The sequence below is a fragment of the Medicago sativa genome, chromosome 4 (genome assembly GCF_051527215.1).
Source record: "Medicago sativa cultivar Bolivia chromosome 4, Bolivia_mono, whole genome shotgun sequence".
In the NCBI taxonomy this organism is placed as follows: domain Eukaryota; kingdom Viridiplantae; phylum Streptophyta; class Magnoliopsida; order Fabales; family Fabaceae; genus Medicago; species Medicago sativa.
In genome coordinates, this window is record NC_140752.1 from 39,936,994 (window position 1) to 39,992,958 (window position 55,965).

Here is a 55,965-nt window from a genome sequence, read left to right on the forward strand (position 1 = left end):
TCTTCGTTTTCTGAATTCGCCATTAGAACCATGTTGGCTTCAGTGTCTTCATCTTTTGGTTCTTCAAGATCATCCCATGTAAACATCGATTTTGAGTAGGGAGATTTCTTCTGAGTCTTCTTGTTTAATGGACATTCATTTTTGTAATGCCCTAGTTTGTTGCATCCGAAGCAGGTTACTTGACTTTTGTCAATTTCTCCTTTTGAGTTGTCTTTCTTGTTAGGAAAGTATTTCTTTATCTGATCTCTTCTTCTCATCATTCTTTGAATCTTCTTTGTGATGAGAGCTAGTTCGTCTTCTGCTTCTCCTTGGATGTTTTCTTCTTCATTGGATTCTTTGATTCCTTCGCTTTGTGTAATGGCATCTTCTTGTTCGCTTTGAGATGCTTTGAGAGCAACCATCTTTCCTTTCCTTGATGGTTTATCATCTTGAAGTAACGTCTCATGAGCCTTTAATGATCCAATGAGATCTTCAAGGGCTAAAGAGTTTAAGTCTTTAGCTTGTGTGATTGCAGTTACCATGGGTCTCCATGTGCTTGGAAGACATCTTAATATTTTTCTTATCCGATCATGAGTGGTATAAGTTTTTCCAAGTGATCTTAATTCATTCACAATGGATGTGAATCTGGAGTACATTTCATCAATGTTCTCATCTTCGTTCATTTCAAAGATTTCAAATTTTCTTACACCAATGTCTATTCTTGTTTCTTTTACGTGACTAGTTCCTTCATGATGGATTTTTAGAGTGTCCCAAACCTGTTTTGCAGTATCACATTCATCAACTCTTTCACTTTCTTCCATGCTTAGTGCGCATGATAGAAAGAGTCGAGCTTTAGAGTTTAGGAGTATTTTTTCTTTATCTTCTTTTGACCATGATGCTTCTGGTGTAATTGTTTCCACCTTTGTTGTTGCATCAGTTGTCACGGGTACATGATTCCCATTTGTGATTATTTTCCACATATCCACATCTTGGGATCTGAGGAATAGTTCCATTTTTCCTTTCCAGAAATAATAGTTCTTTCCATTGAAGAATGGTGGTCTTGTGCATGATAGACCTTCTGGTATATACTTTTCTTTTGACATTGCCTTCTTCCTGAATCTTTTCCTCCAACACTTGTTAGGTGTTTTTGTAGAGCCCGGGCTCTGATGCCAATTGAAGTAGCAATAAACGTCACAAGAAAGGGGGGGTTTGAATTGTGACCCTTTTAAAAATTATTCCTGAAAGTTAAGTTTGGATTTATATACTCAAGAATGTTCTTGGTGTACGTTAGTTCAACAAGTTTAGAGTATATAACAATTTAATCAAAACAGAATGTTCTAAAGAATGATTATAAGCAGAATGAGAAAAATGATGTTAAGTTAAAATATAAGTTTATTTTAACAAAGACTAGAATGTTCTGGAGAATGATGACAGAATGATAAAACAATATTATATGCTGATTTTAAACCTTAGTTAAATATTTAAGTAAATGTTTTATCTTGGACCAGAATGTTCTGGAGATTAATGTAAGTGTGATAAAGTGTGTGTGTTGTGTAACTTTAAATAAAGAGAGAGAGAAAGAAGAATAACACAGGAGAGTTATCCTGGTTCACCAAACCCGGCTACTTCCAGTCCCCACACCTCGTGTGAGATTATCCACTATAGTTTTCTTGCTAACAGAAACTTCTGACTAGCACTATAAGATCTTGATCACACCAGATCAGTCCGTTACACCTGTATTATCAACCTCAGCAGGCTTCTACAATTCTTTGCGCACTAGCAAAAGAAAGGTTGGAATTTTCTACCTCAAACTATTAAGCCCAATAGACTTGAGAAGAATACAACACACTTTGTATAATGAGATTTGTGTGGATCAAATAAAATACTCAACTCGTAGTTTGAGTTTTACAATAGCAAATTCGAAAGAGAAGATCCAAGAGATATAGTGAGAGAGCTTGGAATTTGCTTTGTTTGCGAAGAGCTTTGTTTGTAGTGATGATTTTCACTTAGAGAGATATTAGCTTGCAAAACTCTTGCTTATAACCTTCAAAGGCCCTTGTATTTATAGGTGAGGAGTGTCTTGGTGATCAAGGGAGAAAATAGAGCTGTTGGACACGTTTTTGATAGCTGTCCAAAGACTCAATTGATTTCTCTTTTCTTCTTTAAAATAGCCAGAACGTTCTCAGAATGTTCTGTATGAACAGCCTGGCTTTTACAGCACTGTTGCTTGCTTGCGCATGAGATAACCAGCTGTTATGAGCTGTATAACTTGTTGCCCAATGCAGATGATGTCATTGTCCTTTGTTTTAGTGATGTCATGCTTTAAGCCATGTGCATTTATTCTTTAATGGGCTTCTTGGATCCAAATGGGTCGAACCCTTTTCCTAAGGCCCAAGAGACATTTATTAAATGCTATTTTGCCATGCTTTCTTGCTGTGCAGACTTGTTCACTTTTGATGTACTGTTTCATTTTCATCGTATTTGCCAGAACGTTCTCAGATTGTTCTCATGAAACAAATTCTCACAAAATGAATTAGTAGATAACAAGATTAAATAAATATAATATGTTTGTAATCTTTAAAACATCAAATAAGGATTTTGTCTCAACAAGGTTGACACAACACTCTTCAGAAGGACCCTTGGGAAAGATATTTTTGTTGTGCAAATATATGTTGATGATATAATATTTGGTTCTACTAATGCATCTCTTTGCAAGGAATTTTCTAAGTTAATGCAGGATGAATTTGAAATGAGCATGATGGGAGAGCGAAAATTCTTCCTTGGCATTCAAATTAATCAATGCAAAGATGGAGTTTATGTTCATCAAACAAAGTATACAAAGGAGCTTCTGAAGAAGTTCAAGCTTGAAGATTGTAAAGTGATGAACACTCCAATGCATCCTACATGCACCTTAAGCAAAGAAGATGAAGGAGCAAAGGTAGATCAGAAGCTGTACAGAGGTATGATTGGTTCCCTGTTATACCTCACTGCATCTAGGCCAGATATTTTATTTAGTGTATGTTTGTGTGCAAGATTCCAATCAGATCCTAGAGAATCTCATTTAACAGCTATTAAGAGAATCTTCAGGTATCTGAAAGGAACAACTAATCTTGGACTCCTTTATATGAAATCCTTAGATTATAAGCTAATTAGATTCTGTGATGCTGACTATGCTGGTGATAGGATTGAAAGAAAGTCAACCAGTGGCAATTGTCAATTTCTAGGTGATAATCTTATATCCTGGGCTAGCAAAAGACAAACAACTATTGCTATGTCTACATCAGAAGCAGAATACATTTTAGCTGCAAGTTGTTGTACACAACTACTTTGGATGAAACATCAGTTGGAAGATTATCAGATTATTGCTAACAGTATTCTCATTTATTGTGATAATACTGCTGCTATTTGTTTGTCTAAAAATCCAATTTTGCATTCAAGAGCTAAGCATATTGAAATCAAACACCATTTTATCAGAGACTATGTTCAAAAAGGAATTTTAGATATACAATTCATTGATACTGAGAATCAATGGGCTGATATATTTACTAAGCCTTTAACTGTTGAAAGATTTGATTTTATAAAGAAAAATTTGAACATGCACTTTGTGTCTGATTAAAAGCTTGCTTGCTCCTGAATAGGATTTTAGGTTCTGAAGTCTGTTCAGAAGTTGTGGTTCATCAGAAGCTCTTTATTGAGGTTCTGAGGAAAATGTGCTTCTGATGATGACGTCAGCATCTGAAGTCCAGAAGCTGGATTTTGTGCTTCTGAATATTAGAGTTAGTGGAAACGTTGGAAGTTACTTTTTGGTAGCATCTGGCCCACTAACTTGGCAGTTACTCTGAGAACTTCTGACGTGGCTTATTTGTATTGGTGTATAACTTAAAAGGGCAATGATGATTTTAAGCTTTGAATGTACTTACACGCGCCCCCTTTGTCATTAATGCTGTGTTTGTTTGTCGCTTTCTGAATTGCAAACGTTTTTACTCAAAACACTTAGACAATTCACACACTACTCACTTCACAACAAACACTTTCTTCTTTCAACCATTCTTGCGAAGTAAGCACAATCTCTCTGCATCTTCAAACCTAGAACCCTAAAATCATCATCTTCTTCAATGACAACTTCAACAAGTGGTTCAAGCATGCAACTCAACACAGAATCTGGTTTTGTAATCAAACCAAAAACCATGTCCATTCCATTTGAATCCTTGGTCGTTCAAAAGGAATCACCAGTGGATTTCGCCTCTCTTAAGAAATACAAAGTGGACATGAAGGCATTGGTAAATGTTCAAAAGTTGTTTGGTTACTTTCGTATGTTAAATGGACCAACATATGAAAATCTGGTCAAGGATTTCTGGTTGAGGGCTGAAGTCTACGATCTGGAAGCTGCAAAGTTGGAAGAAAGACAAGCTGTGTCAAGAGATTCAAATTTGAAAGGGAAGATTAGAGAAGTAATGGGTCTTGAACCATCAAGGGTTTAGAAATCAGATCAGCAGTGATGGGTATTCCTATAACCATCACAGAAGAAGTAATTGCCAGAGCATGCAGAGTGGATCCTGAAGGCAGATTTCAGTGTAAAGTCAGCAAGATGGATGTCATGTTGGAAAGCTTCACAAATTTGCTGCTGAAGGGAAACCCAGATGCCAAGTTTGTGGACATGGAGGATAATCACAAGATGCTCCTGAAGTTTATCACTGACTACTTCTTTCAGAGAGGAGGAGGGTCTGACCAACCAAATTTGGACCACAAATTAGTACTGTATTTCTTGGCTGCTTTCCAGAAGATAAATCTTCCAAGATACCTCATGCATCATCTGTGCTGGGCTATTAAAGAAGGGATCAACAAGAAGAGAAAGCAAGTACCATGTGGGAGGCTGCTGTCTGAAATCTTCTATCAAGGCAAAGTGCTGGAGATTCTGAGGAGATTCAAGCCTGCTTCTGACAGTTGCTTCAAGATTACCACTTCTGAGAAGATTATCAATAGCAGGACTCTATTCTATATGAATATTATCAAGGAAGTTTCTCTCGACGAGAAGGGTCTGGAAAAATCCACAGCTGAATCAGAACAAATAATGGATTTTCCTTCCATCTTAAAGGAGAATAATCCTGAAGTCTTGGCTGGATATATAGCTGCACATGCCAGAGATTCAAATGCCAACATTCAGGATGAAAATTTTCCTGATGCTCCTGAAAGAACCAAGGGCAAAAGGACCAGGATCATTACTGAATCTGAAGCTGCTGGTGCTAAGGCCAAGAAACAGAAAGTTGCCAAGTCTGAAGCAACTAAGCACGTTAGTGTTTCTGTTTATACTCCTAAGAGAAGAAGAGGTAAAGGAGATACCTCAATCACCAAAGAGGAGGTGAAATTAGCTCTTGAAGAAATGGAGGTAGAAGAGCAGGAAGAGCAAAAGCCTAAAAAAAGGAAGCAAGCTCCTGAGCAAATTATCTCTCCAATGTTTGTAGTGACTCCTGCTATGGCAAGAATGGCCAAAGAGCATGCTGACAAGTTGTTAGCAAAAAAGAAGGACAAGGTTGCACAATACATACAGGAGAGGGATGAAAAGCTCAAGGCTATTGGGCAGGAAGATTGTGATGAATTCTTCGTGAAGAAGATTGCTGAAGTTAAGGCAATTGCTGATGAAGCTGGAGAAGATGTTGTGGAGGAAGCTCAGATGGGTCTGGAGGAGATTCAAGGAATATCAGAAGCTGGTGCTTCAGGATCTGTTCCAAAATTTGTTGCTCCAGAGTCTACCTCAGAAACTGATGCACAAGGTAAACCTGATCTCTCACACTCACATAATGTTATAAATGTAGGATCAAGTTCACTTTCATCCTCCCTATAATCTTCATCATCTCAACCACCCTCAACCAACCAAACAGAGTGTAACGCCCTCCTTTTTATTTAATTATTTTTATTAAGTTAGAGTCTATTTACGTGGTTTATTTTAAATATGCGATGTGTTGGTATTATATTAAGTGGCTTTATTCTATTATTTATTAGAATATGAGAATTATTAGAGTAAGTAGATTTGGAGGTTAGAATAGAAAGAAGAAAAAATTATTGGGCCTAAACAGATTTAGGAAGAGTGTTTAGTATTATAAATAGAGAAGTTAGGTTTTAGAAAGACATAGAACGTACGATCAGTTTTTGGAGAAAGAGGAGAAAGAGGAGAACTCAGAGAGAGAACCCTAGGAACGAAGAACGCTGCTTTTGATTTCAGAAAAACAATCTAAGGTAAGGGTGAGACTATGTTTCACTAATATTAAGTATGTGAATCATTGGATTACAATTAACATGATTTATGATGAGTTTGTAAGGGGGAGTCTCTATTCATATAAGGGTTGTGTGAACATATGGGTAGTGAAGGATTTTGTTTTCCATTATTTTTAATGATCTTTTAACGAATTCATGTCAAATCTGTGATCTATTTTGTTGTTGTGATTACATGATTAATTTCTTGTTTCTGGTTTACGATGTTTTCATATTAAATTCATACGGTTTTGTTGTGCCTTGACTCTTGATAAATATAAGAAACCTTGAGTAGAAATCATGAAATTAAATTAGAGGTATAGAATGATCTTTAAGGTAGCATCATCAGATTTCAGTTTCTATTTTCCTATTTAAGGTAGCGCCATTGATTTTCTTAATAGCTTGTCGTCACGGGTTTCTTAGCAAGTACATTTATGTTTTCCTTTTTGGCCATTATCGTAAAATATCATTATATTGTCTTTGGCTTATGATTTTTGTCAATAACTTGAATTCGGTTTGTGTGCTATCTTGCGGTTTAATCCTGCGATTAAATAAACAAATTCAACCATATATGTATATTTTCTTCAGGGTCTGCTTTGGTTAGGTGTTGTCAAACAGTATTACTATTATTATTATTATTTTGTTCAGCCTGATTCCTTTAAGTTTGTATCGAAACTAAGCCTGAAGTTTTGAATATATGATGCTTTCTTAATAAGACCAACCTTATGATAATTTGAATGTCCTTTGATGAAATGCAAACATACTAGTAATGTATAAGTCTATTTAATATCCTTATTCCTTTTTGTTATTTCTACGTGGATCTATGAGTTCGAAAACCCCAAACTAGAAGATTAATTTCTAGTTAATTAGTTAGAAAAAAAAAGTATATATTAAGGGAAAGATGGTATTGTAAAGCTCCTAATATGTTGAAGAAATATAGATATACCGTAAGTGATTAGGACACCAAAATAATATCCTAATGGCTGAAGCATATATTTTATCATGACTAAACAAATATATTTTGAATGATAAATTGAAATATTGAAATATTAATTGATGTGTTATTTGACGATGTGTAATTGATGTGTTATTTTTTTGATGTGTATATAAAGATGTGAATATTGATGATATGTATATGAAGATGTGGATATTTTATTGATGTGATAATTGAAGATGATTATATAGTGATGTTATTAAATGACGATGTGTTATATAAGAGTTGTTATATGATGCACTTGCTGCTGTTTGCTGTTGTTGACCATTAATGTCATAAAGTTGTAAATGTCGGTCTAAGTTGTAAAGTTATAAGATGTCCATGATGTTCAAGATGTTTAAGATGTAAGATGTTGAGTCCATGCATACTCATTCAAAGTTGAGGGCTTGATGCCCTGGAGCTTTTGCTCAAATACGTTGAGGGCTTGATGCCCTTGAGCTTTTGCTCAATTATGTTGGGGGCTTGATGCCCTGGAGCCTTTTTACGCTCAAATATGTTGGGGGCTTGATGCCCTGGAGCCTTTTTACACTCAATTATGTTGAGGGCTTGATGCCCTGGATTGGTACCACATGCATTTGCATATCAAGATGATTTACGATGAGTAAGAGTTGCATAGTCAAGTTGAGTTGCATTGTCTAGTCAAGTGGTAAGTCGATTTATCAAGTGATGTTGCTGAACGAATATGAAATTGATTATGAATTTGAATATGAAGTTGTTTATGAATTTGATTATGAAGTTGATTATGATAATGTTACGTTTATGATAATGCTATGTTTAGATAATCCTATGATGTTACATGATTATTGTTAAGATATGTGATGATATTTAAGTTGTTAAATGTAATTTATGATTTATAAGCTTAATATCATTGTTTGAGAAATCTCACCCCTTCTGCTTGAAAATGTTGCTCTTCGTATGGGTAACTTGCAGGTAATCAAGATTAGCTGCGGTCGTGGGTGACTATCTCTCACTATGTCCTTAGGTGCTCTGATACGTAACGGGATGGGGATTTTAATACTATTTTCTGTTCCTTTACGTATTGCTTTTGAAGTTTAAGAATTATTATTGAAATAAGATTTATGAGACTTTTATGATGAGGCCTTAGTGCCAAAGACTATTTTTAGAAGTTTGATAAATTCCACTGCGAAATATTAAGTAATTTGTTGATTGAATTTTGAAGGATAAATTATTATTTATTCATTTATGATTTTTAAGAAATGTGACATTCCGTTTAATGATGAAAAACTCTGATTTTATTTATGAAAATTTTACGTTGGGAAAACGGGGTGTTACAATTGGCATCAGAGCCAGGTCGGTCCGTCCGGCCAAGTAGATGAGTTGTGTGTCGTGTCGTCATGTTTTCTAGTTAGTAGTTATGTTTTATTATGTGATCATGTTTAACTGACTAACCTTGATGTGGTTTTTGTGTTTTGTTTGAAGAAGCAATAACTAAATTTATTTTCTCTTGTGCTTTGAATTTCGAGGACGAAATTCTTTTAAGTTGGGGAGAGTTGTAATGCCCTCCTTTTTATTTAATTATTTTTATTAAGTTAGAGTCTATTTATGTGGTTTATTTTAAATATGCGATGTGTTGGTATTATATTAAGTGGCTTTATTCTATTATTTATTAGAATATGAGAATTATTAGAGTAAGTAGATTTGGAGGTTAGAATAGAAAGAAGAAAAAATTATTGGGCCTAAACAGATTTAGGAAGAGTGTTTAGCATTATAAATAGAGAAGTTAGATTTTAGAAAGACATAGAACGTACGATCAGTTTTTGGAGAAAGAGGAGAACTCAGAGAGAGAACCCTAGGAACGAAGAACGGTGCTTTTGATTTCATAAATTAAAAATAGTCAAAGAAGGCGGCGGGGAAGGTGTTTGCATTGAATGCGGAAGAGGTGGAGCATCCGGATAATCTCATCCGAGGTATGTGTTTTATCAATAGTACTCCTTTGATTGCAATTATTGATACTGGTGCTACTCATTCTTTTTTCGCGGTTAGTTGTGTTTAGAGTTTGGGTTTGGTTGTGACTCTGTTGTCTCGAGGGATGGTTATCGACACCCCGGCTAGTGGTTCGGTGACTACTTCCTTAGTGTGTGCTAAGTGTCCTGTTAGTTTTGGTAATGTTGACTTTGAGTAGGATCTTGTGTGTCTTCCGTTGAAGCATATGGATGTGATTTTTGGTATGGATTGGATGTTGACTTTTGGTGTTAACATTAATTGTTTGACCAAGAGTGTAACGTTTTCTAAGCCGGTAGTTGAGGAAGGTGGGAAGTTCTTGACTGCGGAACAAGTGAAGAAGTCTTTGGACGGTGAATCTACTGTGTTCATGATGTTTGCTTCCTTGAAGGAAAGTAGTGAGAAAGGAGTTGGTGATTTGCCGGTAGTGCAAGAGTTTCCAGAAGTTTTTTCGGACGACATTACCGAGTTACCGCCAGAGAGAGAAGTGGAGTTTGCAATTGATTTGGTACCAGGAACGAGTCCTATTTCGATTGCGCCTTATCAGATGTCTGCATCAGAGTTGGGTGAATTGAAGAAGCAGTTGGAAGAGTTGCTCGAGAAGCAGTTTATCATGTCGAGTGTTTCTCCGTGGGGTGCTCCTATCTTGTTGGTTAAGAAGAAGGATGGAAGCACGAGGTTGTGTGTGGATTATCGGCAGTTGAACAAGGTGACAATCAAGAATCGGTATCCGCTTCCAAGGATTGATGATTTGATGGATCAGTTGGTTGGTGCAGAAGTGTTCAGCAAGATTGATTTGAGATCAGGATATCATCAGATTAAAGTGAAGGCGGAAGATATATCCAAAATTGTGTTCCGAACGAGGTATGGACACTATGAGTATTCTGTGATGCCATTTGGAGTGTCTAATGCGCCAGATGTCTTCATGGAATATATGAATAGAATATTTCATCCTTTTCTGGACCGTTTTGTGGTGGTGTTTATCGATGATATTTTAGTGTATTCGAAGTCGGAAGAAGAGCATGCCGATCATTTGAGGATTGTGTTGGGTGTCTTGAAGGAGAAGAAGTTGTTTGCTAAGTTGTCGAAGTGTGAGTTCTGGTTGCGGGAAGTGAGTTTCCTTGGTCATGTGATTTCTAAGGGTGGTATTGACGTGGATCCGTGAAAGGTAGATGCAGTGTTGCAGTGGGAATCACCTAAGTCTGTTTTTGAAGTTAGAAGCTTTCTTGGTTTGGCAGGTTATTATCGGAGGTTCATTGAGGGATTCTCTAAGTTGGCGTTGCCATTGACGCAGTTGACGCAGAAAGGGCAAGCTTATGTTTGGGATGCTAAGTGTGAGAAGAGTTTCCAAGAGTTGAAGAAAAGGTTGACTTCAGCTCCAGTGTTGATTTTGCCGAATCCGAAGGAATCGTTTGTTGTGTATTGTGACGCTTCTATAATGGGTCTTGGTGGTGTGCTTATGCAGAATCTTCAGGTTGTGGCTTATGCGTCGAGGCAGTTGAAAGTGCATGAGAAGAATTATCCGACTCACGACTTGGAATTAGCGGCTGTTTTGTATGTGTTGAAGATTTGGAGGCATTATCTGTATGGTTCTATGTTTGAAGTGTTCAGTGACCACAAGAGTTTGAAGTACCTGTTTGACCAGAAGGAGTTGAATATGAGGCAGAGGAGATGGTTGGAGTATCTTAAGGATTTCGATTTTTAGTTGAGTTATCATTCGGGGAAGGCGAATGTTGTTGCTGATGCTTTGAGTAGGAAGTCGTTGCATATGTCCTCTTTGATGGTTAAAGAGTTGGAGGTGATCGAGTAGTTTCGAGATTTGAGTTTGGTTAGTGAGTTGACGCCGGATGGTGTGAGGTTAGGAATGTTGAAGCTGACGAGTAATATTTTGGAAGAGATTAAGAATGGCCAGAAAGAAGATTTGGAACTTGTGGATCGAGTGGTGTTGGTTAATCAAGGTAAGGGTGGAGACTTCAGATTGGATGAGAACAGTGTTTTGATGTTTCGTGATCGTGTTTGTGTACCAGATGTTCTTGAGCTTAAGAGACGGATTTTGGAAGAAGGTTACAGAAGTAGTTTGAGTATTCATCCAGGAGCGACTAAGATGTATCAGGATTTAAAGAGGTTGTTTTGGTGGCCTGGAATGAAGAAGGAAATTGCAGAGTTTGTTTATGCTTTTTTGATTTGTCAGAAGTCTAAGATTGAACATCAAAGACCGTCAAGTTTGATGCAACCGTTGTTTGTGCCAGAGTGGAAGTGGGATAGTATCTCTATGGATTTTGTTGGAGCTTTGCCGAAGACTGTTAAGGGTTTTGATTCGATTTGGGTGATTGTTGATCGGTTGACGATGTCGGCACATTTTGTTCCTATCAAGACCGGTATGTCTGTGGCGAAGTTGGCTGAGATCTACATTGAGCAGATTGTTAGATTGCTTGGTATTCCTTCTAGTATTGTGTCGGATCGGGATCCAAGGTTTACTTCTAAGTTTTGGGGGAGTTTGCAAGTTGCTTTGGGAACTAAGTTGAGGTTGAGTTCTGCTTATCATCCTCGGATTGATGGTCAGACGGAAATGACTATTCAGAGTTTCGAAGATTTGTTGAGAGCTTGTGTGTTGGAGCAAGGTGTCAGTTGGGTCGAATGTCTACCGTGTATTGAGTTTACTTACAACAACATCTTTCATTCTAGTATTGGAATGGCACCGTTTGAGGCTTTGTATGATAGAAGGTGTAGAACTCCTTTGTGTTGGTATGAGTCAAGTGAAAGTGCTTTGTTAGGACCGGAAGTTGTGCAAGAGACTACGAAAAAGGTTAAGATGATTCAAGAGAAGATGGGAGCATCTCAGAGTAGGCAGAAGAGTTATCATGATAAGAGGAGAAAGGACATTGAATTTCAGGTTGGTGATCATGTGTTTTTGAGAGTGAATCCTGTAACCGGTGTTGGTCGTGCTTTGAAGTGTCGGAAGTTGACTCCTCGTTTTGTTGGACCATTTGAGATTATTGAGAAGGTTAGGGTTGTAGCGTATCAGATTGCGTTACCACCGTCTTTGTCGAATCTTCATGACGTGTTTCATGTGTCTCAGTTGCGGAAGTATTTGTATGATGTGTCTCATGTGATTCAAGTGGATGATTTGGAAGTAAGAGATAATTTGACCGTTGAGACTTGGCCAGTTAGGATTGAGGATCGAGAAGCGAAGCGTTTGCGTGGCAAGGAGATCGTTTTGGTTAAAGTGATTTGGGTTGGACCGACTGGTGAGAGTGCCATTTGGGAATCGAAGAGTAAGATGAAGGTTTCGTATCCGAAGTTGTTTCCTTCAGGTAATTTTCGAGGGCGAAAATTCTTTTTAGTGGGGGAGAGTTATAACAGCCCGATTTTTCGCTAGATTTATTTTATTAATTATTTATGTGTGTTATATGTGCTCTTATGTGATTATTTGCCTCTGTGTGTATTTTGGTCGGGAATTGTAGAATTCGGTGTTAGAAGGGTATTTTAGTCATTTTGGACTTAGGGGTATTTTGGTCATTTTGAGAGTAGGGGTAATTTTGTAATTTTGTTGAGGATTATTTTTAGTGCTTAGTGAGAGTTGTTATTTTACTAAGTGTTGGAGGGTGTAGTAATTGTTTTATTACCGGTAGGTGACCGTTAGTATTACATTTTACCGTTAAGTGAGTAGTAATATTTTGGGTTAGAATAGAAATGAGTTAGGCCCATTAAGGTGTTGTGAGTTAAGCCCTATTAGATAGAACCTATATAAGCTCTAGTTGGTAGAGAAAATAGGGTTTTTGCCAACATTTTCAATTGAGAAGAGATAGAGATAGAGATAGAGAGAAGACAAGGGTTTGAAGAGAAAAATCTAGAGAAGGCTAGAGGGAGGTCAAGCTTCAAGGATTGGAGCTAAAGTGAAGCCTTAGTGTTGATTTTGAAGAATTAAGGTAAGGGGGTTAGAATTCAAGCATAATCAATAGTTGTAGTTTATCCCCAATTCTTTGCTTAAGTTGTTAATTGGGATTTTGTTGTAGAAATTCGTGATTAATTATGATGATATGATTATATGCATGAATTGAATGTTAATTGTGTTGTTGTTGTTGTTGAACTTGTATGTTAAAATGGGTAGATATGAACATGATGAGTTTTTGTATGAAATTGATGATGAATAATGTTGTAGTTGTTAGATTGATGATGAATTCATGTTCAAACGTTGTTGTTGTTGTTTTAACATGTGTTGTTGATGAATTGATGCATTGGGTATCATGAATTGATGAAGTGGTGATGAAATTGTTGTTGTTGTTGAAAGTTGTAAAAGTTTGGTGAGTTGCTGAATTTTGATGATTTGATGTTGTAATCTCAAACCTTGTGTATGATTGAGTGTTCTATAGTGTATATGACCTGTAAACACGTTTTGGGTTGCGTTTTGAGGTTTGGGGAGGTCAAAATGGGGATTTTTGGGTGAAAATGGGTTGGAACCCGTAACTGTGTTTTGAACTTCTGGTGTAGGACGCTTAAGCGACCCACCAGCGTGCCAATAGCGAGCCATAAGCGTGCTAAGTCCAGAAGCTACTGGAAGTTGGATGCTTAAGCGTGCAGAGGACGCTTAAGCGTGCAGTTCTCAGTTCAGCCATTTTTATTTCTTCGCTTCGTGCACTTGGGGACCAATCCGGGCTTTCTAAAATGTTCTTTTGACTTGTTAAACCTCTGTTTATGCACTTAATCCTACTGGAACATGGTTTGAATCGAATTGGACTTGATTTTGTGAATTTTCACTTAACTTTGGAAAAACGGTCCAAACGTTGATTTTTCCGAAAACTTGTCTTCCTCCGAAAATTGAAGTGGGATTAAGGTTGTATAATGTTTATATGATTTTTAAAAATGGTTGTGATTGGTTTCATCAAGTTTTAACTTGTTTTGCTTTGAAAATTTCATACTTTTATAAAGGTGGCAAAGTGAGACGAACTTTGAGTTTTTCATGAATTTGTCGTGTTTGGCCGGTGAAACGCCAAGGTATCCTCTACTGCACCCACATGTGGCCTAGAGGTATACTTAGTTGAGGCATTGAGACTTGTTTACTTGGTTTTGGCTTAAATGCTCAATTATTTCTAATGTTGTGATTTTGAGAGTCGAACTTTGTTGAAATGTTTCTAAGAGCCGATTGCTTTATGAATCCCTTGTGGATGGTTGATATAATGTATGTGGAGATGTTTGATGGTGTATATATGTGACAACTATATGTTGATTGAATTATGGATGTTGTTGGTGATAGTATATATATGATGGTGAATTGTTGTCGATTGCATATATACTAAATGTTGGTGATGGTGAGGTGATTTGTTTGTGTGAACATATGCATTGTAGTCGAGTCATATGTTCATGCATTCATGACTGATGGTGGCGGATTTTATATCCAATTGAGGTGATTATGATGTTTTTGTTGCATCGAAGGTGACGACCTTGAGGTGATTTGGTACCACATGCATGTATGTGTCGAGTTTAGGCATATCACATTGCATGAGTCTTGATTGTTGTATTGAATGGTGAAAGTCGTTGATGAGTGTACTTATTGAATACATTCTTGCAAATGATTGAAGTTGTTATATGAATGTGGATGTGGAGGTTAGACGTTCATAATGATTAATTCAAAATTGAACTGTTTTATCTATATCAAGTTATTTATATTGATTATGATTGATGTAATACTAACCTCCAGTGGTTTTGACCGCCTACCTGTCTGTATGGATGGGTAGACGCTGTGCAGGAGTAGTCCGCTCGCGGTGAGTGCTTGGATAGCTGGAGTTAGCCTCCGCTATCAGCTTGGAGTAATAGTTTAGGGCTCTGATTAGGTCGAGTCAGTGTTTTTTAGTTGTGTTGGACTTATTTATTATTTAAGATGTACTATCTGTTGAGATATGGAGAATTTTATGTTGATGATGTATTTGACCATGGTATATGTATTGATTTGAGATGGAGATGTATGATTATATGTCCGCTACGACTGTTGAGATTTATATCTATGCATGCAAGTTGTTGTTTAGTTTGAGACGTAGCGTCTATTTCTTGAATATTTATTATATTCGCGTGTTTTATCGCTTTAATAGAAATAGGGTGTTACACGGTCCGTCCGACGAAGTAGTTAAGTCGCGCAGTGTCGTGTGACAGTTGAGATACTGCCATTGTGTTGTTCTGATTGTTGTTTGTTGTGTAGAGAACTAAGATGGCTGGAAGAAATGATGCTGATATTGCTGCTGCGTTGCAAGCTGTAGCTCAAGCTGTGGGGAAACATCATAATGCTGGTGCTGGCGCTAATGACGGAGTTAGGATGTTGGAAACTTTTCTGAGGAATCATCCACCTACTTCAAAGGAAGGTATGACCCTGATGAAACTCAGACGTGGCTCAAAGAAGTTGAAAGAATTTTCCGGGTCATGCAATGCAATGAGGTTCAGAAGGTGCGTTTTGGTACGCACATGTTAGCAGAGGAAGCTGATGATTGGTGGGTGAGTGATCAACCAATCCTAGAGAACGGAGGTGAAGTTGTTACATGGGTTGTGTTTAGGTGGGAATTCCTGAATAGGTATTTTCCGGAAGATGTTCTCGGGAAGAAAGAGATTGATTTCCTTGAGTTGAAGCAGGGTGACATGTCGGTGACTGAGTATGCTGCTAAGTTTGTGGAATTGGCTAAGTTTTATCCACACTACACTGCTGAAGGAAAATCGAATAGAAGAAAGGAGTAGAAGCAGCGGAATAATTTCGATTTTCTTTCCTTGGATCATTACGAAATTCAAACATGAATCAGTGATTCGATTGTTACCTCGAAGTTTGGAATCTGAACGTTGGAAACTGGAAACTGGAATCTCGATCACAGCCAAGCAAGCAACAAGCAGCAAAGCCTCTAGCAAGTCCACACGAACACTGCTCCTCCAAAACTCGGTGCTAGCCAATGAATCGGAAGTTCAGAGAAGAAGGGTTGCTCCAAAACTTGTAACCAAAAACTTCAACACTAGAGTTCTATTTATAGAACTTCTAGTGTGCTCTGCAAGTCAGAAGTCACTATTGGACTTCAGTAAGCCCAACAACGAGTTTAGTAATTTTGCTAACTAATTAGTGTTATTTACTAAACGCACCCCTTATATAAGTCATACTTATATATTTCTCTTTTGACTGTTCTTTGTGTGTGACCCTATAGGTTCTAGTCACGTTGGCAATGATATTAAATCTAATATTTAATATTATAAACAATGAGCGGTAGCAACACATCATTGCTACCCAAGTGACAATAATGTTAAGTGATCTGACGAAACCTTTCCATGATAATACTCATGTGTACAATTACTCCTTTGTCTCGATATCTTTATTGATCCCAAGGCATAGATATTGTCACCCTTGTATATATCAATATTTATATTTCTTGATTCCGAAATATACTGAATAACGAACAAGTCCAATATCTTATATTGACTTAGTTCGGCATGGCCATGCAGTTTTACAGTCATATTTCATCAAGAGGCCTAAAGATATATTTCCTGTTTATGACGAGGGACAAATCCCATCTAGGACACTCATGTCCCTCAGCATGCTTCATCAAGCACCCATCAACCAACGTTATGGTTATCCTTTTACAGACAACGTTAGAATGGCAACAAAGCACTTGAGTCCACGTCTAGGGATCATAGTGGTTTCAGTTCTAAGAGTGATATACATTATTATCAATGTGAGAATATCTTATGACAATTGCATAACTTACTATGTAGTATTCTCACGGTGGGTCAATCCAGTATAAATATTACTCCTAATATTTATACCTATGTATAGACTTAATATCTCATATCTATGACCCATGAGATGCAGTCATCAGTCTACGTACATAATAGTCTCGACGCTTTATTATTATCCTTTATTCATATTAAAGCTTTGACTACGTATACATTTAAGAATAGCGTTCTTTATTATAATGTAATCTCATGATTAAGTCACACTTAATATATTATTACACGAACTATCTATTCTAAGGACTTTATTATCATTACACAAATATAATAAAGAGTGCCATATATTATTCAATAATAAAAGTCATGATACATAAAATAATGTTTAACGTAAATTATTGGCCTCTAGGGCTTACACCAACAATCTCCCACTAGCACTAGAGCCAATCAGGCATAAACCTAATACCCATAGATCTAGTATGACCATCATGCTTCTGCTGGGCAAGAGCTTTAGTAAGTGGATCAGCAACATTCTCTAATGTTGGTACTTTGCATATTTTAACATCTCCTCTTACGATAATCTCTCGAATAAGATGATAGCGCCTTTGTATGTGTTTGGATTTTTGGTGAGATCTAGGTTCTTTGGCTTGTGCGATTGCTCCATTGTTATCACATAGTAATGCAATGGGATCCACAATACTTGGAACTATTCCAAGATCAGAAATGAATTTCTTAATCCAAACAGCTTCCTTTGCGGCATTAGATCCAGCAAACACAAACAACGAAGGGGTGAGTTCCGAGAACATGTAATAGTATAAAAAAAATGAGAAGAACACGTAAGCAATTAAGTCAAAGTCGTTTCACATCACAAACATAATATTCAGAACCTTGAAGAATATACTATATCATCTCAATCTATATTAGTAGGAAATATCATTACAACTTAAGAACCAAAAAAAAACTTCACAAACACAATGTCACAATTCAATTCCAACTAGTCACAACACATGTAGTCTCCAATAACCATCTTCATAAGAACATCAACAAATAATCACCTTCATCGTCTCACACAATTACATTAATAGACATCACATGGTAATTCGTTAAAACATCACAACTTAACAACTTGACTCGACAACACGACTCAACTTGACAATGCACTCTTCACAACTTAACAACTTAAATCATCGTGAAACTTATTGATATTCAAATGCATGTGATACCATTCAACAACATATATGAGCGTAATTAGGCTCTTCAAAAAGTGAGCATAAAGCTGCCGGGCTTAAAGCCCCCAACGTATTTGAGCATAAAGTTGCCGGGCCTAAAGCCCCCATCTTTAATGAGTATGCAATGGACTCAATCTTCCTACAACTTAGACAACAACGTGAACAACTTATACAATTCCATAATCATGGACAACTTCTTAATTCTTGCAACTTAGACCGACTCATGCAACTTCAAACTTTTAAATGATCAACATCATTAAACAGCACATATTAATTCATAGCATATCAACATCATAATATAACAGTATCAAATGATAATCAATCAACATTTAAGAATATCAAAAAGTCATTTAGCAAAATACATATCATTCACACATGACCATTTAGAAGCACATCATTGAATATCACATCTTTAAATCACACATAATCATATTCCAATAGTTATCATATACATGTGGTATACCGATAATTACATTCAAATACATAACATCACATCTATATCAATCATTAAATAAGTCATCAATCTAAATAGTTGCAGCAAATCAAGCATAAGCACCCACAAATTTATCCATGACTTCAAATACCACATATTCACATGATTTAAATCAAGCAACACCTTAATAATGTTTCTAATTCTTCTTTTAATCTCCCACATCTAAATTTGCACATTAATTAATTATTCTCTCAAAGGGCTACAACCGTCGCGGTGAGCCCTGAATGAACTTTGGGAAATACTGCTTTCCCGTTCATCCCAATTAATTTACACTCATGATCTTGAACTCTTCTCTCTCACCCCATACCTTGGTTGAAGATTCCCCAAATGAACTTAAGCAGCTTATTTCATGTGTCTCGCCTTCATCGATAGTAGTATTTAGTGATCCTTTTCTAAAGAAGTAGATGGCTTCTTCATGCTCTTATCGCACGATGGCTTTTCTATAGTGCAGTACAGCGGTGCTCTCTTTGTTCACCCTAGTTCGTATGTTTTCCTGCTACTAGGTCATGAGTAGGATGCATATATACATCTCCTGATGCCTATGCAATTGGGCTTTTGACCTAATGGGTTAGTGGTTTGAATATATCAATTATAATTACTAATTATCATGCTATTTTTATTATTTCAACTTCCGTGTCCAATATATATACATTAGGTGTGGATTTAATTTTTGACCTAACTATCTTAAACTATATAATATATGAATCACTAACTCACGTTAATTTTTATCACAACACAACTAAAAAGTATGAAGATCCACACACGAAACACAAAATTTCATAAGACACACATCCATAGAAAATAAAAGTTAGAATTTAATATTATTCTTAATTATCACCTCTTAAATTCAACCATATGATTATAAATACTTCTAAGGTACTTTTCTTACTCAATCTATCAACTCACATCTTCATGATTAAAGGGAGGACTTCAAAAAAATATCAATAGATTAGGTCTATAAAAAAAAATAAAAAAAATAAGATAAACAATTTCATCCTGATAGATAATGCACATAGGCTAAGCACAACCTTCACCAAGATACAAACAAACTCATAAGTATCCCCCACCTAAATTAGAGCTCCTACTCGAACATACAACACAAGTCAACAATAGAAAAGGAAACCACACCAATACAACTTAACACCAGCACAAAATCATGAACATAAAAACATCTATGAACCACTACACAAACGCAGCTCCAATCTAAACAATGCCAATCATGATAAAAATTACAACTATCTACCTACCCATTTTTGGTTGACTAATAAGCATCCTTTCTAAACCACAACATAACCATTCCTAAACCTATCTATCTTATTCGGATTGGTGACAAGTCTGAGGCTTTATATTGTTCTATTGTAGTTTTTTTTTCTTCCTTAAACTAACTAACAAACTAGTCATTCACAAAGTCTTCAAAGTTCTTAGAGTATTCCATTCAAATTCAACAGGTAGTTTATTCAAGTTAGGTAAGACAACACAAACCCAATCTAAGACTCTATCTTAAGCTAAAATATCATCACTGTACCTAAGATCACCATTCAAGACAATAAATAAATCAACTTGTAGTATCTCACATCATTTTCTTTTTAAATTCAACTCCCATATTTTCCTAGCAGTATTTTTTTTTAACCAATTGTCGACTTAATACACACACACACCGAAGGTAGACAGTATTACACCAACAAGTTCACAAATCCAAAAAAAATAAAAATAACAATTAAAATAGTACTAGGCACATGGAGAAACATATACTTGTATGGACTTTTTGGACACATACCCACCTCAACACCGTATTTGTATAAATCAAATTAAAAATTGGTTAATCAATGTTTAGGTAGAATCAAAACAAGGAGTAAAATGTAACCAAAAAAAAATAGGGAGTAAAAAGTAGCTCATACAAAACACTCAGTGGCACACATTGTTGCACAAGAATTTCACGACTTCTCTACATAATAAAAACAACGCACCTTGGTCATGTACCACAATTACAGTAAGAAAATAATGACACAATTAAAAAAAAACACATATAAACACGGTGAAGACATGACTGACACATAACCCACACGATCTGATTGGACAGACCTGCTCTGATACCACTAGGTGACACCCTAAATCCCAAGAATAATTATTGCTATTATTTAATTAAAAATAGAGTTTGATTCGCAGCGGAAAGTGTCAAATAAAAACTTCTCTAATGATATAGGAATTCTTCCACAAAATTTAGGATATCACATTGACTCATAACAAACATAATTCATATTTCACTTCATTAAAAATTATAGTAATAATAACATCAAATCTTTTTCTTTTGAAAATGTTTCATTTTACATCATAGACAATGGTTTTCTTGCACAAAATTAAATAAGTAAGCATATCCCTTTTCCCGTGTCACTATCAGAGCGGTGCTTTTCCCCAAAATAACCGACGACACAAGACAAGTCCTCACAAAAGGCATGAACTTGACTCCAAGACTCATAACCTATATAACTACGGTTTCGCAACCGCAGGGCCAAGCCAGCAAACACAAACAACGAAGGGGTGAGTTCCGAGAACATGTAATAGTATAAAAAAATGAGAAGAACACGCAAGCAATTAAGTCAAAGTCGTTTCACATCACAAACATAATATTCAGAACCTTGGAGAATATACTATATCATCTCAATCTATATTAGTAGAAATATCATTACAACTTAAGAACCAAAAAAAAACTTCACAAACACAATGTCACAATTCAATTCCAACTAGTCACAACACATGTAGTCTCCAATAACCATCTTCATAAGAACATCAACAAATAATCACCTTCATCGTCTCACACAATTACATTAATAGACATCACAAGGTAATTCGTTAAAACATCACAACTTGACTCGACAACACGACACAACTTGACAATGCACTCTTCACAACTTAACAACTTAAATCATCGTGAAACTTCTTGATATGCAAATGCATGTGGTACCATTCAACAACATATATGAGCGTAATTAGGCTCTTCAACAAGTGAGCATAAAGCTGCCGGGCTTAAAGCCCCCAACGTATTTGAGCATAAAGCTGTCGGGCCTAAAACTTAGACAACAACGTGAACATCTTATACAATTCCATAATCATGGACAACTTCTTAATTCTTGCAACTTAGACCGACTCATGCAACTTCAAACTTTTAAATGATCAACAACATTAAACAGCACATATTAATTCATAGCATATCAACATCATAATATAACAGTATCAAATGATAATCAATCAACATTTAAGAATATCAAAAAGTCATTTAGCAAAATACATATCATTCACACATGACCATTTAGAAGCACATCATTGAATATCACATCTTTAAATCACACATAATCATATTCCAATAGTTATCATATACATGTGGTATACCGATAATTACATTCAAATACATAACATCACATCTATATCAATCATTAAATAAGTCATCAATCTAAATAGTTGCAGCAAATCAAGCATAAGCACCCACAAATTTATCCATGACTTCAAATACCACATATTCACATGATTTAAATCAAGCAACACCTTAGTAATGTTTCTAATTCTTCTTTTAATCTCCCACATCAAAATTTGCACAATAATTAATTATTCTCTCAAAGGGCTACAACCGTCGCGGTGAGCCCCGAATGAACTTTGGGAAATACGGCTTTCCCGTTCATCCCAATTAATTTACACTCATGATCTCGAACTCTTCTCTCTCACCCCATACCTTGGTTGAAGATTCCCCAAATGAACTTAAGCAGCTTATTTCATGTGTCTCGCCTTCATCGATAGTAGTATTTAGTGATCCTTTTCTAAAGAAGTAGATGGCTTCTTCATGCTCTTATCGCACGATGGCTTTTCTATAGTGCAGTACAGCGGTGCTCTCTTTGTTCACCCTAGTTCGTATGTTTTCCTACTACTAGGTCATGAGTAGGATGCATATATACATCTCCTGATGCCTATGCAATTGGGCTTTTGACCTAATGGGTTAGTGGTTTGAATATATCAATTATAATTACTAATTATCATGCTATTTTTATTATTTCAACTTCCGTGTCCAATATATATACATTAGGTGTATTTCTTTTCTCTTGACATTATTATTATTTCTAATAAAATAAATATATCTAATATCAACAATCCAAAAAAATATCTATAATAGCCACTTTAGAAAACTATCAATCACCGTCAAATATAACTACTATAATATTCAATCTCTATTCTACTATTATATAATGTTACGAAATTTGGGGTGTTACAAGTGTAACCAATTACAGAGAACTCTTCTTGACCTCCATAGATCAAGAAAGTATCCTTAGTTATTATCAAGTACTTAAGGATATTCTTGACAGCAATCCAATGATCATTGCCATGATTAGACTGGTATCTGCTCGTAGCACTTAAAGCATACGAGACATCTGGTCGAGTACATAACATATCATACATGATAGACCCAATTGCTGAAGCATATGGAATATCACGCATTCGATCCCTTTCTTCGTTAGTCGAAGGGGATTGAGTCTTTGATAGATTTATACCTGACGACATAGGGATGAATCCTTTCTTGGAATCATGCATATTGAAACGTCTCAGGACTTTGTCTATATATGTACCCTGACTTAAGCCAAGCAATCTCTGTGATCTATCTCTATAGATCCTGATTCCTAATATATAGGAGGCTTCACCTAAGTCTTTCATAGAAAAGCATTTCCCTAACCAAGTTTTGATTCCTTGTAATGTAGGGATGTCATTTCCGATTAACCATATGTCATCCACATATAAAACCAAAAATGAGACTATGCTCCCACTAACCTTCTTGTAAACACAAGGCTCATCTTCACTTTTAATGAATCCAAATTGTTGTACAGTTTCATCAAAACGAAGATTCCAACTTCTGGAAGATTGCTTCAATCCGTAGATTGATCGCTGTAATTTGCATACTTTCTTGGGTGCTTTAGGATCGCCAAATCCTTCAGGTTGTGTCATGTACACATCCTCAAGAAGATTTCCATTAACGAAAGCAGTCTTGACATCCATTTGCCAGATTTCATAATCATGGTATGCAGCGATAGCAAGTAAGATCCGAATGGATTTAATCATTGCAACTGGTGAAAAGGTTTCATCATAGTCTACACCATGAATTTGTTTGAAGCCTTTAGCAACCAATCGCGCTTTATAGGTATTAACCTTTCCGTCCATGTCGATTTTCTTTTTGAAAACCCACTTGCATCTTATAGGATTAATTCCTTCAGGTGCTTCGATCAAGTTCCAAACTTGATTTGTGTACATGGAATCCATTTCAGATTTCATGGCTTCAAGCCACTTCTCAAATTCAGGACCAGTAATGGCCTCTGTGAAAGTCACAGGCTCATCTTGGTCCACGAGCAATACATCACCCTCTTTTGATATGAGATACCCATATCTCTCGGGTTCTTGACGTATCCTGCTAGACCTACGTGGTTCTTGTGTTACTGGAATAGGAATTTCTGTCACAACAGTTTGTGTATCCTGTTCCTGTTCCTCCATCAGTATATCTTCACTTTGTGGGTCTTGAACTTCTTCAAGATCTACTTTGCTCCCACTGATTCTTTTGGAGACAAAATCCTTTTCAAGAAAGACTCCATTTCTGGCAACAACAATTGTTCCCTCAGAAGGTTTGTAAAAGTAGTATCCTCTAGTTTCTTTAGGATATCCCACAAAGAAACATTTATCAGATCTTTGTTCAAGCTTAGTAGACATAAGTCGTTTTATATAAGCTCCACAACCCCAAATCTTTAAATGTCCCACATTGGGTTTTCGACCATTCCATATCTCATATGGTGTCTTTTCTACCGCTTTGGATGGAACTCGGTTAAGTGCATAAGCTGCAGTTAATAAGGCGTATCCCCATAAGGAGTTTGGAAGTTCAGCATGACTCATCATTGATCGGACCATGTCTAACAAGGTTCGATTTCTCCTTTCGGAAACACCATTCCATTGTGGAGTTCCAGGAGGTGTGAGTTGGGACAAGATCCCGCATTCTTTTAGATGATTTTCAAACTCTAAGCTCAAATACTCTCCACCTCGATCAGATCGAAGCATTTTGATTTTCTTTCCTAGTTGGTTTTCTACTTCATTTTGAAATTTCTTGAATAAAGTAAATGATTCAGATTTATGTTTCATTAGATACACATATCCAAATCTACTAAAGTCATCAGTGAATGTGATGAAGTAGCGAAAACCTCCTCTAGCAGTTATGTTTAGGGGTCCACACACATCAGTATGTATGAGACCTAAAAGATCGCTAGCCCTTTCACCTTGACCGGTAAATGGAGCCTTTGTCATTTTCCCTAACAAACAAGATCGATATGTTTCATATGATTCAAAATCAAAAGAGTCCAAAATTCCATCTTTATGGAGTTTGGAAATGCGATTCTCATTTATATGGCCTAAACGACAATGCCAAAGGTAAGTTGGATTTAACTCATTTGGTTTCATCCTCTTAGCATTAATGTTATAGATAGGCATATCAAGATCTAGGATATAAAGTCCATTAATCAAAATTGCATTAGCATAAAGAATATTATCCAAATAAACGGAACAACATTTGTCCTTTATTGTAAAATAAAAACCAGCCTTGTCCAAACAAGAAATTGAAATAATATTCCTGCTAATGGCAGGTACATAATAGTAGTTTTCTAAATTAATTAAAAGACCACTAGGTAAGGTCAATACATAAGTTCCAACAGCTAAAGCAGCAACCTTTGCTCCATTGCCAACTCTAAGATCGACCTCGCCTTTTGCCATTGCTCTACTCGTTCTCAGGCCCTGCACATCAGTACAAATATGAGAACCACATCCAGTATCTAATACCCAAGATGTAGAAGTAGACATGTTAATTTCTATAACAAAAATACATGCAGAAGTAGTAGGAACATTTCTATTCTTCTTGTCTTCCAGATACTTTGGGCAGATACGCTTCCAATGCCCCTGCTTGTGCAGTAGAAGCACTTGCCCTCCTTAGCCACGCCTCCAGTAGGCTTCAAAGCTTTGGTTGATGGCTTGGCAACAACTTTGCCTTTGCCATTTCCCTTAGACTTATTAGGCTTCTTATGGTGCTTTTTAGACTTGCCATTATTAACCATTAAAACGGCAGCAGCCTTTCCTTTTCCCTTCATATTTTTCTCAGCAGTTCTCAACATAGCTGCAAGTTGTGGAAGTGTTTTGTCCATGTCATTCATGAAAAAATTCTGGACAAAACTGCCGAAGCTTTCAGGAAACGATTGCAAGATAAGATCAACAACAAGTTCCAGCTCAAGGACAAATCCCAATCGAGCCAGGTTCTCAGAGTACCCAATCATTTTGAGCACATGAGGTCCTACGGGACTTCCTTCGGACAGCTTGGTAGAGAAAAGGGCCTTAGAGACATCAAACCTTTCATGCCTAGCCTGCTCTTCATAAAGAGTCCTTAGATGTCCGATCATATCGAACGCAGCCATCCCTTCATGCTGTTTTTGCAGCTCGGGAGTCATGGTGGCTAGCATGATGCAAGAGACTTCTACGGAATCATTGAGATGCTTGGTATGAGCATTTCTTTGAGCCGCAGGAGCTCCAACAGGTGGTGCCTCAGGAACGGGTCCATCAAGCACATACAACTTTTTCTCGTGGGTGAGGACAATCCTCATGTTAAGGTACCGGTCAATAAAATTTGTTTCAGTCAATTTTTCCTTTTCAATGAGTGATCGCAAAATGTTGTTTGAAGCGTTATTGCCCATCTACAATTTTAAAATATACAAAATAAGTATCATGAAAATAACATATTTAACTTGGCCTTTAATTAAATACGCTCCCACTATTTTACTCAAATCAAATGACCTTCAAACATTTGACTCGGAAAATCCCGTTGGAAGATTTTCTAGTGGATTGAAATCCTTATTTCACCTTGCTTTAAGTCAACGGGGGCTGTACTTAAAACTCAGCTATTTAGGTAGGAACATTTCCAATTGTATCCTATACAACTTTCAAATCAATTAGGTGAATAACTCTTTTTCAAATCTATCATATAGATGTTACCCAATTATAGCTTCTAAATTTATTCTAATCAAATTAAAATTAATTTAGTTAAGTTAGACCCAAAATAATAACACTTGGGTAAATTGGATTACCGCACCGCAACTTACTAGTATAAAATATGCGCTTCACGGAGGCAAAACCCACATATTCGATATTAGTCTTGAAGGGTGTTAAACTTTTGGAAAGTATTAAACTTAATATTTTGATTTGAAGGATTTTTTATTAAGTTTGATCTCACCTCACCACGGCTTATATATCACATATATTCGCACTCCAATCATAACATGCATAACAATTATACAATAATAAAGTGACATGATTATGGCCATCCTAACGCTATGACTCTCTCAAGCCAATGAGAGAATCTAAACTAATCCTAGAAACGACCTTGCTTCTCCAAGCTTGACTTCCAGGACTATCCAAACGTCTTGAGCCCTATCACCTCCTTGTATTCTATTTACATTACATATGAAATAAACTCGTTTTACATACGAGTGAGTGGATGAGAAGAGAATGTACAATAGAGATATAAGAGAGAGGCTCGACACGCAGGCCGTATTTCAATATCCAAAAGAAATAAAATAAAAGGACTAAGGCCATAATCATTCACATGACAATAATAACAAACACACTTTTATTATTATTAATTATACCTTATAATTAAATAAATTAAATTAAAATTCGACATATGATCACCCTACGCAGATTAGCCGGGGGTTCCGCTGCCCGGTCACTTTGAATTACCGGCGTATTTTGCATCAACACTTGACGCGTTTCTGATTACCCTAATCCCGCATAACAATCTGATCTTATTAAACAAGTACTCTGATTGTTTATTCATATATCATGATCGAGTCTAGGATGCTTCACCAGAGTACATAGAATCGGTTACGAAGCTCCATACATCAGATCAATTAATATAAACAAATATCATCTGACTTATTTAAACTATGATCAAGTCCAGTATATCACATACACTGTTGTTATACAGAATTTACCAATCATGCTTCTGTCGATATGTATAATCGAAAGGTTTGATGTTTCACCAGGAACGGTTTCTGAAACATCAAAGCAAATCGAAAAGCCATGCACATAGACGTGATTGATATTATTATTAACTGTGTTTTATGATCGATCAATTATGTTCCTGTCGATATGTATAATCGAAACGTCGATGTTTCACCAGAAACGGTTTCTGAAACATCAAATCAAATCGAAAAGCCATGCACAGAAAACATAATATAATACAATGCCAATTTTAATTCTCTTTATTATTTAATTTCGTTCAATATGTTTAATCAAATTAAAACATAAAGCGGTAACAAAGCAATCCGATTCAAGGTTTCGTAATTGGCTCTGATACCACTGAAGGAAAATCGAATAGAAGAAAGGAGTAGAAGCAGCAGAATAATTTCGATTTTCTTTCCTTGGATCATTACGAAATTCAAACATGAATCAGTGATTCGATTGTTACCTCGAAGTTTGGAATCTGAACGTTGGAAACTGGAAACTGGAATCTCGATCACAGCCAAGCAAGCAACAAGCAGCAAAGCCTCTAGCAAGTCCACACGAACAGTGCTCCTCCAAAACTCGGTGCTAGCCAATGAATCGGAAGTTCAGAGAAGAAGGGTTGCTCCAAAACTTGTAACCAAAAACTTCAGCACTAGAGTTCTATTTATAGAACTTCTAGTGTGCTCTGCATGTCAGAAGTCACTATTGGGCTTCAGTAAGCCCAACAACGAGTTTAGTAATTTTGCTAACTAATTTGCGTTATTTACTAAACGCACCCCGTATATAAGTCATACTTATATATTTCTCTTTTGACTGTTCTTTGTGTGTGACCCTATAGGTTCTAGTCACGTTGGCAATAATATTAAATCTAATATTTAATATTATAAACAATGAGCGGTATCTAGCAACACATCATTGCTACCTAAGTGACAAGAATGTCAAGTGATCTGACGAAACCTTTCCATGATAATACTCATGTGTACAATTACTCCTTTGTCTCGATATCTTTATTGATCCCAAGGCATAGATATTGTCACCCTTGTATAGATCAATATTTATATTTCTTGATTCCAAAATATACTGAATAACGAGCAAGTCCAATATCTTATATTGACTTAGTTCGGCATGGCCATGCAGTTTTACAGTCATATTTCATCAAGAGGCCTAAAGATATATCTCCCGTTTATGAGGAGGGACAAATCCCATCTAGGACACTCATGTCCCTCAGCATGCTTCATCGAGCACCCATCAACCAACGTTATGGTTATCCTTTTACAGACAACGTTAGAATGGCAACAAAGCACTTGAGTCCACATCTAGGGATCATAGTGGTTTCAGGTCTAAGAGCGATATACATTATTATCATTGTGAGAATATCTTATGACAATTGCATAACTTACTATGTATTATTCTCACGGTGGGTCAATCTAGTATAAATATTACTCCTAATATTTATACCTATGTATAGACTTAATATCTCATATCTATGACCCATGAGATGCAGTCATCAGTCTACGTACCTAATAGTCTCGACGCTTTATTATTATCCTTTATTCATATTAAAGCTTTGACTACGGATACATTTAAGAATAGCGTTCATTATTATAATGTAATCTCATGATTAAGTCACACTTAATATATTATTACACGAACTATATATTCTAAGGACTTTATTATCATTACACAAATATAATAAAGAGTGCCATATATTATTCAATAATAAAAGTCATGATACATAAAATAATGTTTAACGTAAATTATTGGCCTCTAGGGCTTACACCAACAATCTCCCACTAGCACTAGAGCCAATCAGGCATAAACCTAATACCTATATATCTACTATGACCATCATGCTTCTGCTGGGCAAGAGCTTTAGTAAGTGGATCAGCAACATTCTCTAATGTTGGTACTTTGGATATTTTAACATCTCCTCTTTCGATAATCTCTCGAATAAGATGATAGCGCCTTTGTATGTGTTTGGATTTTTGGTGAGATCTAGGTTCTTTGACTTGTGCGATTGCTCCATTGTTATCACATAGTAATGCAATGGGATCCACAATACTTGGAACTATTCCAAGATCAGAAATGAATTTCTTAATCCAAACAGCTTCCTTTGTGGCATTAGATGCAGCAATATACTCGGCTTCTGTTGTAGAATCAGCGACTGTTTCTTGCTTTGAACTCTTCCAGCTCACAGCACCGACATTTAAGCAAAACACATATCCAGATTGCGATCTAAAGTCATCGTGATCTGTCTGAAAACTAGCATCAGTGTTGTGACACCCTAAATCCCAAGAATAATTATTGCTATTATTTAATTAAAAATAGAGTTTGATTCGCAGCGGAAAGTGTCAAATAAAAACTTCTCTAATGATATAGGAATTCTTCCACAAAATTTAGGATATCACATTGAATCATAACAAACATAATTCATATTTCACTTCATTAAAAATTATAGTAATAATAACATCAAATCTTTTTCTTTTGAAAATGTTTCATTTTACATCATAGACAATGGTTTTCTTGCACAAAATTAAATAAGTAAGCATATCCCTTTTCCCGTGTCACTATCAGAGCGGTGCTTTTCCCCAAAATAACCGACGACACAAGACAAGTCCTCACGAAAGGCATGCACTTGACTCCAAGAATCATAACCTATATAACTACGGTTTCGCAACCGCAGGGCCAAGCCAGCAAACACAAACAACGAAGGGGTGAGTTCCGAGAGCATGTAATAGTATAAAAAAAATGAGAAGAACACGTAAGCAATTAAGTCAAAGTTGTTTCACATCACAAACATAATATTCAGAACCTTGAAGAATATACTATATCATCTCAATCTATATTAGTAGGAAATATTATTACAACTTAAGAACCAAAAAAAAACTTCACAAACACAATGTCACAATTCAATTCCAACTAGTCACAACACATGTAGTCTCCAATAACCATCTTCATAAGAACATCAACAAATAATCACCTTCATCGTCTCACACAATTACATTAATAGACATCACAAGGTAATTCGTTAAAACATCACAACTTGACTCGACAACACGACTCAACTTGACAATGCACTCTTAACAACTTAACAACTTAAATCATCGTGAAACTTCTTGATATGCAAATGCATGTGGTACCATTCAACAACATATATGAGCATAATTAGGCTCTTCAACAAGTGAGCATAAAGCTGCCGGGCTTAAAGTCCCCAACGTATTTGAGCATAAAACTGCCGGGCCTAAAGCCCCCATCTTTAATGAGTATGCAATGGACTCAATCTTCCTACAACTTAGACAACAACGTGAACATCTTATACAATTCCATAATCATGGACAACTTCTTAATTCTTGCAACTTGAACCGACTCATGCAACTTCAAACTTTTAAATGATCAACAACATTAAACAGCACATATTAATTCATAGCATATCAACATCATAATATAACAGTATCAAATGATAATCAATCAACATTTAAGAATATCAAAAAGACATTTAGCAAAATACATATCATTCACACATGACCATTTAGAAGCACATCATTGAATATCACATCTTTAAATTACACATAATCATATTCCAATAGTTATCATATACATGTGGTATACCAATAATTACATTCAAATACATAACATCACATCTATATCAATCATTAAATAAGTCATCAATCTAAATAGTTGTAGCAAATCAAGCATAAGCACCCACAAATTTATCCATGACTTCAAATACCACATATTCACATGATTTAAATCAAGCAACACCTTAATAATGTTTCTAATTCTTCTTTTAGTCTCCCACATCCAAATTTGCACATTAATTAATTATTCTCTCAAAGGGCTACAACCGTCGCGGTGAGCCCCGAATGAACTTTGGGAAATACGGCTTTCCCGTTCACCCCAATTAATTTACACTCATGATATCGAACTCTTCTCTCTCACCCCATACCTTGGTTGAAGATTCCCCAAATGAACTTAAGCAGCTTATTTCATGTGTCTCGCCTTCATCGATAGTAGTATTTATCATTGTGAGAATATCTTATGACAATTGCATAACTTACTATGTAGTATTCTCATGGTGGGTCAATCCAGTATAAATATTACTCCTAATATTTATACCTATGTATAGACTTAATATCTCATATCTATGACCCATGAGATGCAGTCATCAGTCTACGTACAGAATAGTCTCGACGCTTTATTATTAGCCTTTATTCATATTAAAGCTTTGACTACGGATACATTTAAGAATAGCATTCTTTATTATAATGTAATCTCATGATTAAGTCACACTTAATATATTATTACACGAACTATTTATTCTAAGGACTTTATTATCATTACACAAATATAATAAAGAGTGCCATATATTATTCAATAATAAAAGTCATGATACATAAAATAATGTTTAGCGTAAATTATTGGCCTCTAGGGCTTACACCAACAGCCGAGACTACTGAATTCTCCAAGTGTTTTAAGTTTGAGAATGGCTTGCGTGCTGAGATCAAGCGGGCCATTGGATATCAGAAGATCCGTCAATTTTCTGAATTGGTGAGCAGTTATAGGATCTATGAGGAAGATACCAAATCTCATTACAAGGTTATGAGTGATCGAAGAGGTAAGAGTCAGCAGAGTCGTCCAAAGCCTTACAGTGCTCCTGCTGATAAAGGTAAGCAAAGGGTGAATGATGAGAGGAAGCCTGGAAATAAGGATACTCCTGCTGAGGTTGTTTGCTATAAGTGTGGTGAGAAGGGCCACAAGAGTAATGCTTGTTCTGGTGATGTAAAACGGTGTTTCTGCTGTGGGAAGAAAGGGCATACTATTACCGAGTGTAAGCATGATGATGTGGTGTGCTTCAACTACAATGAAGAAGGTCACATTGGTTCGCAGTGCAAGAAACCTAAGAAGGCTTAGGCTAGTGGGAAAGTGTTTGCTTTATCTGGTACGCAAACAGTAAATGAGGATCGGCTGATCAGAGGTTCATGTTCCGTTAATAATACTCCTTTAATTGCTATTATTGATACTGGTGCTACGCATTGTTTTATTGCTGCTGATCGTGCTTCTAAGTTGGGTCTTGTTATGTCATGTATGAATGGGGAAATGGTTGTCGAAACTCCAGCTAAGGGTTCGGTGACTACTTCTCTAGTGTGTCTGAAGTGTCCATTGTCAATGTTTCGTCGAGACTTTGAAGTTGATTTAGTCTGTTTGCCTTTGAGTGGAATGGATGTAATCCTTGGTATGAACTGGTTGGAGTATAACCATGTTTATATTAATTGTTTTAGTAAGACGGTGCATTTTTCTTCTGCTGAAGAAGACTGTGGAGCTGAGCTCTTGACTACTAAGCAGCTGAAACAGTTAACGCATGATGGAATTCTGATGTTTTCCTTGATAGTGTTCCTGTCTATTTGAGAATCAAGCAGTGATTGATAAGTTTCAAGTGGTGTGTGAATTTCCAGAAGTTTTTCCTGATGAAATTCCTAACGTGCCGCCGAAGAGGGAAGTTGAATTTTTGATTGATCTTGTTTTGGGTACGAAGCATGTGTCTATGGCACCTTACCGTATGTCGGCTTCTGAGTTGGCTGAGTTGAAGAAACAGTTAGAGGATTTGCTTGATAAGAAGTTTATAAGACCAAGTGTTTCACCTTGGGGGGCGCCAGTGTTGCTGGTCAAGAAGAAAGATGGTAGCATGAGGTTGTGTATCGATTATCGGCAGATGAATAAAGTGATGATAAAGAATAGGTATCCACTTCCAAGAATCGATGATTTGATGGATCAGTTAGTGGGTGCACGTGTGTTTAGCAAGATTGATTTGAGATCGGGCTATCATCAGATTAAAGTGAAGGATGAGGATATGCAGAAGACGGCCTTTAGGACACGTTACGGACATTACGAATATTCAGTGATGCCTTTCGGTGTTACTAACGCGCCGGGAGTGTTTATGGAATATATGAATCGTATTTTTCATGCTTATTTGGATCGATTTGTTGTTGTGTTTATAGATGATATTCTGATATACTCCAAGTCCGAGGAGGAACATGCCGAGCATTTGAGAATTGTTTTGCAAGTGTTGAAAGAGAAGAAGTTATATGCCAAGTTATCAAAGTGTGAATTCTGGTTGAACGAGGTGTGTTTTCTTGGCCATATTATTTCTGGTAGTGGTATTGTTGTAGACCCGTCTAAAGTTGATGCAGTATCACGATGGGAGAATCCTTTTTGGGTTTGGCAGGTTATTACCGTAGGTTTATTGAAGGATTTTCAAAGTTAGCACTTTCGTTAACTCAGTTGACCTGTAAAGGTAGAACTTTTGTGTGGGATGTTCAGTGTGAGAACAACTTTAATAAATTGAAGTAGCGGTTGACGACGGCTCCGGTTTTGATTTTACCAAGGTCCGATGAACCTTTTGTTGTGTATTGCGATGCGTCCAAGTTGGGTTTAGATGGCGTGCTTATGCAGAATAACAAGGTAGTGGCTTATGCATCGAGGCAGTTGAGGATTCATGAACGAAATTATCCTACTCATGATCTTGAGTTAGCTGCAGTGGTCTTTGTGCTTAAGATTTGGAGACAATATTTATAAGGATTTAGATTTGAAGTGTTTAGTGATCATAAAAGTCTGAAGTATTTGTTTGATCAGAAGGAATTGAATATGAGGCAGCGGAGGTGGCTCGAATTGTTGAAAGATTATGATTTTGGGTTGAATTATCATCCCGATAAAGCTAATGTGGTTGCAGATGCTTTAAGTAGGAAAACTTTACATATGTCTGCTATGATGGTTAAAGAGTTGGAGCTGCTCAAACAGTTTAGAGACCTGAGTTTAGTTTGTGAATTGTCACCTCCGAGTGTGAAGTTGGGAATGTTGAAGATTAATAGTGAATTTTTAAATAGTATTAAAGAAGCGCAGAAAGTGGATGTAAGGTTTGTAGATTTAATGGTTGGTAGAGATCAGACTGAAGATAGTGACTTTAAGGTTGATGATCAGGGAGTGTTGCGATTTCGAGGCAGAATTTGTATTCCTGACAATGATGAGATGAAGAAAATGATTCTTGAAGAAAGTCACAGAAGTAGCTTGAGTATTCATCTGGGAGCTACAAATATGTATCATGATTTGATGAAATTGTTTTGGTGGTCTGGGTTGAAACGTGATGTGGCACAGTTTGTGTATTCATGTCTAATTTGTCAGAAGTCAAAAGTTGAACATCAGAAACCTGCTGGGTTGTTGACACTGTTAGATGTGCCAGAATGGAAATGGGATAGTATATCCATGGATTTTGTGACGAGTTTGCCGAATACTCCAAGAAGGCATGACGCTATTTGGGAAATTGTGGATAGATTGACGAAGTCGGCTCATTTCATTCCGATTAACATCAGTTTTCCTGTATCTCAGTTGGCGGAGATTTACATTCGCGAGATTGTGAAGCTACATGGTGTTCCGTCGAGCATTGTGTCAGATAGAGATCCAAGGTTTACTTCTACATTTTGGAAGAGTTTGCAAGAGGCTTTGGGTTCTAAGTTGATGTTGAGTTCAGCGTATCACCCGCAGACAGATGGTCAGTCGGAAAGAACAATTCAGTCGTTGGAGGACTTGTTGAGAATTTGTGTACTTGAGCAAGGTGGAACTTGGGATAGTCATCTACTGTTGATAGAGTTCACGTACAATAACAGTTATCATTCTAGTATTGGAATGGCACCATTCGAAGCTTTGTATGGTGGGAGGTGCAGAACTCCGTTGTGTTGTTAGGGGAAAGTATTGTTTTGGGACCAGATATCGTTCAACAAACTACTGAGAAGGTTAAGTTGATCCAAGAAAGATGAAAGCGTCGCAGAGTCGACAAAAGAGTTATCATGATAAGCGTAGGAAGGACCTTGAGTTTCTGGAAGGAGACCATGTATTTTTGAGAGTCACTCCTGTGACTGGTGTGGGACGTGCATTGAAGTCAAAGAAACTGACTCTGAGGAAGTATGTTTTGGATCCATCTCATGTGATTCCAAGGGATGATGTGCAAGTTAGAGATAACCTTACGATTGAGACCTTACCAGTAAGAATTGAAGGTCGTGAAGTGAAGAAGTTGAGAGGCAAGGAGATACCTCTTTTGAAGGTCGTTTGGGGTGGAGCGACTGGTGAAAGTTTAACGTGGGATTTAGAAAGTAAGATGCTGGAGTCTTATCCAGAGTTGTTTGCAGGAGGTACATTTTCGAGGACGAAAATTCTATAAGTTCGGGAGAGTTGTAACACCCATTGTATTATTTATTTATTTATTTAAGAGTCTTTTATAATTTAATTGATTTATTTGATGAGTGATATTTTTGTTGTGTATTGATATTTATTAGTAGCCCCTATTTTATTATTTAGTGGAGGAATATAATTATTTAGAATTATGAGGCATTGGGGGGGGGGGGGGGCAGATTTGGAAATAAGGGAAAATAAGTAGGATAAGGATTTATAAAAAGGGAAGAGTGAGAGTTAGAAAAAAATTAGAATACGTGAAAACCGTTTTTGGGAGAAAAGGGAGAAACCAAGAGAAGAGAAGAGTCAGAGAAGAGAATGTCTGTAGAACGTTGCAATCAACCAATCTAAGGTAAGGGTGGGATTAACCTTCTTTAATTCTAAGTGGTATAATTCTGAAATTGGGTTTAACATGTTTGGTTGTGAATTTATGATTTGGGATTTAGGTTTGAAAATTGTAATAGGTTATTAATAGAATAGAAAACCCAATAAATTTGCATAAAGTTGATGTTCCGATCATAGGTTATTCATAGTGTAATGTTCCAGTCAGTTTCTGAGATTTGGGGGAAGAGAATTGGGGTTTTTAATGAGAAACTGTCATATTCCCATAACCTGAACTGACACAACTCGCCTCGCGAGCAACCCTTTCATTGCTCGCCACAACAAGATTTGCTCGCCATAGCCAGTAACCCAGTGAGAAATCATGATTTTTGCAAACGTTGTTTTGGGTCATGTCTTATATGGTTTTCAGTGCCTTAATAGGTATAGAAATGATTAGACAAGTTTTTGGATCAAATTTGGGCATAGGGAAATTAAAAATGGGATTTTTGGGTGAAAAATGTCAAGAACCAGAGAGCTATCAGACTCTAGCTCGCCTCGCGAGTACCTTGCTTGCCACGGCGAGTAGTTCAAAAGTTGAACTCGCCATAGCGAGTAGATTGGCTTGCCTCGCGAGTTGTTCAGTGGCAGTCTGCCCTGTTTCACGTTCATGCGTCTGTTTCATATGTTTCTGTTTTAAATTGGTCCTTGGTATAAACATGAAAGTTGTTGATAATTGTGATACCTTTCCAGTAGCCATGGTTTGACATGAAAATCTGTTGTGGATAATTTATTATGTTCTATAAAGATGCATGATAAATTTGTAGTTTAAATACAATGTTATACGATGTTGTTTATGATGGATGAATTATGATATTATGATGTGAAGTCGTTGTTGTTGTCGTTGCCGCTGTTGTCGTCAATGTCGTTAAAGTTGTAAGTTTTTGTCGATGTCGTTAAAGTTGTTGGTTGTTGTTGCATTTGTTACTGAGTCCATGCATATTCATATATAAAGTTGGGGGCTTGATGCCCTGTTGAATAGATAGTCATTCATATATAAAGTTGGGGGTTTGATGCCCTGTTGAATGGATAGTCATTCATATATAAAGTTGGGGCTTGACGCCCTGTTGAATGGATAGTCATTCATATATAAAGTTGGGGGCTTGATGCCCTATTGAATGCATAGTCATTCATATATAAGTTGGGGGCTTGATGCCCTGTTGAATGCTTAATCATTCATACCACGTTGAGAGTCTATGCTCTATAAGTTGGGGGCTTGATGCCCTGATTGGTACCACATGCATGATACGTTGTCAAGTTGATGTAGTTGTTGTTGTATTGTCGTTGATGTTGAGTTGTCGATGTTGTTGTCGTGTTGTCAAGTTGTCAATATAATTAATGAGTTGATTGATGAGTCATAATTTACTCTATTTTAATGCATTATTTAGTTTAGTTTTATTAAGATTTGATTTTATATTATTGCAAATTTATTTCCTTTTTGAATCTTTTACTTTAAATTGCATTTTATTTTATTTCATTAATGAATATATGGTGGAAGGTGTCTTGGAGCAAAAGAAAGAGGACTGGAGCAAATACAGTGCAGAAATACGAAGATACGAAGACAAAAATATGTCTCCACAAAGTCAGAAGCTTGGCACGGCCCGTGCCAACATGTGGCACGGCCGTGCCACCCTCCAGGATGCTCTTTTGCTGCTTTTCTTCAAGCCCAAGTTACTCTGATGTAGTTTTACTAATTAGCCCTTATAGTTGCTTAGATTTTAAGTCAATTGTAAAGCTATAAATAGAGTAGCACTCCATCATAAACATTCACCTTTTCTAAGAATATTTCAGCAACAATTATTTTAATAAAGTTCTTTTATTTCTTTACTTTCTTTCTCGCAATTTATTTTATTGTCTTCTCTCTTTTTCCCCCATGTCTACGATGAACATGAGTGAGTAGACTTCTTTGTCTTGGGATTATTGGATAAGTCTAATGACGTAATCCTAATCGAACCAATGCTTTAACCCTAATTTCATGTAACTTTAATTTCTAATCTAAATTCACCACTTTAACATGAATTAACCATTATCAAACTGTAGAAGCGAAAGTGGAGGGTTTGATAATTGTTAATCCATCATCTCAAACATCAATTCATAATGCGAAAGCGGAGCTTTGATGTTGGAACAAGTGAATTTAGACAAGAATTGCAAAGGCAGTGAAATAGTCTTTCCAATTCTTGAGACACAAGTAGTTTCAATCCTTATAAGCATCTTCTAGTAATCAAGTCAGCGAAATAGGCTTGGTTACTAGGGGTAAACTCTCACCGGACTTTCATCGGAAAGGTGAGGGGCTAAAGGGAAACCGGTCTTTAGAAATTAAGGTGTAAACCATGAAATTAGAAGTTAAAGCCTTGTCTAGTGAAGGGTTTGTTATTATGACGAACCAATGATCCCAAGGCTATTTTTATTAATTGTTATTTACTTTCAACAACTGAACCCCCTCTTTTAAATCTCTTTTCTCCTCTAATCACTTTCTAAAAGTTAATTAGATTGACCAACTCCCTAGCGGAACGATACTCTTTTACTACTATTACTTCAATAGACCGTGCACTTGCGGTTTGGCCTATCAAGTTTTTGGCGCCGTTGCCGGGGAGTTAACTAATTTAATTAACTTTTTCTTTTTGATTAGAATTCTTTTTCTTTTCCTTTTCCTTTTCTTCTTTTATTTTTCTTTTATTTTCCTTCTGTTATTGTTAACTTCTTGGGTTCTCAACCTTTTATGCGAAGAACTAGAAATCGAGTGGTATTCATACCCGAGATCGAAAGGTTTTTACATAGAAGGAGAAGAGAGGCACAAAATAATACCACCATGGCTAATCGCACTCTCAAAGAGTATGCAACGCCGTCTACGGCTGAGCCACAAGCTATTATTGTGTACCCAACGGTTGAGGATGAAAATTTTGAAATTAAGCCTGCCCTACTTAACTTGGTGTAGCAAAACCAATTTTCGGGATCCCCCACCGAGGATCCCAATCTTCACATTGTTGTTTTCTTACGAATTAGTGGAACCATGAAGGAGAACCAAGAGGCCGTAAGACTTCATCTCTTTCCCTTTTCCTTAAGGGATAAAGCTAGCGCTTGGTTCCATTCCCTCGAAGTCGTTTCCACTACTTCATGGGATCAAATGAGGCAAGCATTCCTTGCCCGGTTCTTCCCCCCATCCAAAACTGCTAAACTAAGGGACCAAATTACTCGGTTCAATCAAAAAGATGGGGAGTCTCTCTATGATGCGTGGGAGCGTTTCAAAGAAATTCTTAGACTTTGTCCCCACCATGGTCTAGAGAGTTGGCTCATAGTCCACACCTTTTATAATGGCTTGTCTTATACCACGAAGATGTCTGTTGATGCAGCTGCAGGTGGAGCTCTAATGAACAAGAACTACACGGAGGCATACGCCTTGATTGAAGATATGGCTCAAAATCATTACAAGTGGACCGATGAGAGAGCCATCACTAGTTCTTCATCCTCCAAAAAGGGGGCAGGTATGTACGAAGTCTCTAACTATGATCACCTTGCTGCTAAAATTGATGCATTAACTGAAAAATTTGAAAAATTCAATGTTAGTGCTATCACTTCTACTCCTGCATCTTCTTCCTGTGAAATCTGTGGTATAATTGGTCATGTTGGTGTTGATTGCCAACTAGGTAGTGCTATTAATGGTGTTAAGCAAATGAATTATGCTCAATACAACCAAGGGATGAGACAAAATCAAAACTTTTATAAAAATCAAAATCCCTATGGACAAGTAGCACCACCTGGCTATGCAAACAACCAGAGATTCGCTCAGAAATCTAATTTGGAAATTTTGTTGGAAAATTCTATTGTCAACCAAAACAAACAACTTCAAGAACTTAAAAACCAAAATGGATTTCTGAACGATTCTCGTTCCAAGCTCAATACCAAAGTTGATTCTATCGCTACTCACTCTAAAATGCTTGAAACCCAAATTGCCCAAGTAGCCCAACAAGTGGCTGCCTCTTCCCAAACACCGGGAGTCTTTCCTGGTCAAACCGAAGCCAATCCCAAAGCCCAAGTTAATGTCATATCTTTTGGGGGTAGTAAGTTAGGAGAAACTTTTGCTAAGGTTAAAAACATTGGGAAAGAAAGTGTCAAGCTCTTAGGTGATAAAACTGTGATAGAAAATGTGAAACCACTTGATGAGAACGAAACTCCATCCCCTTTAAATCTTGCTAAGCTAAAGTTGGAGGGTAAGTTTGAAAAATTTGTTCATATACTTAGGAAAATTTGCATTAAACTTCCTTTTGCTGAAGCTTTGTCTCGGATGCCTCTATATGCTAAGTTTTTAAAGAAATTTTTTTCAAATCAAGAGCCTATAGAGCATAGTGAGACAATAGCCTTGGCTAAGGATACTAGTGCAATCATTCAAAAGACACCCCCTAAGCTTAGAGATCCAGGTAGCTTTGCCATACCTTGTGAAATTGGGAATGAAACCATAAACAAAGCCTTGTGTGACTTAGGAGCTAGTGTTAGTTTGCTGCCTTTGTCTCTCTTTAAAAAAATGGGGATAGGAGAGTTGAAACCTACCGAGTTAGAGTTGAAGTTAGCTGATCGTTCTACCATGAAACTAGTAGGATTTGTTGAGGACATACCTGTTAAGATAGAAGGGATATACATCCCAACTGATTTTGTAGTCGTTGACATTGATGAGGACGATGACGTCCCTATAATCCTTGGTAGACCTTTCCTCGCGACTGCGGGAGCTCTTGTTGATGTTAAACTAGGTAGGATCATCTTTCAAGTGGGGGACAAAATGGTAGGCTTCGAGTTGGAAAATGTTATGAAAGGTCCCGCTCTTTACTCTTGTTGCATGATTAAAGATCATGATGTGGAAGAACATTTTATAGCGTCATCTACACAACATGATGGCTTTGATCCATTTTAAGGACTTTTTCTAACCGTCAAGCTAATGACATCAAACGAGCGCTTCGTGGGAGGCAACCCACGCATTTATTTGCTTTATTTTGTTTGTTTTCCTTTGTTTTAAATGTTTTGTAGGTAATTGTCCGAGTATGATTCGAGAAAAGTTGAAAATTTTGAAGCCCCTGTGTCCAGAAGGTTGGCACGGCCCGTGCTAAGGTTGGCACGGCCGTGCCAGATTTTTAAAGCAAAAAAAGGCCATCAAAGTTAGAATGTTGGCACGGCCCGTGCCAAGGTTGGCACGGCCGTGCCCGATCTCTAGTGTGGTATAACCTCAATTTTTCTCTTCTTCTCCATTCAGTCTCAAACACAAACCTCTCTCTACCTTCAAACTTCTCTCTAAAACCTCCATAACCATCAAACCTTAAACCTTCATATCTCCATCAAAACTCCACCAAATTAATCCAATTCTTCCCCAAATCAACTCTAAACTTCACTCCAAACACAAACAACCAATCAAAAACAACTTTCATCCACCCAAACCCATAATTCACCAAAACCCTATTCATCCAAAACCTAACCCAAAAACCACAAATTCTCAACCAATCTCCACAACCAAACTCATAAACCTTACTAAAACATAAACCCTCCACCAAAAATCTTCTAAAACCCTAACCTTCAACCAATTCCACACAAAAGTCAACCTAAGGTCAATGGCTTCAAGAAGAAGTGGCAAGGAACCAGCAAGATCTTCCGGAGGACCCCCTCCAAAGAGGCAAGCACAAGTCAAGAATCATGGAATCCAGTTCAAAGACAACAAGCAAAGGGATAGGTATAAAATTCTAATCTCTAAACCCTTGCATCCTTCTCGATATCCTGATTCCCAAACTTTGGATGTGCTAGAGCTTTTAGATGATGTTTCTAGGTTGATAGTGTTTTATCTTGGTTTTCGGGTGTCAAACATTGATTACGTTTGAACCTTTTTAACCGTTGATATCTCATTTTTTCTTGGGAAGGGAAAAAATAAGCAAAACCCTTGAGAATCGAGGTCCGGGAGTTGTTTTCGCTACGGGAAGGTGTTAGGCACCCATAACGACTATAGTATCCTATAGGAACCGTCTTTACTTTCTACGCGCGCGCTTTTATTTTTAAATGCTATTTAAAAAATGATATTTACACCTAAGAGTTTACTAAGTGAAGAATTGGAGGGAGAAGAATGTGATTAAAATTTTGTTTTATTCGAATTGAAGGAATTTTGATTCCTTGCCTACGTACCCGTTTAAGGGATCAAATCCACCGTAGTTCTCGTCCAAAAAGGTTTTTGTTTTTGTTGGTTGATTTTAAGTTTGAAAATTGGAATTTTGAAGAATGAGAGAGAGGCCTCAAGGGCATAAGATTGTGAAATGGTGAGGTTGAATTAGTCATTTTGCAAAAGAAAGTCAAAGTATGATTAAAATTCATTAAGATTTTATTTAAGAAAACAAAAGGAAAATCAATGGGATTTTGATCCCAAGGTTTATTTAGAAAATGATTTGAATGATGTTGTTCATATTTGTTTAAAAAAATGATTTTTTCTAAGTGTAAATCCTAGGCATTCATCTAAACATTCAATCCTAAACATACATCTAGACATGCATATCCTAGCCATACATCTAAAAATATCTATGTGATGTGTGTGCATGTGTCGGTGCTTGTGTCGGTGTACATTATTAGAGTCCATTGTCCTTTACATCATTGGCCTAGATACATTCTATGGTCGTGCAAGAATTTTAAAGTATAAGAAAAATATCACAAAATCCCTAGGTTTTACATTCTAAGTATTAGTATGGGAATTAAAGTGCAAGAAATGGAACTAAAATGGAAGAATGAGTATGCTTATGGAGTGTATGAGACATGAAACACAAGGAAATGGTTAGTGGCACATGGTAATATCAAGAGAAAAATAAGCAAGAACAATGTTATAACAAAAGCATAGAAGACAACCCAAAATAAAGCCTAAATGAATGCAAAACATGACTAAAATTACTCATAAAATACAAGCACCATATGACCTATAATTCTTACATTCCAACACATTTTCCAAAGGTTTAGAATCAAGTTTTAAAGTGTGAATTAAAGCAATATGATGAACTTGACATTTTTCAAAGTAAGCTTAGGCATATTTGCATTACTTTTCCACAAACATAACTTGCAAACCAAGCAATTAAGCAAAATTCGCACACATGCAGCAAAAGCACATACAAACAGTAGCTAAAACTTCACAAAATCATATGGTATAGGCCACAAACATTTATCAAGAAATTGGAATTAGAATCAAGCAATTTTCACAAGCCTTTAATTCAAAACATCACAAAATAGCAAGAAAATCAACACATTATTTTTTATCAAGTTTTAATATGCAAAAATCATCACAAAAATACCACAAAATTAACAAGAAATATACATGAAATTTTTTAGAGATTTTAAAATATTTTTAGACTCAAGAACGTGCAAAACTTTCACAAATTTGACACAAACACATCACATAAGCAAGAAAATATTACACACATTTTTATCAATTTTTATCATGCAAAACCATCACAAAAACATCACAAATACATCAAGAAATATCTAGGAATTTTTATGGAATTTTTGTAAGAGATTTTAGATTCATCAGAGGTGCAATTATCAAAAGTAATGCACAAAATAGCAAGAAACAAGAAAAAAACGAAAAACTGCAAAGAAAGAAAGTCCAGGCCCAAAGGGAGATGGATCCTGGATCATCCAAACGCCTAGATCCAACGCCTCAGAATGCAGGGGAGCATGGGTATACAGTACACGCGCGCGCGTGTGATTGGCAAGGCATATATAAGTAAAAACTGAAGGATCACACACACAAGCCATACGTGTTTCTCTCTCTAAAGGAGAAACTAGAGAGAGAGAGTCAGAAGACTCATCTTCTCCGATCAAACAAGAGTTTCCGATCGTCTTCAACCTTCTTCCGACGCGGTGGCCGGTGGTGGCACCACCGCGTCGGAGCTCGATCTTGCTCCGATTCAACAAACAAAGGCAATTTTAAACGTATTTTCTTCTTCTTTCTTCGAATTTAAGCTTAGTTTTCAAAAAAAACCTTTGGATCGGAGTAGATCTGAGAGTTTAGACTAGGAAGACCTTTGTATCTTAAACGTTCAAAGAAAGGAAAAAAGAAGAGAAGACAAACAGTTACCTCTGTTGTTGATTCACGAACTTGGACTTGGCTTTGAGATTGCAATCGTCCCGTCCTTTCTTCGCCACCGTTCTTGATTCCAATCAGGTTTCAACGTGGTCCAATTCCGTTCAGGTGAGATACGATCTTGTATTTGAAACGTTGTGTTCCATCTACTTGTTCTGGATTCACTTTGTATCACACTTGTTCTTGCTTGCGAATCTGTGGTGTTGAACCTTGAACTAGTTGAATCTGTTACGATCTTGTGACAAATTCGAATGGTGACTTACGGTTCGAATTTGTGTTCTGATGATTCCTTGATGAATTGACGGTTGGATCTTGTGGATTTGTGTTGAAAATTGATTGAATTAGTGATGAATTTGGTGGAATTGTGTTGGTTTTGGACGATTCTGGAATTGGTTAGGGTTATTGGATGATGAGTCTGTTATGAACATTCAAGAACATTCTTGAATGTTCTTGAGATTTTTGGCCTCTTTGGTGGAGTTTGATCGAAAATACAGAGAGAGAAAGAGAGAAAAGAAAATCTGTTTGTGATGATGTGTACTGTAATGAATGGATCTGTGATGATTTGGCCTGTGACTTGGCTTTTATAGCTGACACATGTGATGTTCTGGACCAATAACAATCTGCCACGTGGACTGGACTTGTAACAAACTTTTGGACTAATCTGCAATTAACTAAAAATAAAGGACTAAAATGCAAAAATAGCAAAAGGACTAAAAATGTAATTAAAATAAAATTGGTAAAAAATGTAATTTGAAAATAACGTAAAGTGAAATGATTAAAAATGACAAAACGGACTAAAACGAACCAATTACTTAAATGAGGTACTTTAAAGTAACCTCTCTCTGTCAAAATTTCGTGTGAAAAGACTAAAATGCCCCTAGGAGCTAGACTGACTCAAAATGACTTCAACTGTGATTCTTAAAATGGATTTTGACATAGAATTGAAATAAAGACTTACTCAAACCAATTGAAAAGACTCAGAGACAATTTTTAGAAATTAAACAAAGTTTTTAACATAGGAAATGACTAAAATGCCCCTAGGAGCTAGACTGACTCAAAATGACTTCAACTGTGATTCTTAAAATGGATTTTGACATAGAATTGAAATAAAGACTTACTCAAACCAATTGAAAAGACTCAAACAATTTTTAAAGGACTAAAATGAGTTTGGATACAGGAAATGACTAAAATACCCTTTTTCATGAATTTTGCAAACAATACTGAAATAAGATGCAGAGAAAGATGCAATTGATCAGAGACAAATTCAAATGACTTGAGGTGCAAGAAAGATGTTTTGGATGACTTGAAATGCAAGAAAACATGGACAAATACACAGTTGAAAAAGATTTTTAAAGCTAAATTGAGAGGTAAAGCAGAGTGAAATGTCAGTGTAAACAATAGCAAATTGGCAATTCTTCGAGAATAATAGACATATATCAAAGATGAAAGAAAATTTGAACAAGTATTTTTAGGTCCAAAATTAGGGTATAACAGATAGGAAAGTTAGATTGGACTAATATGTTGAAACCTATGAGGGGTTATGAGAATTTCACTTATGAATTTTTAAGCTCAATTGTTTTTACTAAAGATAAGTTGAATTTTGATAACCCCAACCATAGAGTTTCTTTTCGGCTAATGAATATTGATTATGATATGTCTCTACAGCACTTTTGTGATTACTTAGGCTTTGCAAACGAGGGGTATATCCATGATTCTTGGGATCCTAGCCTAAAGCCGGTTGACTATCAACCCGCTGACTTTTGGAAACAAATCACCGGTCTTAACAAATTCATCACTAGAGCCAATAAAGATAGCAACATTCACAACCTCGTACTTAGGTACCTTCAGAGGGTAATGGCTTGCACTATTTGGGGTAGAACCGAGCTAGGTAATACTAGAAGCGATGAACTCTTCATGTTATGGGGAATGCTTTATGACCACCCCGTAAACACTTGTTTTTACATGCTTGAGTACCTTGACTTCGTCGGAACTAGAAAAGCCGGTATAGGAGAGATAGTGGTAGGAGGCATCATCACTTACATAGCTAGGAGTTTTGGAGTGGGTGAGGATGAGGGAATAAAACCAATAGAGGGAAACAATAGGCTCAACAAAGATACCCTCATTGCTATGAATTTCATTAAACACCGTCCACCCCTCCATTACCAACTCAAGCTAAATGTGCCTATCTTGTTTTTACTTCCTAACCCATCTCGGACTACCACCGAGGTGGAAGAGAATTGGTTGTATGTTGATGATGTGCAGGTACTTGAAGAGCAAGATCATGATGCGGGAGAAGGTGCTCACATGCACCATGAAGAAGGAGAAGGTGCTAACTTGCACCATGAGGAAGAACACCGTGACCATGAAGCCGGTGAGCTAAATGAAGATCAAAGATGGGCATGGATACACAATGAGGTTGAAAGGATGAGCACCGAGAAACAAAGGCAAGGTGTTGAAATCTCCAGGCTTCGAAATGATGTTCAAAGGGGCAACCGCTTAACACAAGAAAATAATGAGATGCTCCGCCAGATGATGCAACACCTTCATCTCCAAGGTCCTCCTTATGGACCCCAATAAATTGTGAGCTTTCCTCTTCCTCTCCTCCCTTCTCTCTTCTCCTTCCTCTCCTACTCCTTCTTCTTCTACTCCTTCTTCTTCTCTTTTCTTTTAATTTTGCTTTTCTTTTGAATCATTGAGGACAATGCTTCCCCTAAGTGTGGGGGGGAGGCCTAATAAAGTGTCTAGAGTCGTAGTGTCCAAACTTCCTTGAACTTTATTCTTTTGTTTTGTTTTTATAGCGAAAGACATGATTAGTAGCTTGTTTTTAATGTAAAATATGACATAAAATTTTTGTTTTGTCTCTTCTTTAAAGGTTGTTTCTTGTACATAAAAATGATTTCTTGTGTTTTTTGTGTTCTTGCTATACCCACATCATGTTTTATTGTGAAAAATCTCCAATGAGAAAAGCACCCGGTTGCAATCTTTGAGTAAATGTATGAGTAGGTATTTTAAGGAACACGTTCTATCTTTAGTGTTAACTTAGACCCTTAAAAGTCTTTAGAGTAAAAAGTAGTATAAGTTTGTGTGGGAAATAATTAATTGTGCTTTATTGTTATATTCTCTTAATTGATAAAGTTAAAATAGGGCGGGAGAATGGCACCAACATGTGGAGGAAAGGACACTCCCTAACTTCCTAATTGTGGTGGTGACACTCTAATTGAACTTAAGTTCCAAATCCCTCAAATGAGGAAAATAAATTCATCAATGCTAGGGGGACAGGACACCCTCTCCAAAAAGACTTCCTACGCGGAGATGATAAAATTTTGCAGCACTACTTAGGGTGATTTTGAATCTATGGGGAAAGGACAACTCATCCATAAAGACTTCCTACGAGGATAGATAGCCCCTAAGCATCTGTAGCCCCTTGTGCTTAAATTGTTGATCTAATTTAATTTTAACTAAATTCGCATCACTCTTATATGAAATGAAGAAAGGGCTTTTCTCGGTTACTTTAGCATTATGGATAGAACCTGTTCCTCATAATATCTGCCTTATATAGGAGCAAGAAAAAGGTTGGACTGCACACACACACACTCACTTGAGACTTGATGTTGGGTTGAATAAAGTTCACGAGGAATGTTTGAAATTGTGATTAGTGTACTTGAAAAAAAACCTTAAGAGAGACATGATGTTTTCAATTGCATTGCCATGATTAATCTTTTTGTTGCTGCTATGTCCATTGCCTTTTGCTTGAGGACAAGCAAATATTCAAGTGTGGGGGAGTTTGATGAGTCATAATTTAGTCTATTTTAATGCATTATTTAGTTTAGTTTTATTAAGATTTGATTTTATATTATTGCAAATTTATTTCCTTTTTGAAGCTTTTACTTTAAATTGCATTTTATTTTATTTCAGGAATGAATATATGGTGGAAGGTGTCTTGGAGCAAAAGAAAGAGGACTGGAGCAAATACAGTGCAGAAATACGAAGATACGGAGACAAAAATATGTCTCCACAAAGTCAGAAGCTTGGCACGGCCCGTGCGAACATGTGGCACGGCCGTGCCACCCTCCAGGATGCTCTTTTGCTGCTTTTCTTTAAGTCCAAGTTACTCTGATGTAGTTTTACTGATTAGCCCTTATAGTTGCTTAGATTTTAAGTCAATTGTAAAGCTATAAATAGAGTGGCACTCCATCATAAACATTCACCTTTTCTTAGAATATTTCAGCAACAATTATTTTAATAAAGTTCTTTTATTTCTTTACTTTCTTTCTCACAATTTATTTTATTGTCTTCTCTCTTCTTCCCCCATGTCTATGATCAACATGAGTGAGTAGACTTCTTTGTCTTGGGATTATTGGATAAGTCTAATGACGTAATCCTAATCGAACCAATGCTTTAACCCTAATTTCATGTAACTTTAATTTCTAATCTAAATTCACCACTTTAACATGAATTAACCATTATCAAATTGTAGAAGCGAAAGTGGAGGGTTTGATAATTGGTAATCCATCATCTCAAACATCAATTCATAATGCGAAAGCGGAGCTTTGATGTTGGAACAAGTGAATTTAGACAAGAATTGCAAAGGCAGTGAAATAGTCTTTGCAATTCTTGAGACACAAGTAGTTTCAATCCTTATAAGCATCTTCTAGTAATCAAGTCAGCGAAATAGGCTTGGTTACTAGGGGTAAACTCTCACCGGACTTTCATCGGAAAGGTGAGGGGCTAAAGGGAAACCGGTCTTTAGAAATTAAGGTGTAAACCATGAAATAAGAAGTTAAAGCCTTGTCTAGTGAAGGGTTTGTTATTATGACGAACCAATGATCCCAAGGCTATTTTTATTAATTGTTATTTACTTTCAACAACTGAACCTCCTCTTTTAAATCTCTTTTCTCCTCTAATCACTTTCTGAAAGTTAATTAGATTGACCAACTCCCTAGCGGAACGATACTCTTTTACTACTATTACTTCGCTAGACCGTGCACTTGCGGTTTGGCCTATCATTGATATTGAGGAATTATGTGAAGCATTAGCGTTCTTTAATTGTTGTTGTTTTATATTGTTAAATTTATTGTTGTTTATGTTGTTAAATTATGTTGATGAATTATACGCCTATAACTATTGAATGTGAATCTCACCCCTTCTGTTTGAATGTTGCCTCTACTTGGTTAACGTGCAGATAACCAGGATTAGTTGTTGATGTGAGTTGACTCCCTCACGCTTCGTCTTAGGGTTGCTCTGATACGTAACGGGATGGGGATCTTTGCATTGCTTCCTTTTTGTTACGTGTCTTTATGAATTGTGTTGATGAATCATTGAGATGGAATGTTTAATAAGTTGTTTATGATGTTGAGGCCTTTAGTGCCAAGTATTTGTTTAAACATTTAAGAATTTTTCCGCTGCGACATATTTGAAGTTATTGACAGCAGTTGTTTTAAATAAAGAGTAGATTTTAACTCTATTTATATTTAGTGATATTTTGAAGAACGAAATGTGACATGTAACAGCCCGATTTTTGTTAGATTTATTTTATTATTTATTTATGTGTATTATGTGTGCTCTTATGTGATTAATTGCCTCTGTGTGTATTTTGGTTGGGATTGTGGAATTCGGTGTTAGAGGGGTATTTTAGTCATTTTGGACTTAGGGGTATTTTGGTCATTTTGAGAGTAAGGGTAATTTTGTAATTTTGTTAAAGATTATTTTTAGTGCTTAGTGAGATAAGTGTTATTTTACTAAGTTACTAGGGAGAGTGTAGTAATTATTTATTTACCGGTAAGTGACCGTTAATATTACATTTTTACCGTTAAGTGAGAAGTAGCATTTTGGGTTAAAATAGTAATGGGTTAGGCCCATTAAGGCATTGTGAGTTGAGCCCAATTAGATAGAACCTATATAAACTCTAGTTGGTAGAGAGAATAGGGTTTTACCAACATTTTTCACAATTGAGAAGAGATTGAGATAGAGAGAAGATAAGGGTTTGAAGAGGAGACCTAGAGGAGGCTAGAGGGAGCTAGAGATTCAAGTTTTGGGAGCTAAAGTGAAGCCTTAGAGTTGATTTTGAAGAATTAAGGTAAGGGGGTTAGTCTTTAATCATAATCTAGTAGTTTAACTCCTACCCTAATTCTTTGCATAATTGTGGTTAAGTGCTTAATTTGATTTTGGTTGTAGAATTTCATGCTTAATTTTGTTGACATGATTATGTACATGAATTTAATGATAATTATGTTGTTGTTGTTGAATTTGTATGTTAAAAATGGGTATATATGAACATGATGGGTTTTGGGTGAAATTGATGATGAATAATGTTGTGGTTGTTGAATTGTTGATGAAATCATGTTCAAATGTTGTTGTTGTTGTGTTAACAGGTGTTCTTGATGAATTGATGCATTGGGTATCATGATTTGATGAATTGGTGATGAGAATTGTTGTTGTTGTTGAAAGTTGTAAAAGTTTTGGTGAATTGATGAATTTTGATGATTTGATGTTGTAATCTCAAAACTTGTGTATGTTTAAGTGTTTTGGAACATATATGACCTATAAACATCTTTGGAATTAAGTTTTGGGGTTTGGAATGATCAAAATTGGGATTTTGGGGTGAAATGGGTTTAAAACCCGAAAGTTGGAGACTGAACTGATGAGACCTCGCTTAAGCGAGCCATCAGCGAGCTCTAAGCGAGCGTGCTCAGAACCTTCTGGACACAGTTCGCTTAAGCGAGCTGTAAGCAAGCCTCATCTGTAGGTTCTGGATGCAGTTCGCTTAAGCGAGCTCCAAGCGAGCGAGGTCCAGAAGCCTTTGTAAGCTGGTCGCTTAAGCGAGAGGACTTCGCTTAAGCGAGCCAAGCCCAGTTCAGCCATTTTGATTCTTTTATTTCGTGTACTTGGGGACCAATCCGAGCTTTCTAAAATGTTTCTTTGGACTTGTTTAACCTCTTTTTATACAATTAATCCTACTGGAACTTCATTTGAATTGAATTGGACTTGGTTTGTGAATTGAACTTAAACTTTTGAAAAATGGTCCAAGAACGCCGATTTTTCGGAAACTCGTTTTTCTTCGGAAATTGAAGTAGGATTAAGGTTGTATAATGTTTATATGATTTCTAAAAATAGTGGTGGTTGGTTTCATCAAGTCTTGACATGTTTTGCTTTGAAAATGGGATTCTTTTGTAAAAATGACAAAGTGAGACGAACTTTGTGATTTTCGTGATTTCGTCATTTTTAGCCGGTGAAACGCCAAGGTATCCTCTACTGCACTCATATGTGGCCTAGAGGTATGCTTAGTTGAGGCATTGGAACTTGTTTACTTGGTTTTAGTTCAAAAGCTTCAATTATTTTTAAAATGGTGAAGTTAGAGACGAACTTTGATGAAAATGGTTTTATGAGCCGAATGCTTTATAAATCCTCTAAGGATAGTTTGATATGATTGTAAGAAGATGTTTGAATGATTGTTAGGTGAAGAATATGATGTTTGTTATCATGTGTTGTATTGAATGGAGTTGTTGGACTTTATGATAAAGTTGAATGTTGATGATAGCCGTTGATTATAGCCGTTGAATATAGCCGTTGAATTGTTGTGAACATATGCATAGTGGATTGAGTCATATGTTCATGCATCATATGTCGTGTCGGATGTTATATCCATATTGCCGTTGACCATAGCCGTTGATAATGATGTTTTTGTTGCATCATGGGTGACGACCTTAAGGAGATTTGGTACCACATGCATGTATGCGTCAAGTATAGGTGCATGGCATAATAGCATAAGTCTTGCATATTGCCGTTGTATGAAGGATGTTGATTGATGAATGTGTGATGAATATCTATATTGTGATGATTGGAATTGTGGTGTGAACTTGTATTAAAGGTTAATTGTCCGTGTTATTTTATGAGGATTGAATAATTGATTTAATTATGTCAAGTTGTTTATTATTGATTATGATTAATGTAATGCTAACCTCCAGTGGTTTTTGACCGCCTACCTGTCTGTATGGATGGGTAGACACTGTGCAGGAGTAGTCCGCTTGCGGTGAGTGCTTGGATAGCTGGAGCTAGCCACCGCTATCATTTTGGAGTAATAGTTTAGGGCTCTGATTAGGTTGAGTCAGTGTCTTTTAGCTGTGTTGGACTTATTTTATTCATTTGAGATGTACTCATTGTTGAGATTTGGAGAGTTTTATGTTGATGTATTGTTGACCATGACATATTATGTTGGAGATTTTGTACATGAATTTTATCCGCTGTGACTGTTAGGATATTTTATCTAGATATGCATGTTGAGTTTTGGATTATGTGAGACGTAGCGTCTAATTCTTGAATATTTGCTATATTCAAATGTTCTATTGCTTTAATAGAATTTGGTCGTTACATGACATCCCGTTGCGATGATCTCTGATATATTATATAAATATTTCTATGTTGGGAAAATGGGGTGTTACAATTGGTATCAGAGCAGGTCGGTCCGTCCGGCCAAGTAGTTGAGTCGCGTAGTGTCGTGTGACAGTTGAGATACTGCCATTGTGTTGTTCTGACAGTTGAGTCACCTACTTCAAAGGAAGGTATGACCCTGATGGAGCTCAGATGTGGCTCAAAGAAATTGAAAGAATTTTCCAGGTCATGCAATGCAATGAGGTTCAGAAGGTGCGTTTTGGTACGCACATGTTACCAGAGGAAGCTGATGATTGGTGGGTGAGTGTTCAACCAATCCTAGAGAACGGAGGTGAAGTTGTTACATGGGCTGTGTTTAGGAGGGAATTCCTGAACAGGTATTTTTCGGAAGATGTTCGCGGGAAGAAAGAGATTGAATTCCTTGAGTTGAAGCAGGGTGACATGTCGATGACTGAGTATGCTGCTAAGTTTGTGGAATTGGCTAAGTTTTATCCACACTACACTGCTGAGACTGCTGAATTCTCCAAGTGTATTAAGTTTGAGAATGACTTAAGTGCTGAGATCAAGCGGGCCATTGGATATCAGAAGATCCGTCAATTTTTTGAATTGGTCAGCAGTTGTAGGATCTATGAGGAAGATACCAAATCTCATTACAAGGTTATGAGTGATCGAAGAGGTAAGAGTCAGCAGAGTCGTCCCAAGCCTTACAGTGCTCCTGCTGATAAAGGTAAGCAAAGGGTGAATGATGAGAGGAAGCCTGGAAATAAGGATACTCCTGCTGAGGTTGTTTGCTATAAGTGTGGTGAGAAGGGCCACAAGAGTAATGCTTGTTCTGGTGATGTAAAACAGTGTTTCCGTTGTGGGAAGAAAGGGCATACTATTACCGAGTGTAAGCATGATGATGTGGTGTGTTTCAACTGCAATGAAGAAGGTCACATTGGTTCGCAGTGTAAGAAACCTAAGAAGGCTCAGGCTAGTGGGAAAGTGTTTGCTTTGTCTGGTACGCAAACAGTAAATGAGGACCGGCTGATCAGAGGTACATGTTCCGTTAATAATACTCCTTTAATTGCTATTATTGATATTGGTGCTACGCATTATTTTATTGCTGCTGATCATGCTTCTAAGTTTGGTCTTGTTATGTCATGTATGAATGGGGAAATGGTTGTCGAAACTCCAGCTAAGGGTTCGGTGACTACTTCTCTAGTGTGTCTGAAGTGTCCTTTGTCAATGTTTGGTCGAGACTTTGAAGTTGATTTAGTCTGTTTGCCTTTGAGTGGAATGGATGTAATCCTTGGTATGAACTGGTTGGAGTATAACCATGTTCATATTAATTGTTTTAGTAAGACGGTGCATTTTTCTTCCGCTGAAGAAGACTGTGGAGCTGAGCTCTTGACTACTAAGCAGCTGAAACAGTTAGCGCGTGATGGAATTTTGATGTTTTCCTTGATAGCGTCCCTGTCTATTAAGAATCAAGCAGTGATTGATAAGTTTCAAGTGTTGTGTGAATTTCCAGAAGTTTTTCCCGATGAAATTCCTGACGTGCCACCGGAGAGGGAAGTTGAATTGTTTATTGATCTTGTTCCGGGTACGAAGCCTGTGTCTATGGCACCTTACCGTATGTCGGCTTCTGAGTTGGCTGAGTTGAAGAAAAAGTTAGAGGATTTGCTTGATAAGAAGTTTATAAGACCAAGTGTTTCACCTTGGGGGGCGCCGGTGTTGCTGGTCAAGAAGAAAGATGGTAGCATGAGGTTGTGTATCGATTATCGGCAGTTGAATAAAGTGATGATAAAGAATAGGTATCCATTTCCAAGAATCGATGATTTGATGGATCAGTTAGTGGGTGCACGTGTGTTTAGCAAGATTGATTTCAGATCGGGCTATCATCAGATTAAAGTGAAGGATGAGGATATGCAGAAGACGACCTTTAGGACACGTTACGGACATTACGAATATTCAGTGATGCCTTTCGGTGTTACTAACGCGCTGGGAGTGTTTATGGAATATATGAATCGTATTTTTCATGCTTATTTGGATCGATTTGTTGTTGTGTTTATAGATGATATTCTTATATACTCCAAGTCCGAGGAGGAACATGCTGAGCATTTGAGAATTGTTTTGCAAGTGTTGAAAGAGAAGAAGTTATATGCCAAGTTATCAAAGTGTGAATTCTGGTTGAACGAGGTGAGTTTTCTTGGCCATATTATTTCTGGTAGTGGTATTGTTGTAGACCCGTCTAAAGTTGATGCAGTATCATGATGGGAGACTCCTAAGTCGGTTACCGAGGTTAGAAGCTTTTTGGGTTTGGCAGGTTATTACCGCATGTTTATAGAAGGATTTTCAAAGTTAGCACTTCCGTTAACTCAGTTGACCTGTAAAGGTAGAACTTTTGTGTGGCATGTTCAGTGTGAGAATAGCTTTAATGAATTGAAGCAGCGGTTGACGACGACTCCGATTTTGATTTTACCAAGGTCTGGTGAACCTTTTGTTGTGTATTGCGATGCATCCAATTTGGGTTTAGATGGTATGCTTATGCAGAATAACAAGGTAGTGGCTTATGCATCGAGGCAGTTGAGGAGTCATGAACGAAATTATCCTACTCATGATCTTGAGTTAGCTGCAGTGGTCTTTGTGCTTAAGATTTGAAGACATTATTTGTATGGTTTTAGATTTGAAGTGTTCAGTGATCATAAAAGTATGAAGTATTTGTTTGATCAGAAGGAATTGAATATGAGACAGCGGAGGTGGCTCGAATTGTTGAAAGATTATGATTTTGGGTTGAATCATCATCCAGGTAAAGCTAATGTGGTTGCAGATGCTTTAAGTAGGAAAACTTTACATATGTCTGCTATGATGGTTAAAGAGTTGGAGCTGCTCAAACAGTTTAGACACCTGAGTTTAGTTTGTGAATTGTCACCTCCAAGTGTGAAGTTGGGAATGTTGAAGATTAATAGTGAATTTTTAAACAGTATTAAAGAAGCGCAAAAAGTGGATGTAAGGTTTGTAGATTTAATGGTTGGTAGAGATCAGACTGAAGATAGTGAGTTTAAGGTTGATGATCATGGAGTGTTGCGATTTCGAGGCAGAATTTGTATTCCTGACAATGATGAGATGAAGAAGAAGATTCTTGAAGAAAGTCACAGAAGTAGCTTAAGTATTCATCCAGGAGCTACAAAGATGTATCATGATTTGAAGAAGTTGTTTTGATGGTCTGGGTTGAAACGTGATGTTGCAC

At 36.7% G+C, this 55,965-nt stretch overlaps 1 protein-coding gene, 1 non-coding gene and 1 pseudogene across 2 annotated transcripts; 2 read left to right on the forward strand and 1 right to left on the reverse strand.

The window, feature by feature from the left end:
• The first annotated feature begins 4,094 nt into the window (after positions 1–4,094).
• On the forward strand, positions 4,095–4,460 carry LOC146929355 (uncharacterized). Its single transcript, XM_085707295.1, has one exon. It carries the CDS (start codon positions 4,095–4,097, stop codon positions 4,458–4,460), a length of 366 nt encoding a protein of 121 aa, XP_085563421.1.
• A 10,926-nt stretch (positions 4,461–15,386) lies between these two features.
• LOC146929356 (uncharacterized) lies at positions 15,387–33,064 on the forward strand (annotated as a pseudogene).
• A 6,364-nt stretch (positions 33,065–39,428) lies between these two features.
• On the reverse strand, positions 39,429–39,535 carry LOC146929357 (small nucleolar RNA R71). The gene has a single exon (XR_015009095.1). It is a non-coding gene; the product is annotated as a small nucleolar RNA R71 (small nucleolar RNA).
• Between the last annotated feature and the right edge of the window lie 16,430 nt (positions 39,536–55,965).

Coding starts and splice junctions, on each gene's coding strand:
- LOC146929355 (XM_085707295.1), top strand. CDS start 4,095: ATGACAACTTCAACAAGTGGTTCAAGCATGCAACTCAACACAGAATCT.